General features: G+C 34.0%; 6 protein-coding genes across 7 annotated transcripts; 2 read left to right on the forward strand and 4 right to left on the reverse strand.

The window, feature by feature from the left end:
• Positions 1-2,430: 2,430 nt before the first annotated feature.
• LOC108222654 (uncharacterized) lies at positions 2,431-4,001 on the reverse strand. The gene is made up of 5 exons (XM_064093049.1): positions 3,726-4,001; positions 3,332-3,623; positions 3,162-3,258; positions 2,927-3,051; positions 2,431-2,842 (listed from the first exon to the last, which is right to left on the reverse strand). Exons 1-5 carry the CDS (start codon positions 3,885-3,887, stop codon positions 2,751-2,753), a joined length of 768 nt encoding a protein of 255 aa, XP_063949119.1. The 5' UTR covers positions 3,888-4,001; the 3' UTR covers positions 2,431-2,750.
• Positions 4,002-16,962: 12,961 nt separating this feature from the next.
• LOC108221600 (uncharacterized) lies at positions 16,963-26,236 on the reverse strand. The gene is made up of 16 exons (XM_064094002.1): positions 26,039-26,236; positions 24,204-24,348; positions 24,043-24,111; positions 23,881-23,955; positions 23,638-23,796; positions 23,465-23,551; positions 23,240-23,329; positions 23,051-23,155; positions 22,898-22,924; positions 22,647-22,808; positions 22,348-22,467; positions 21,289-22,263; positions 20,709-21,158; positions 20,347-20,599; positions 19,228-20,258; positions 16,963-18,611 (listed from the first exon to the last, which is right to left on the reverse strand). The coding sequence occupies exons 1-16, from the start codon at positions 26,234-26,236 to the stop codon at positions 16,963-16,965; spliced, it is 5,595 nt and encodes a 1,864-aa protein (XP_063950072.1).
• A 6,180-nt stretch (positions 26,237-32,416) lies between these two features.
• LOC108222090 (dihydrodipicolinate reductase-like protein CRR1, chloroplastic) lies at positions 32,417-35,021 on the forward strand. The gene is made up of 10 exons (XM_017395984.2): positions 32,417-32,678; positions 32,775-32,897; positions 32,978-33,052; positions 33,173-33,238; positions 33,376-33,471; positions 33,635-33,751; positions 34,207-34,299; positions 34,502-34,603; positions 34,699-34,785; positions 34,875-35,021. The coding sequence occupies exons 1-10, from the start codon at positions 32,562-32,564 to the stop codon at positions 34,905-34,907; spliced, it is 909 nt and encodes a 302-aa protein (XP_017251473.1). The 5' UTR covers positions 32,417-32,561; the 3' UTR covers positions 34,908-35,021.
• Positions 35,022-36,261: 1,240 nt separating this feature from the next.
• Positions 36,262-44,834, forward strand: LOC108223914 (probable transcriptional regulator SLK3). 2 transcript variants are annotated; one of them, XM_017398385.2, is made up of 10 exons: positions 36,262-36,436; positions 37,283-38,240; positions 38,469-38,600; positions 38,791-38,839; positions 39,924-40,138; positions 40,263-40,331; positions 41,035-41,135; positions 43,337-43,430; positions 43,539-43,608; positions 43,731-44,834. In XM_017398385.2, exons 2-10 carry the CDS (start codon positions 37,338-37,340, stop codon positions 44,588-44,590), a joined length of 2,493 nt encoding a protein of 830 aa, XP_017253874.1. In that variant the 5' UTR covers positions 36,262-36,436; positions 37,283-37,337; the 3' UTR covers positions 44,591-44,834. The 2 variants fall into 2 exon arrangements, with proteins under 2 accessions (XP_017253874.1, XP_017253875.1); XM_017398386.2 differs by having other exon boundaries at positions 36,299-36,436; positions 37,287-38,240.
• Positions 44,835-45,650: 816 nt separating this feature from the next.
• Positions 45,651-47,398, reverse strand: LOC108220991 (F-box protein PP2-A13). Its single transcript, XM_064093373.1, has 3 exons — positions 46,791-47,398; positions 46,579-46,697; positions 45,651-46,290 (listed from the first exon to the last, which is right to left on the reverse strand). Exons 1-3 carry the CDS (start codon positions 47,139-47,141, stop codon positions 45,870-45,872), a joined length of 891 nt encoding a protein of 296 aa, XP_063949443.1. The 5' UTR covers positions 47,142-47,398; the 3' UTR covers positions 45,651-45,869.
• Positions 47,399-64,102: 16,704 nt separating this feature from the next.
• On the reverse strand, positions 64,103-67,715 carry LOC108220421 (DNA-directed RNA polymerases II, IV and V subunit 6A). The gene is made up of 6 exons (XM_017394182.2): positions 67,591-67,715; positions 67,059-67,092; positions 66,788-66,969; positions 66,644-66,695; positions 64,546-64,613; positions 64,103-64,455 (listed from the first exon to the last, which is right to left on the reverse strand). Exons 1-6 carry the CDS (start codon positions 67,620-67,622, stop codon positions 64,386-64,388), a joined length of 438 nt encoding a protein of 145 aa, XP_017249671.1. The 5' UTR covers positions 67,623-67,715; the 3' UTR covers positions 64,103-64,385.
• Positions 67,716-72,089: the final 4,374 nt, after the last annotated feature.

Here is a 72,089-nt window from a genome sequence, read left to right on the forward strand (position 1 = left end):
TACATTTTCAGATCTTATCACCTATGTGGGATGCTTATTATAAATATTGGGAGGATGGGAGTTCAGTTGTGTTCAAGTTTGTTGAGAAATCATGGACAATAAAGATTAGAAAAAGCGGTGAAGTCTGCTATTTAGGAGAAGGACTGGTTGACTTTGCCAGTGGCGCCGGACTTAGAGATGGTGATTTTCTGGTGGCATTTAGAGAGAAAGAAGAAATCAATGATTGTCTGAGAGTCTGCATCTACGATCACAAAGACCATGGATTGGACATGGTGAAAGGTTCAAAACTCGGAAATTAGTTATATAGTCTCAACCTACCCTTGTTTTTTCTTTAACCCAACACTTGTATTTCGATGCACTTTTATGCAGTGTTATCTGATCCGGTGCCAAATAAATGGAGCAAGTCCTTCTTCAAAGTTGTGTATGAAAATGCGTCTGACCGTGGACAATTCGTAAGCATACTTATATCTCTTTATGGTATTCTAAGTATTTAGCTTAAAAATGTGTTAATGATCTAGCTCAACACTATAATGTTAAAATTTAAAATTTTTACCCCAGTTGCGAAAACAGTACACCTAACAAAAATATACTGTGGTTATACATATAGAAACTGTTTAAATTCTATATTTGATGAATATATTACAAATTCTTAGTCAAAGATTAATGCTTAAAAAAAAAGCCAGACAGTAGCAACTAATATTCCGAGGGCATTTAAATCTAATATACGCCCTATGGATTGTGAATGGACGGTCTGCGGACTGAGAAAAAAGTTAAAACATGATGAACACACTACATTATTGCAGTACATCGACACCAGTTGAAGAAAATTGTATAATTAGATTAAAATGTCGCCACACCATATTACAGTTGTAAAAAATTCAACTTAATCCTTCAGTATTTGGCCTCTGACTTTTATCGTATTATTATTCTAAGCTTCCTGATAGCGGATAGTTTCTTCTTGGTGATCTTAAACTTGTGGATTAAACTAAATAGCAATGAATTCATAATTTTGCAGATGGTGCCATTTTTGGTAAACCAATTTTACAGGTGGAAACTAACGCAGATAAAGATACTCTATGTTGGTGGCCTGGACTGGGGATTCAAGTATAAACCATTCCCTGGTTATATCTATAATTTGGAAGATATGATCAAGCATTTCAGATTGAAAATGAAGGAGACCATTGTCTTTACATTCAATGAGTCAGATGTAATGTATGCTAGAGTGTATCAGTCCAATGGTGTAGAGATCAACTACAGATCAAGAATAAAGCAGGGACAGGCTGATGATGCTGATGAATGGATCTGGAGCTTTGAAGAAATACCCGAATCAGGTTAAACTACTTATGTGGAACAGTACCTTATATAATAAAATTTATTAAAAACTTCCCGTTAATTGGTTTACTGCAATACTTTAACTTTAAGTGGCATTGTATCTTCTTGTGAACCGATAGGAGTAGGGGGGGACGAAGATATTGGAATTGATGATCCAATGGCTGTAGAAGATGATGCTGTGGTTAATCGTGAGTTTGAAACATGCTTGACAGCGGGAAACGTTGACAAAAAAACTCACGGGCTGGTAATACTCTGGCACATGCCTAATATATTAAAGCTTCATATGATGACATGTATTATCCAGCATTTTAATGTATATTCCGTGAATGTCTATCTCAGTTTATTCCTCACACAATCAAGCCTGCGAGTGGTATATGGAAGAAAACGCAGAAGATTAAATTCATCACAGAAAAGGGTGTCTGGGATATTGGTATAATAAACACAGCGGTAAGACCAAGATTTTCAGCAGGGTGGAATAAATTCATTCGTGGTAATGAATACACAGCTGGTCAGAAGCTTATGTTCAGAATGGTCGAGCATGATGACTACATTGATTTCCTAATAAGTAAAATTTAGAAGAATTTAAACTTAGTTCTGACTGAAACCGTGATTTTTTGGGATTACAATATGATGTGTAATGGTGTCCGTTTAAGAATATTAACAGCAGCTTTAGACATGTCTGTTACCCATATGCCAATCGCATTGACATTTTTTGTATCTATTAATCATCTTCATCAGCTATATTTTTTAATTGCAAAACATTGTAGACTGTTTGATGACCTATAAAACCAAAGTTTGTTTTTAAATTCATTTTCTTCCTGATCACTTTTCGGAATGATAACTTGACGGATACTATCAATGAGTCATGACATTTTACATTCCATAACAACCTGTACGTATTCTTAAAACATTGAACTTTGTGTTAGGACAATCCTAACAAATCTACAAAATGATATAAGGCATGCTTTTCCAACAATGAATTTGTTCAAAAGAATGACTAAACACAAATCATTCAATTAGGGCAGCTTGATTTTATTGTCTTTAATGCTTGGCCAATTCCGTATCCTTTAGAAAATGTATTACAAATTGTGAAAAACGTAATAAAAATAAATAATTCATAAAAATGCAAAAATAAGGTACATAGATTCTTGAAGGAAAGGGCATAACTTGAACCAAAGTCCAAAAATATGAAAAAGAGTTCATGTGAATAACGGAATGAAAATTACGATGAATAAGCTACTTGTGCTAATATACTAAGACGAAAACAGTTGTTTCCCACTTTATTTGTTGCTGCAAAGTTGTGGATTCCAAAAAACACCTAGCCAAACCTGTATGTAGCAAGACATTTTGAATGAGAATTAGAGCTAAAATAATAAGTCAATTTAAAAAAAAAAATGAAAAGGTTTACGATGTGAAACTCAATTATGCCTGTTTCGAAAGGAGAAAACATCCTGGTGATTAAGATTTACATAAATCCTAGAAGACTCCATGCTGGAGAGCCGAGCATTGCCTGTAGAAATTTATTAAAAATGTCAGAGATATAGATAGGGTACAGTTTTGTGTAAAATCGAAGCATGAGTGTGCTGTACAGTACCGTCAATATCTCTGGATACTTTGAAGCCTGCCAACACAACCACCACTGGTCTTTCAACTACACCGTTAATCACTTGATTCAATTCTTCAATCATAGGACCCCATTTATACACATTGCGCAAAATACTTTGCACGTTCAACAACCAAAAAATATTCTAAATTAGTATAATTCTTGTTTACATTAAACGTTTACTGTATCATATCTAAATCCAATGAAAAAAAGTCATGTCGAATACCTTCCATCAGAAATTCTAAACTTCACGACATCTATTAAACTCTCCTTGCCTTGTACACGTTCCAAAGGCTGAAGGTTCTCCAGAAGACCAATAACATCTGAAAAACATGCTTTTAGTGCTTCGGAATGAAATTAGAGTAATTAACATGGATTTAACAGACAATAACATACCAACGGATAAAGCATGGTAATTTTCCTGACCATCTCTTCCAACTAAGTAATCCAGCTCTTGCAATGTTTTGTAATTGAATTTGTGCCGAGCTATCATCCCGGTGTCGTGTACATGAGGAGTGATAGATGTGAAATTTGTAAGCAAGATCATCTTTGAATTTGGCACTGGTCTGAAATCGACAGTGGCATTCCTCACTAACACGTTGACAATTGTGTAGATACGTCCTTCCATTAAGACATTGCTGAATCTTTGCCATAAATCAGGATTGACAATAGCAAGTATTTGATTGTCCTGTTTAACAGAAAAATATAAAACTCGATGCATACAGTGATTACAGTGGAGTTTGTTATGATAGTTATAAATCGGTTTGTGTTGAAATTGGTCACATCTTACCAAACAATCCAAAAGAATGAGATTATGCCTGTCGACGAAACCATTCCCATAACGCGTCTGCCATATTCTGGTGACACGAACCTTCAAAGTCCAACTGGTTTTGGAGTCATCTAAAGCAGACAGGTGATCATGAGCTTCCATACCTATCACACCAAAACACATATAATCATACAGAATTTAATATACAAAATAGACAATGCTACCGATATGTAATGTTAGTATCAGAACCAATGATGTTTCTTGAAGATTGAGAGGACTGATATATTTAGATCGATATGGTAGATGGTGCAAATTTTGGAAATTTATAGAACATATAGCAAGGAGTATAAAAGGGAAGAAATCAATAAAGAAACGGATTGATATCAGCAGCTTAAAAAGAGGCTAAATTAGCCTACCTAATCACATAAATCAGTTGCATAAAATATGTATATGTTGACCAACAATATCCGCCATATTCTGACATAATTATTGTATATTTTGTAATTTGTTTTGTGTGTCATATTTCTTTGGTTAGAGGGAGGAGACTAAGCATAAAAAAGAGAATTTGATTTATAAAAAAAACAGTGAGTTTGTTGTTTAATTTAAATAAATTCTTTGTATGTTTATAGGCACTGCTGTCAAATATCAAAATGTATTGGTTAATTTTCTAAAAGTAAAATCGCTAGCATTAGTATATAATATTTGAATTTTATTATTTTCAATTATATAAAAATGTGAAAAAAAATAAAACAAATTAAAATATTTAACGGCAATAATTTTATAGCATAAATCTAATCATGATATTTCTTTTTGTGTCATATACTTTTGGGTAGAGCGAGGAGAATAAACATAAAAATGACCAGTTGAATTATAAAAATATCGCTGCGTTTATTGGTAGATATAAATATAAATATAGTCTCCGGATGTTTAGAGTCATTCCTATCCAATATCATGATTTAATTGTTAATTTTTTTTTTGCATTGTCTTCAGATTCTTGAGAAGACTGATATATTTATATCGATATGGTAGATGGTGCCAATTTTGGAAATTTATAGAACGAATAAACAGGAGTATAAAAAGGAAGAAAACAATAAAGAAACGGATTGATATCTACAGATTAAAAAGAGGCTAAATTAGACTAACTAATCACATAAATCAGTTGCTTAAAATATGTATATGTTGAGCAACAATATCCTCCGTATTCTGTCATAATGATTGTATATTTTTTTTTGTTTTTTTGTTTCATATTTCTTTGGCTAGAGGGGAAAGACTAAGCATAAAAAAGAGAATTTGATTTATAAAAAAAACACTGATTTTGTTGGTTAATATAAGTAAATTCTTTGTATGTTTATAGGCACTGCTATAAAAATATCAAAATGTAATGGTTAATTTTCTAAAAGTAAAACCGCTAGCATTAGTATGAAATATTTGGAGTATTAAAAAATTTGCTTAATACTATATCTGATCAAGTACAAAGAATCTTAAATGATCTTGATGTTTTAAAATTTTGAATATGGAAAATCAAATAATTGGGCAAAATTAAATACTTGTAGAAAAAGAGAACAGACAATACTTTTGGATTACGGAAGGCGTTTAATAATGTATATTAAGATTCAAAAAAAATATATTGGCCATGATATTAGTGACAGAGAAATTTATTATTTTCAATTATATAAAACTGAGAAATAAATAATAAAACAAATAAAAATCTTTAACGGCAATATTGTTATAGCATAAATCTAAACATGATATTTATTATTGTGTCATAGTCTTATTTATATAGCAAGGAGAATAAACATACAAATGACCTGTTTTTTTATAAAAAAATCACTGAGTTTATTGGTACATGTAAATATAGTCTCCGTATGTTTAGAGTCACTCCTATGAAATATCATGATTTAATGGTTAATTTTGTAAAAGTAAAATCGTGGGCATGAGTAAAAAAAAATCTAACGCTTAAGAAATGTGTTCAATACTGCGTCTAAATGAAGATGAAATTTTCAATCATTTAAATTATGATGAAAAAACGCTTTTGGTCCTCGGGTCAGTCCTTATAAAATACCCTGCAAAATATTTGGACAGAAGAGAACATTAAGGAAGGTGGAGGATAAATAAATGTGTAGACACAAAATTAAAAATTCATTTTGTCACCTAAAATACCATGATTGAAATACTTTAAATTAAGGGATATAAAATATTTATTTACGAAACAAAAATTATTTTAATTTCCATGATTTTTAAATTTAGGACACGATCAAAATTGATTTATAAACGCATGTATGTATACATGGTATATTGACGATTCAATTATTTTAAATAAATACAGACGTGATAGCCAATCTTTACCGATAATTCATGTAAAAAAAAGAGTACAACCCAAGCGGATGGTTAATTGTTTACACTATGAAAATTTTACAAAAATACTTGAGTCATTTTTTGAGATACTCACTTGTAAATTTGTAATTATTACCAAAATCCAAGAGTATCCCATACACGGTTCCCATGTATTGCTTTTGCAACTCAAATGACAGAAAAAGAAGATAAAAAGAAATGATGTTATAGTACACAATAGCTGTAGGGTAGGTATACGATAAGCAAATACAGCCACAATAGATGTATTTTGTTTAGGAGTTAATAGTGGTGTCATTTGCTGCGTCTTTTCATAATCCCATTCTACAAACCTTTGCACATTAACACACAACACTAACAGCTGCAGAAATCCAAACGCTGCTCACGAAAGAAGCAGAGCACTGCCAGACTGCCTAATGGAGCAAAAAAGGGTATCAAGAAAGCGAAAATATGAGGCGGTGAAGAACGACTTGTACGTCGAGTTAACAAATCTCACGAATGACTCAAACAAACTTCACACTGACATAAGAAACGCAAATGAAGATTTCTTCCTGATGTGCAAGAGTATGGCAGAACGACAGGCTGATTTTCTCACTCGAGCACTGTTTCTCGAGGAAAAATATGGGTGAGTTGTAGTCTTGGCTAAAATTACTGATGTGTAAACACTTATACTGAGTTTTTGAAAATTTAACCTTGAGTATGACATGTTTTTTTGATTTTGAGATTTAAACTGCAGAGAGGTGGTTGAAATGCTTGAAGGAAAACCGAAGCAGGGAGAGTGTGAATCCAGTGGGGAGAACGTAGTTCTACCAACTCCTTATGCTGACAGCTTTGCAAGGTTTGCTGAAGATTCAAATTATTCTCTCAAAAGTCACGGAATATTGATGGATGAAGAAGAGAAGAAGATGTCGCAGTTGTTCAAGGAATATGAGGAAGTGTTCAGTGAAAATATGAAGGTGTTTGGTGAGAGAGCCAAAGCAATTGCAGGAATGAGAAGAAATCTTGCCGCCAAACTCACCAAGTTCAATACCTCCTCGCATATACCTGTACGGTCAGATTAGGGTAGACTATGCATATCCTATTTCTGCTGTCTTCTTTTATGTGCTATGCTTTCAACATTTTGGCCTATGCATTATTAGTTCACTAAGCTGATACACTATGTAGTCTGTTTTTGCGCATGTTCCTCTTGTGCTAATGAACCAAATTAGGTGTTTCCATGGTGCTTTGAAATCCAATTGTTTGCTATTATGTTGCTTTACTGTTGTGGTTATCATTAAAAAACTGGAAAATCATTGATAGCCTTGCATTATAAGTTTACCCCCTCATAATACAGAGTTTCTTCCGTTATCCAAGCGTGTAAGAGTGCAACGACGCCAAACTGATAGAAGGTAACAACTCTGATTTCTTAAAATGAAATCAGTTTCACGGGTATGTTGAAAAAGGTAAACGACTAAATGTCTTCTTATTTCTTAAATCAAGTATCAAATAAACTACAGAGCCGTGCATTACGTCAAAAACACATAAATGTTGCAATGTGGAACTCCATTATTGAAAAAGATATAGCGATCTTCGAACTGTGCACCTCAAAATAAGCTTTTAATCTAGAACTGATCAAGTAGCCTGAAACGTAAACCAATAGCAAGATAATGTAAGCAGCATCATCGTAGAAACATAAACCAAAGCACAGTAAGAATCCATGTAACAAATATGATTATTCCAGTAATTAAATGATACTACTAAGAGTGTTCTGCACAGAGCAGCAAATTACCTTCGACGGATTTGCCAGACTGCATGATAATAAATGTTTACATACACTTTGGTTGCTTCTGTGCTACTAACTTGTAGGACACCTAGTGGACACATAAAAGGAAAGACTAATGAGTATGATTATAGTAATCAGTATCGTTTAAATTTTTTTTTTTTAGATTAAGCATGGTCCACTAAAGCTATTGGAAATTACCATTGCGAAAGTGAGGTCTCATTGAAGTTAAAATAACGATAGGCTCCAATTGATAATCACCATCTAATATATGACCAAGCAATGAAACTTTCTCATCCAACAAAACTACTCTTATCGTATTGCTGACATTCACCATAGATGTAGTTAAATTGTGTATTTGTCAAACAAAAGCAGAGCATGAGAAATAGTTTGAACTAATATTTAAATTTTGGATAAATCATTATTACCGTCCATCATACAGATTAAAACGAACCGATTGCCTCATTCCAGATGTGGTGGCTTCAATGGCGGTATCACCCACGTCAATAATAATACCGACAATATCTACGTATGATAATGGTCATTAAGAATGGACAATAATTGAGTAATTGCACAATAGTTAACGAAAGTCAGAACTGTTACCCAGAGCGTATAAAGGTTCTTCATCTGGTGCAAGGTTCCTAGCAATGGAGTATATGTCTCCAAGCTGGGTAATTTCGAACTTATATCTGGGAAACCTTCCAATCTCCAGCGGGATATTAGTAACAATGGAAGTTTCATTTAATATAATGCACATGTCAGAAGTAACAGGTCTAAGAGTCCCCATAGCTCTTCTTGTAACAAAATTCTCAACGATATACATGCTACCTTCATAAATAGGGATATTAAGATCGTCTAATGCTTCTGGAATAACAAAACCATGGACATGGAAATCCTGAAATAAAAATAAATTTCATAGTTAGTTCATGAAAACAAACAAAAAGAATGAGTGTTGAATGAGATACTGATATGTATGTAAAACCTCCGAATCGACGATGACAATGTTCATCCCAATAAATTCATTACTGCTGCTGAACGAATCCCATGCTCGAGTAACACGTATTTTGATTTTCCAATCCGTCCTGGATAGTTGAAGGGAGTTCAGTCTGTCAAACATGGTTCTGAAATGGGAAAACAAAAAAAGCAAGTGTAATGGTTATCAGATTGTGATTAGAAAACATAAAACCACAAAAGATGAAGTACTGCATTCCGACTACTTGGAACAATGAAAAGGAGCTGCACATACGTTCTGAGTTTAGTATATTTTCACGGGATAATAATGATCTGATTACTATAATATAGAATACCGTATAGTGTAGTCTGCATCACACATGGAAAACCCCAAAAATTATGGGTTTTGCCTTAATCAGTCCTTGATTGAGTTATCATAACATATGGGACTGTATAATATATCAGTTCAAAAAATTATAATTATAATGCTCAATGTTATGGGACTGTATAATATATCAGTTCAAAAAATTATAATTATAATGCTCAATGTTAAGGATAAGTACGCTATAATTGCAGATATGAATCAAAATAACCACTATCCTAATCCATATTTTTTTTATAATTGTAACATCCGAAAAAACAATATAGTCTAAATATTTAAAATTTTCTAATTATAACATAAAAATACTACATATATCTAATCAGCTGAAGATGTTTTTATTAGGAAACTTTCAACTTATATGCCTAATAAATTTTTAACTTATTATAACATCTAAATACAACATATATCTAATCAGCTGAAGATGTTATAATTAGGAAACTTTTAAATTATATGCCTAATAAATCTTTAACTTATATGCCTAATAAATTTCAAAATGGACAAAACAAAATACGCTTCACTAACTTTGTCAAGATTAAATTTTACCAAACGCGAATACATTTATTTTGGTAAATGATAACGTAAATAATCATCTTTCCTATTTCTTTGAATGGAATCTTCTTTAGATTAGGCAATATATTGAAATTTATGTGCATGTGAATTTTTTTGTAAAAATTCCTCCGCAAAGAAATATAAACTTCTTTTAAGAGAAAGAATAAGTTCTTACACCCTTTAATGTTAATAAGTATCGATAAATTTTTATTTATATCTAATCATCTAAAGATGTTATAATTAGGAAACTTTTAACTTATATGCCAAACTAATTTTTAACTTATAATGACGTCTAAATACAACATATAACTAATCAGCTGGAGATGTTATAATTAGGAAACTTTTAACTTATATGCCTAATAAATTTTTAACTTATATGCCTAATAAATTTCAAATGGACAAAACAAAATATGCTTCACTAACTTTGTCATGATTAAATTTTACCAAACGCGAATACATTTATGTTGGTAAATGATAATTTAAATAATCATCTTTCCTATTTCTTTGGATGGAATCTCCTTTAGATTAGGCAATATATTGAAATTTATTTACATGTGAATTTTTTTTTAAAATTTCCTCCGCAAAGAAATATAAACTTCTTTTAAGATAAAGAATAAGTTCTTCCACCCTTTAATGTTAATATTTGATATAAACTCATAAGAATAAGTATCGATGAATTTTTATTTTTTTTTAAATGAGGCCACAGGCAATTTTTCATTTTCTATAGCCAAATATTCAATTTTATGTGATATAGCATATCAGTAAGAAATGCACATTGAAATTGGAATGTTGAACAAAGGAAATACTTATAAAATATCATAAACCATGATAAACCAAGTTTGATGGAACACATGACACGAAAACAAAATCCTACCAAGCACAATACGCATTGGTTAAATTTATTCTAGATGAAAACATTGCAAAAGCTTAGATAACTAATGAAAACAGCAGCATATACTCCAGCTTGGTCACAAAGATATCATCAATTTGCAGACTTCACTGGACCTGCCGTGCGTTCACGAAATCATGGCGGAGAATCCTCCTGCATAAATGTATATATGTCTCAGTAAATACAACTTTATGTACAAATCCAAATTTATGAACAAAATCAGGAGTCAAAACTGGAGTGTACCATTTTGATTTTCTTTGCAACAGACTCGGAAGAGCCTGGGGTTTGAAAGAGCTCAATGCCAACAATTGGCTGTGAAGGCAATAATTTAGAGAACTGTTAGTGTAGTCCAAAGAAGTATGCACAAAATCTATCTTCTAGAATACTATAACAAAAAATTTGTTGAACGTACAGAATCAACGTCCACGGAAAATGAGTTGGTGGCCTGAGCAGGAGTGGACTGTATAATAGCAGTCTCAAACATTGAAGAGTCACATAGATCAACCACATTGTAGAGATTGCTGTCTCCGTTGACATTAGCATCGGATAACTGTAACAGAGCAGTCACTTCTTTCCCAACAATGGACTTGAACACAGCAGACTCAGCAGTGACAGAAGAATCCTGAAATATGAAATTTGGAATCTGAAATTAGAAGGAGAAATCTGATTTATGTTGCTGTGTATTTGAAACGGAAAACTTGTTACCTTTTTCATCAGATTTAGAATGTTAGCAACAGTAGTAGCTCCCATACGCTTCACAACTCGATCAAGAAGTATGACGTTGGTCACTAATGTGGTGTCATCTGCAAGTACTACGATGCGAAACCTAAAATGGGAACAAACTGCATTGTTAGGTTGTGTACTAAATTTGTTGTGATGCATTATAAGCCCGTACTGGATGTACCTTTTCTCACAGTATCCAAAATTTCGTTTACATTCTGCACATTTGAATTTTTTATCAACCTTTTCAACCTCAGAATGGCATGACACACAGCTATTGAACCACCAACTGTCCTCCTCCTCGATTTTGTTTATGACAAATTTGACGACTACAGTCCTCTGGAAGGATTTGTAATAGTTAGAAAAATTTGAAAGATAATCAAACACCAAAGTCAGTCATTACTAATAACATCCAGTGCTAGGAAACAATAACGATTAGAATGATTGAATGGATCTTCCATGTACCTTAAGCACAAAGGACAAAGAATTCTCAATGAGTTCCTTGAATGATGTCCTCTCGATTACAGCTCTAGGAGCAGGTTCAGAACTGGACTCATCAGTGTCCGGGGGTGACTTGTAGCCTTCCTCGATCAACCTTGAAAAAATGCATAAACCAAAGTTATCACTGTACGGGGATGCAACAATTGTAAGTCTAACATGACGCGCTATTACAGCTTACAGTGAGATTCTAAGTTAAGTTGGATGTACATTACCTCTCACGGAATTCCGTGACCGGGTCAATATCCAGATTAAAGTAAATCTTTGTAGAAGGCAACGCACCAATCTGATTCTCCTCTGATATAGCACAGGGAAAAAGATATGTTGAAAAAAACTTCTATGAAACACAGAAATATATAAATTTAATAACATACGCCTGAAAGTTGAGAGTTTGGCGCTGGTAAGGATCCCAATAACAGGTTTCTGCAATTCGGCGGTGTATGTCTGATTAACAGAGCTAGCAAAGTCACCCCAGAGTGTAACACTGAATTTCAGTCTGACAACACAAATTAATCTCTCAACATCATCGTTTTAAAGTAATCAATCGTCGTACAGGTGAATAAATAAAATTTAATATTATCAAATTATAATACGCGATATGATAATCTAAATGCAAACCTGCCATCAGAAAACATAAAACGTGTCTGATCTCTCTCTCCATATCTTGTTTGCTTTCTTGTAACATGCTTGAAATGTTCAACGACGCCAATCACGTCTAACATAACAATGCAAAGTAGACGGTAATTTAATTTAAAAATCATGCATACCATTACTTTAGTTTATAGGAGACACTGGTGTACATCTGTTATATTATGTATTTTACGTACCGTAAGCAAATTCTGGATTCTGATTCTCTGTCAGACGATTACATTCTTCAAGCAAATCTCCCATGTCCATAAACTCAAACTTATGATTTGGAATAAGTGCATCATCTTCAACACACTCAATAATAGTACTGCTGAGCAGTCTAATGCAAAGTTTTGTTGAAACAGGTCTCAGTTTCCCAATAGTATCTCTAACCTGGAAGTTCTCGACAGTGTAAATCTTCCCTTCAGCAACTTCCTTACCAATAGCGCGCCAATTATCCGGATAAGCGTAAGCATGTACGTGGGTATTCTGCGGATATAAACAAATATCACAATAAACAAAAATGGAAGCACCAGGAAACTTTAAAGTACAACATAACTTAATAATATGTACTCACATCATCGTCGAGGAGGATCAAGTTGTACCCTTTAATGGTTGACGTTTCAGGAGAGAACGTTGGCCAGAAACGGGTAAGTCGTGCCTTGATTCTCCAATTAGTTCTCGACTTTTCTAGGCTCTGAATATGATCGAACATTCTCCCTTGCATATTGACTTACAACTTCTGTACTATTTTCCAAATGCTGAACTTGTTATGCAGTATCAAAGTAAAGATCAGCTTAAATAGAGAACTGCTACGTGATGTAAATAAGTACATGTATCTTTGTGTAACTGCAACTGCGTCAATTTAGGAGGGACAGATGTGATACCTGATATGGTCTGTTAAAATGTGTTATCAATTACACATTAGCTATGATTAAGGAATTGATTTGATAAATCAATTGCTATCAGTGATATCTAGAATATCTTATAGGTGCAGTCCAGCCCATAAATTCTTCCGATTTTAGCTACGTTAGGAAATGCAGTTGAAATAAATCAAATATTATATTTTCCCTCTTAAACGAAATCATTCAAAAAATTGCCATTCTTTGATATACACTAACGGTATATATTATATATTATTAAATATTCAGTTCATGATTTTTTCCAATCTATGAATTCTTGACCTATTGCTCACTTTGTTAATTTGTATTCAGATTTTAGACACGATAAGGATTGATTATAGTATAAGGAATGATTAAAAGTCTTTATTCTTTACATTTGGATACGTGGAATATTCCTAACAATTAGTGGGATTGCGTAGCTTATAACTTATAACTTATTAATTAATTTGTAAGCAGGTGGAACCAATAAGAGATGTTTTATTTTTGGTGTGTTTTATAGTGAATAATTTGTTTTTTTTGGTTTACCATAAAGTCAAATGTATCTTAAAATGATGCTGACATTGTGAAAAATTCCAATTCAATTGGAATCCTTTGCAATATGCTAGTATTCATTAATATAAGAATTTTAAAATGCAAGTAATTTAAAAAAAAAAGAGGGATTTATAAGGCAGTGGATAAATATACATATGTTATCATTAAATAATTTTTCATTTTAATGTATTATTTTAAAACTATTCACAAAATACGTTGGTTTTAATTTGTTGCGGATAAATGATTGGCCTGGTAAAATCTTTTTTAAACTGTTAATATGCCTAACAATATACTCACATATTAAATTAAAAGCAGAAAGAGTGAAAAATTATTTATGTGGTCATAATATTGCAAGGAGATATGTGTTGTAAGGCATTGGATAACTATACATATGTTACCATTAAATAATTTTCCCTTTTAATGTATTATTTAAAAACTATTCACAAAATACGAGTTGCAAAGGATTCATTAATATAAGAATTTTAAAATGCAAGTAATTTAAGAAAAAGAGAGGAAATTATGATCCATGTAAAAATATAGATTATTATTTCAAGCACCAAAAGATTTATAATATTGCAAGGAGATATGATTTATAAGGCATTGGATAAATATACATATGTTACCATTAAATCAATTTTCCTTTTAATGTATTATTTTAAAACTATTCACAAAATACTTTGGTTTTAAATTGTTGTGGATAAATGATTGGCCGCATAAATCTTTTTTAAATTGTTAATATGCCTAACAATATACTCACATATTAAATTAAAAGCATCAGTGGTCATAATATTGCAAGGAGATATGTTTTATAAGGCACTGGATAAATATACATATGTTACCATTAAATCATTTTTCCTTTTAATGTATTATTTTAAAACTATTCATAATATATGTAAGTTTTAAATTGTTGTGGATAAATGATTGGCCTAATATAAAAATTTTAAATTGGTAATATGCCTAACAATATAATCACATATTAAATTAAAAGCAGAAAGAACGAATAATTTTTATGGGGAAATTAACAATATTTTTTTTTTGTTATTGTGAAAAGAAAACTTATTAATTTTTTGACATGTGATTAAAAATAATTCTGGGCGAAGTATAAGGAAAAATTCCAATTCAATTGGAATCCTTTGCAATACGCTCATATTCATTAATATAAGAATTTAAAAATGCAAGTAACTTAAAAGAAAGTGAGGAAATTATGATCCATGAAAAAATGTAAATTATTATTTCATACACCAAAAGATTTATAATATTGCAAGGAGAATAGTTTTATAAGGCATTTGATAAATATACAGATGTTACCATTAAATCATTTTTCCTTTTATTGTATTATTTCAAAACTATTCACAAATTACGTTGGTTTTAATTTGTTGTGGATAAATGATTTGCCGCATAAGTCTTATCTAAATAAATTTAACACAAACGACATGTAAATTTAAAAAAAAATTCTAGAACGATTATATAAATTAGTTAAAATTAAAAAATTAATTTAGTTTACACCTCCATGTTAGTTATCCAATCAAAAAACAATTCAGTTATGCTACATGGAACATGTTCAAAAAGGTAATGCACTTTACAAATTTGATGTGAGTTATTGGTGTGCTCTAATATTACTCACATGACCTAATTATTATGATTAATATATCCATAAATAACGTACATAACCACATTACAAATACTAATACCATTGTACATGTAATTAAGTAGATTTATCACGTACATGTTAACTTCCACAATGAAGTGACTGGCCCATTATTGGTAGGTTGTGGCAGATCGTGTGCATCCCACAACGTAAATAAGTCTCTATATATTCAGACACAGACACGGAAAATATTATAGGCATTCACTTTTCAATCACATAAACATTGGAATATACTGCTACAATGGATCCCAGAGGAATAAAGAGGAAGCATTCTGAAATTGAGCAGGAAGCTCTAGGTGTAGAGCTAAGAAAACTAAACAATGATTCTGCCGAACTAAATAGCGACATGAAATCAGCAAAGGAAGACTTTGCAATGATGTGCAAAAGCATGACGGATAGACAGGCAGAGATCCTGACACGCGGTTTGTTCGTGGAAGAACAGCATAGGTATATTATCTTGCCTAATACTCATAATAACTACTTCTATACTTATAATTCATACAGGTCAAAAATGTTTTTTTTTTTTTGTATACAGGAGAGTAATTGATTTGCTCAATGAAAGGCAAGACATTGTGGACGTTACCTATACTGGGGATGGCGAAACAGCACGGTCGTCAGGCAACGCAGACATAAGAAAGCTAGCCAGGGAATCCGATGAATCCTTACGGGATCATAGAATATATAGGGAGATTGAATTACAGGATCTTGAGAAAGTATTCAAGCAGTACAAAGGGATGTTAGAACAAAACATGACTGAGATGAGAGAAAGGGCAGAAGATATTGAAAAACAAAGGCAACAACTTTCTCCAAAACTAACACAACTTGCACGGTCTGCGGCAAAGCAATCTACCCCAGAGTGATCAGATGAAGCCAGATTGCTGCTGAAGCGGATTAGTCATGCGTGGCTTCTCTATTGTGTCCTAGTCTTATATTTTATCTGTCATTTATATAGTGTGCTATTATTTTATCTATTTCGAAGATCAAGACTTGATCTGTTTTCTCTACATAATACATTATCAGTAATATGCAGTATGAATTAAAAGTTGTGATGTTTAATTTTTTGAAGTTGTGTTTTGTAGAATATAATAAGTCAGAAAAGCACTTCCTTCTTGATGCTAAAACACAAATAACATTCAACATTTCTTAAATCTACAAACTATTACACAAAATCTAAAAAGCTTAAAAAGACTGTTTATACAATATTAATTTGTTAAGTTTTATTGTATCTAGGATTATATCGCCTATGACATTTCTTTTACCTCGAAAAATATTAACAATAAAAATATCGAATTAAAATAGAGCACTGTACTATGTGTATTAGTAAGCAACTTAACCGCAAAAACTGGTTTTATTTATAACAAATTGGACTGGCTGATAACTTGCGTTGCAAATAGTACTTACTTATATGAATAAACTGTATAAAACAATCAAATCTAAACATAAACAGATAAGCTTAGTACTCTGAACTGACAGACGGTATGTTGTAGAAAACTTCAGGGAAAACAACATTAGAGGTGACATCCGATGTCTTGCCCTCGTCGTTTATGACCAATATATGAAGACCTGCTGCGGAAGTGACCCGGGAAATTGCAACGTAAAGCTGGCCATGGCAGAAGACAGGTCTAGGCAAGAATAAACCAACGACATCCATTGATTGACCCTGACTCTTATTTATGGTCATCGCAAAACAAATCTGAATGGGAAACTGAGTTCGCTTAAAATCAAAAGGCCAAGGTGTCTCTGTGGGAATCATTTCTATGCGGGGTATCAGATGCTTTTTACCAGCATGGGAACCGGACATTATTTCACACTCAATAGTGTTCTTCTTGCATCCAGTGACTATCATCCGAGTTCCGTTGCAAAGACCGTTTATCTGGTTTAAGTTCCTCATCAACATAACCGGAGTACCAATTTTTACCTTCAATTCATGCTTAGGAATGCAAGGCAGGTTCAGTGAATTAAGATATTCAATGGGGAATGACTCGTCAAAATCATTCTCTTCCACACCCTGATCTTCTAATGAGTCCTGACTAAGGTACGTATATGTCTCTCCAGGAAGCTTGTCAAGAATGGCGTAATTTATGTCATCAACAACTACATTTGTTGGCGTGAGAATGGCGCGAGAGCTAAAATACTCAGAAGAGGAACAGTTGTTTGCGAAATCTGGATAGACAACATCGATAAGCTTTTGTATTGGTTTGTCCTCAGAGTGAAGAACATGTTGAGCAGGTAATCTAAATAGTACCTCTGAAACATTTTCCTTGAAGCTAATTGGATCGACCTTCCCATCTCCAACTTTTAACTGCCAGTCACTAAACTCCCTAATCACCCGGTTTTGCTCATCGGTGTTGCCAGCATGCAAACGCATGTTACGAAATAGGAGGAAGACCTTGCAATGTTCCCATAATCGTGAATTATTCAGAGAAGCACCAACAATATCTGGTCTACCTGCCTTGGGGATAACCGGTAAGATCTGACGAAAATCGCCTCCAAAAACAACAGTTATGCCTCCAAAAGGTTTTTTAGCTCTTTCCGGATTAACAGCAGCCATTATATCCCGTATGCTGCGGTCCACACACTCAAACGCATACCGATGCTGCATAGGAGCCTCGTCCCAAATGATTAAATCAGTACTTTGAAGAAGTTCCGCAATTTCGGTTCCATGCTTTATTCCAGCTGAAGAGTACTGATCAAGCTTGAGAGGTATATGGAAGCGAGAATGAGCGGTCCTACCACCTGGGAGAAGAGTTGCAGCAATTCCCGAAGATGCCACAGGTAGAACAATCTGACGTTTAGAACGAAGGGCGGAAATTATGGTCTGCCATAGGAAAGTCTTACCACACCCGCCAGATCCGTGCACAAAAAAAAGACCACCTTCCTTCATATCAACAGACTTTAGGACTGCATCGTGAACAATTTTCTGCTCTGTATTTAGTTTTTCACAATTAATGTCGTGCTTTTCCTTCATTTCCCTAACATTATAGGAAGTTTCTTCTGCGATGAGACGGTTGGTATCAGATGAAATATATACTTCTGCAGGGAATGGCATATCAGGGAAGTCCCTCAGACTTTTTCCAATATCACTAAAGAGCTTCTCAATTTCTGTACAAAGAGGAATATTGGTTTTTTAACATTTTCACATTATAAGGAGTAACCACAAAACAATAAATCCAATGAAACACAGTTACATAACCACATATATATGTACTTAACCATAAAGTTACACAGTTACATAACCAAACCTATACAATTTAAGTTTATTTACTTAAACTTGTGTGCAGGACGTCTTATAATATATGTAAATGTAAATTATTCTAAAGTTCTCAAAGTGATGTTGTATATTATTCACTCTGCTATTATTACATTCATAAAATGTAAACAAACTGACTTTAAGTTATCACAAATTTGCACATAAAAAGGTATGATAATATGAAGATCTAACTGAACACTCGAAAAGTGTTCTATACATGCTTTTGCTGCCAAAGCATTATATTTACTCGAATATAGTAGGATATAATTGTAGATATGAACCAACGGATAAATTACATACAATGTCAAAGACAATAAGAGCATGGTAAAAGGCCTAATAAAAACAGACACAATTTAACAGAAGCTGAAAAAAGATAGGATAAAGCTTATAGATCTTCATAAAGTATATGATTTCCATGAAAGTAAGAGCGTTTCATTTCATGTACACAGGTATGAAATTGAATATCACCTGCAAGAGCATAATTCTGGATGTCGGCCTCTGTAAGTTCTAGTTCAAAATTACCGGTGGCATTTCGGCGCTTCACTAAAATGTCTTCTGACATGCACTTCCAGTGACTCTTCCATAGCAAATGTGGATCGGCAACTGAACTGTAAGATAGGATGTTCACAAACATCTCTCTGATCTGATGAGGAAACGATGAGTGTGCATTCTCAGACAAAGCATCATGCCATTGTTTATCATTCTGAAGCAATCCCAAAGCACCACATGCCTCTTTATATGTCTCATACAACAGTCCATCGATAGTGCGAAGATCCTCAAATTTAGTGCAGCCTTTTTTTCTTAACAACAACATTCTAAGATAGAGGAGGTCACCAGCAGTTGGATGAACTTCCGATAGCCGGCCAACAACCTCGCCTCTCTGCCTATATTTCCACTTGCACTCTCTGGGGAGCCATGTAAAATAGGAAGGAAACTCAGCATATGTGTAATTCCTAGCCTCTGGAAGCTTTTGATTTGCTACAAACCAAGCCTCGAGTTTGCTCAATTTTGCATCTGCACGATTGCATACGGTTTGCAGGGAATCTCCCGTCTTGAAACTCACGTATTTGCTCTCTGGTAGATGTATTGGTAGACGATCAACAGATGGCCATCTAGAATGAATATCAAAACCAAATATCCTCCATGCAGCTTCAGATGCACATACGTACCGACCATCCAAGTAATGTTTAACTTCATCAAATACCTTGGATTTTGAGGCTGGTGATGCTGTTTTTGTTGAATTATCATTCTTCCGTTTTATCAGCATTGTGGCAGTGTCATGCCCTTTGAGGCAATACTTAAATAAGTACTTCAAAGATCGTGAATTATTACATATTTCTAAGTTGATGTGACACTGAAAACGAAGCAACAATTCTCTGTTATACGGAACAACAAATTTATTATCAAGGACATGACCTTTTCTCAAAACAGTCCTTCCAGTGTTGCGACGCCTGTATATGGGAAATCCTGATTCATCAAAACATGTAACTCCACTATACCTGGATCATAAGACAACAAACAATTCACGTATCAAATTAGATTAGTGGAATCTCACTTTATCTACACATAAAGGTATCAAAAATATACCTCTTGGGAAAATGTCGTCCACATCTGCCATTGACCATGCAAGCAGAATAAGTTGCATCTTTCCCACATGGACCATGGATCATATAATTCTTAACCGCATTATATCCAATACTATCCTCATGCTCATCTGGTATTTCTGCACTTACCAGCTTATCAATTTGCTCCGCGGTCTTAGGCTTATCTCTGTCGTCCAGCCAAATTAACATATGAGCATGTGGCAGTCCACGTTTTTGAAATTCAATGACATGCATCACTGAAACAATGCAGAAAATTAAGATCAGTAAGTTGTTTCATGAGCACAATATAAATATGTGATATTCATGTATAGGGAAAAAATGTATAAATCACTTAACACCCAATACACCGCCCAAAGAAGTGTTTTTTCTTAATGAGCTCCATTAGCTGGTCAAGCTTCAGTTTAAAGACACGTGCAACGACATCTGGAGCATCAGCCACATTCACACCAGGGAGATTTTTCATCATCTCTTGTATCTCTGGCCATTTTGTATTTGTAGTCATTGTCAAAAATAATGATGGATGACCAATACTACGACAAAGGGCCAGCAAATCCTTGAAGTACTGTGACATGTATCGTTTGGAGCCTGTGAAGGAAGCAGGAAGTATCACACATTTACCAACGTGTGATGGATCATTATCTCCGCGACGTACGGCATCGCGTACAGATGTATAAAGATCAGAACGGATGGTAGTCTGATTTCTCGAAATCCAATCAAGCCTGTACTGTTCCATTGCGGTAAAAGCGTCAATAACATATTGCTGCCATAACCTCCCTCCGAGGTGCGGAGTTAATCCTGAAATGGACAATGAACATGTCAATTTGGTTTATTAATTTAAAATAATCACTCTGAGACGTGTGTAGCTCAATCACATAAAATATGAACATTCTATATGTTTACATGTTTCTCTGATATGTATAATAACCTTCATTAAGACGTATCATGAGTTTGGATGAATAATACTCTTTCATGGATACATGATCCCTGATTTTTCTCTCCCCTTCATGATCAACAGCATCCTCTATTTGTAAACTTCTCTTCTTAGTTTTTCTCAAAGGAATTCGAGTGTGATATCCATCCTCCCCAAGTGGAAATAACAGTGGGAACTGTAACTGCATAAAGAAAGGATCCGTCTCAAAAACTCTTTTGAGATGACCTTGTTTAGTTTGACAAACAGTGTCTCTGCACCCGGCTGTGTCTGCACTTGCATTTACTATCAGTCCAGCAACCTCGTTAGACGGTCCAATGATATTTGGTCTGCCATTCTGGGCCTGGGAGGAGATAAGGATCAACTTGAACTCCGTTTGATCACCACTCTTGTGTCTCTGACGTGCAGATCGGAAGTAACGTACCAACTTGTTGTTCTCATCAAGCATCCTGGTTAAACCTTCAACTATCTCCATGTCCACATCATCTGTATTTGAACCGACTGCTCCAATTCGATTACTGTTTTCATTATCGGTGTCATATATATAAAGCTGACAGAATTTTGGTTTAGAACCTTCTTCGGGGATAAGGCTACCAATAAAATGCATATTTTGACCCCTAATTTTGAAGCAAAATGGTGCACCGCCCCTGTTTATCTTATGATCCACCTTGCCGCCACTCGAACACATTGCAAACATGCAGTTATATACCCTTATATTCTGACGGAAATGAGGCGATTTCGGACCACCATTTAGCAGAGATGCCAAAGGTTCTGGAGGGTGATCTTCTAAAGGTAGTATAACCTGGCCACTCTTGCAGCATAGTGAGAAGGAAGGAGCAGCATTCCGATTAGATTTGTTGTTGCGTTCCATATCCCACATTACAGCACGACATGTGGCACATGTAGCATTAGGAGGTCCAAGGGTGCAGTACCCACTCCACATGTCAGGATCATTGGTAATGTCATCTTGGTCTGTATTGAAAGAAACAGATATACAATCAAGGTTAAACAGTGATGGATGCATTTAAATGCTTATACATGTTTGAACAACAGTACCGTGCTGGAACACTTCCTCAACAAAATCAGATTGGTCCAGTGCATTGTCAAATTCACGCCGTAGATCTTTCACACCAGAAGTAGATGCACCGGACATAGGACAAAAATTTCTACGGCAGTCTGCAATAATAGTATGTATTGTTTCAAACAGCATTTACGTGATTATAAAATAAAAAGCAGACAATTGTAAAAGGTGTTTCCAACTGATTAATAAGCATATTAATCACGGTTTGAGATACGTGATGGACCATGTTCTGACGTAGATGAAGACCACGAATTTTTTGCAACTAAAAACATACCATCTCTGCCAAACTCTCCGAGGAAAGATGAAGGTATGGAGGTTTTTTGAGTGTGTCCATTCCTATTCGGGCCTGTGTGTGAACTATGTTGCTCAGGTGTAGAATTTTTACCATTCGACGAAAATTGTTGGAATGTGAGCGCACTTTTAGGAGTTTCCGACCCTGTATATTTGTTTGTCAAAAAATGATGATTATTTAGAAAAATGACAGAATATGTAATGGATTCAACGGGGCAACAGCATCACACAAACCTAGCATATCAGGAGATGATTGATGATCTGCAAAAAAAATATATTCGTAAAAAGCGGTTAGACAAATAAAATTCCCAAATCAGTAAGAGTGCAACATGTAAATGTGGACAATTACTAAGAATTTTTAAATATTAGGTTCTATAATTTAGTTACAATGATTCTGTGAAGCAGACTGCACAATGGCATCCTGAGCATCTTGTGCAAGCTTCTGCCTTGCAAGTGTTTTGGCTCCGAGTCCCCTGACTCTTTTTTTTGTTTCTGCAAAGATGGATATGAACAAAAATTTTGTGAAAATCCAGATATGTGTTCATAACCACATGTTCTGGCACAATGGACACATACCCTGATGACTACCTCCGGAAGAACCACTCTTGTCTTGCAGACTGTTAAATAGTTTGTTTACACCAGGTCCGCGACCTCGTTTCTTGGTTTCTACATGGCATAAGAAAAACAAAATGCTTGAATTAGACTACATACCAACGAAGGTTGATTAAGAAATAAATGCACGGTAGACAGCTTACAAAATTAGGGATAAACTACAAATGCACGATTTTTAACGCACAACACCTGGAGTTTTGGTTGACGTTGAAAGAGCATCACTTTTGCGATCAAGTATTGTTTGGACGCTTGGCCCTCTAGGTTTACGAATGGGACCTACCAACACAAATATACCCTAATCACAACAGATTGACAAAGATAACGTTATACATACTATGGGTGTTAGTGGCCTCTACCTTTACCTGAACTTCCTTGTTGAGGTGTAGAAAATGGAATGTTCTCTTTGTCATTTTGATTTTGGAAAGCAATTGAGTTATGCGTACTATCGGAGGCGAATTCGACAGCACTCTTTTTTGGTACGGCATTATGATCAAGTGGTCCAGTGAAATTTTTGTTTGGATCTACAGAAATATATGACTGTAACAATATCTGAAAAAAAAAAGAAACACACAACTACATTTGACTTGACCGAGAATGAGACATACCGTGTTGATGACTTGGTTCAGTGACTAAACTGTTTGGGTCTACGCTGCATAGTGGTGTCCTTGTATTTCGCAAGACTAACATCAAAACACACGATTGTTAGTCATAAAATCAAAAACAACTCAAACAAAAATGGAAATCACTTGAGCGAGATTGAGGCATACCATTCTGATCACTTGGTATGTCGATGAAACTGCTTTTATCAACGGTAAACAGTGGAGTCCTTGTCGTGTCTTGCAGATATAACATCAAACAAATGAATGCACACCAAAATACAACAACAATATAAGCATCTAAATTACACTTGAGCGTGAATGAATCGTACCATGTCCTGCTTTCGGATTCAGACCTGAATTAGTATCGCCTCGCTGCTGTATTTTTGACAACCTCTCACGCAAAAAATCATCAAGTGCTGAACCACTCCCTCGCCGTTTTCTACCTGCAGCTTCAGAAGCATGAATAAGATTTTGCTATACCAGATAATACGCATATGATTTCTACGCAACGAATGATCCGAACCTGCAGCATGTGAAGGTTGAGGGATACTACTCCCGGATCCACTACTGTCCATCACCGAGCATGAAACCGAGAGAAGACTCCCAAGGCAACCAAGAACAAACTGGAATCAGTTTGTAACTTTTCTGCGTTTCAAAGTTTTGAAATTAAGGGTGGAGGATAAGGCAAGAGAATATGTCAAATAAATGTCTGAGTAATTATCTCTAACAATAATTAGAAAGCAAAATTTTTGAAAACTGGGTAAACGGGTTAACGGGTTAACGGGTATGGGGCTGGCCAAAAGAATGGGTATTTTGAGGACTTTTTTTGAGTGTTCACTAGCATGTATTAAGTATATATGGATACAAATCGAAAATCTTTATCGAAATGGAAGGATAATTGTGTTTGAACGTCAAGGCAGGCGACTTTTAAAGGCAGGTAAAAATTCTCCGGCAGCCGGTCACTCGTCAACTACAATTAGCGTCTTCTATTAGTACCCACCAGCCAAAAATACCCAAGCCTAATCTTTGATTTGACCATTTATCTAACTTTGATGTTATTTTGCTGTTTTACTGTTAAATCAATGAGGGTGTTTGAAATATTATAAAATTGTTTTATAGATAGGATTTTAATGTTCATTTCTGTTCTCAAATATATTCAACAACATGATTACAATTTATTTATTCAAATAAAAAATTACCTAATTAATTATAATTTACATCTTTCTTTCCAAGAAACAGCCGATAATAGGCTCTATACCTATCAAGTAGTTACATTATTAAATATTATTACAAAATAACTTAGTAATTACATTTTTTTTATTTCATACTGTCTGATAAATCTGTTCCGACCCAATTCAATTCAAGAGAGCCGTGATGATGATTATTATCTATGAATTTAGATTGATTCGACCCGTTAACGATTGAGTTTGGATGTTCTACTCGACTTATTTGACAAAAAAAAAAAAATTTGTTTTGAGTAAAATTTTTATATAATATATAATTTTTCAAAAGTATATTTGTTATAGTCAAATTTGGCGAGGTCTTTGTTGGGCCGGGTATATACTTAATTTAACTAAGTAAGACATGAATTGGGCTAAGAGTTCTATATGAGGTATCAGGACGCGCCCTCCTGCTTACAAAGGAAGGACGCGACCAACCCTTTAAGGCTCCAATCTGAACGGGAGGGCGCGACCCTCCATGGCGTGACTGATCCGCCGATGTTGCATGTCCTATGAAGAGGACGCGTCCTCTGAGTCACAAGGAGGGACGCCTTACTTGAGAATGTTGATGGAAGGACACGACCGACCCTCCGTACACCCATGTCGTGTAATCTGTGGAGGAGGGCGCACCCTCTTCGGAGGTGATCGAGTGGCGCAGCCCTTGTAATAAGTTGACCATGAGATGAAGATCAAGGGCGTGCCTCTAACGGGGTGTCCCCAGGGGCGCGACCTCATGTCAAAGAAGGACCTGTCTGATGTGTTGCTGGAGTGGTCGATGGGACAAGACGGCGAAGGCAAGGGCGCGCCCTCAGGGGTCGCGCCCACATGTAAATATATTGAGTGAGAGGATGAGTGAGTCTCAGTGACGACCCTTCCGAGGGATACGAAGACTTACCCTTCCGAGGGAGACGAAGACCACCCCTCCGGGGGATATGAAGACCTACCCCTCTGGGGAATATGACGACCCTTCCGAGAGACATGAAGACTAGTGCCAGGCTCATCTGGTAGTTATCAGGCTCATCTGGTAGTTCCCGGGCTACATCCGGGCATGATCTATAATCCTCAATCCTGCTATCTGGCGAGTTACCCTCGTGTCGGGGCTTGAGGTGATCATTATTGTTGAAGGCCCTCAGGGGTAACATGAAGGCCGATCATATGTCTGAATCCTGTATTCTGGTGAGTTAGCCCTCAATGGGGGATTGAGACAATCGTGTAACTTGGCTCCTTACTTGTCTTACCTCTTAGTGAGAACCTTCACTGAGGGGGAAGGGCGCGTCCCTACACCTCAAGGAATTGGTCACGGCTCTACCAGACGTCTCCTCCATGCTACGAAAAGTAGCGGTTAGTGTTATCTCTCGTAGTAGAGATAATACCGTATCCGTGATGTACTTGGACTAGAAGTCTGAGGTAGTTAGCCTCAAGGCTTAATTCTAACTGGAGTAAGATTCTAAAGACGTTAGAAGTCTAAGAGATAAGTCATCACCTCAGGGTTGGTCTTATCCCCAAGAGTCCTAGTCCTGATCAAACTAGAAGTCTTGGTTCAATAGAACTACGTACGGCTTGATCCCCTATAAATATAGGTGTACGTAGGCACATTGGGGGACCATGAGTTGCGAGCAGTGAGACCAACTCAAAACCCTAATCTCAGCCACCCCTAAAACACACAACCACCGCACTCCAGCGACCAAAACCACCGTCGTAGATCTTGATTCCGGCCATGAACCTCATCTTTGTTGATTACCAAATTCCTCCATCAACAATATTTATGACATGTTTAGCGTTCTTCACCGAGCAAAAATTAAGTATATATTTTCAGATTATATTGAATACATGATTCTTTTGGGAAATAGATAACATGTGCTTTTAAGATAAGGTAAGATGCTTCTCATTTTGTTCTTTCATCCTTCCGTTGTCTTGATATTTCTCTTTCTTATATAATTTGAAGTGAATCTAATTATGTCAAGTTTAATTTCAGCGTGGATCAATTAGTCATTTGTATGGTTTTCATTATAAATAAGAGAATTATTAACATTGTTATTGTAAAATTATTTAACAATGTGATGTATTTATATCTCAAGTTATTTGATGTGCTTCGAAAATAATTTATTTATGAAGAAATAAAGTATTTAAATAGATTTAAATCACCGATTCGTTAAGTATGCTTTTTACGGATCATGATATGGTCAGACGAAAAAAAACCAGCTATGATCTAATTCGATTCAGTAAAATTAAATGAAATCAGATATTGATATTAGTTGATATTCCAGTTTCGCATACACGTCTAAGTAGATTGAAACATGGGCGTAGCCGATATATTTGGTACAACTTTTTCAAAACTTTTAATAAAATCCAAAACTATGTATATTTATGAAAATGTCACAAATTTTTCTTGAAATAATTATCTCCGATGAAATCACAGTTTTGGAGTGTTTTGAATTATTATGTATTTATAACTAATACGAAAATATTGTTTTTTTTTTTTGAATAAATACGAAAATATTGTTGATAACACTTCCGTGTATATAACTTGGCAGCAATTATATTATTCTGATATTTTGAAATTTTTGATATTTACTTTATCACTCAAGTGTTTTGAATTTTAAAGATATTCATTTCATAAGTGTTCTTTTGTCTTGTCAGAGAAAGTGTAACTGTACATAGAGAAGAAGCTGTCGTACCGGTACCCTGATAGGAAAAAAAGATTCCGAAATGCCACCGACAGTCTGGCCAAGTAGGGATCAAATGAAGTAAGCCTGCCACGTGGCAAGATATGAGTGGTGAAATAGATGGTGCACGACCTGGATATCTTGGCTTTTGGTAAGGATTATTGAGATTCTGCGAACACGAAAGCCGATAAAGACTCCGCACCCTCTATTTTCGTTTTTTCTTTCGCTCTGATTTTATTTGGCGCCACCGGTGACTCGGACATTTTTAATAGACGGTTTTTTGTGATGGCTACCTCGTCCTCGCCTACCTGCACATACTCCCTCTGTTTTGATTTTTAACACGTGATTTGAAGTGTAAAAAATATATATTTCTACATATTATTTTTTAAATTTTTTTCTGAATAAAAATATAAATGTTAAATTTTTATTTGAAAAGAGAAAATTTAAAAAAAAATTAGCATAAGCATGTTTTTTATACACCTCAAATTACATGTAAAAAGTCAAAACGACTCTTATTCTCAAAAAGAGGGAGTACTAAACAATTAAATTTATAAATTTGAGTGTTCAATGTGTTCTCATGGGCACACATTACAAAGATATTTTGTTCTATATGTCTCAAAATAAGTGTCGCTTTGACTTTTTTCACGTAATTTAAGGTGCACAAAAAACATACTAGGAAATATAATTTTTCAAATTTTCCTTTTTTGAATAAAAGTTTAACATTTATATTTTTATTCAGATAAAGAAAATTTGAAAAATAATGTATACAAGTATGTTTTTTTACATCTTAAATTACGTGCAGAAAATCAAACCGACACTTATTTTGGGACGAAGGAAGTAAATTACTTCATTTGGCTCTTCGATTTTTTAAATTTTTTTTCCATTACTCGTCAATCGTCATGCATTTGGAGACGCATATAGAACATAATTCCATAACTTTTTTTTTTTGAAAGTTTCCTCTTTTTATAAAAATTTAGATAATAATTTTTTATTCAAAAAAAGTTGAATAATTTATCAATCTATATTATATTTTATATTAGAATGTGTGCCGAGATCCCGTCCTCCAATTTAAATAATTGAGGGGGACGGAGGAAGTAGTTATTAGTTATTTAATGTCATACAATTTCAACAAGATACTATCGCCGACAATGTTTTAGCGTGTTTTCAAAATATAATCAGAGTTCTGAATATCCTCAATTTAATCGATTAATTTAAGATTAATCCCCTACAAGGTAAAAATCAGAGTGAAAATATTGGAGTTTTTCACGGTCTGATAAAAACCTTTCAGAGGAGTGACTCGAAGTAGAGAGAATTTTAAGATTTGATTGTCTAATTCTTTTTACGGTTTTTCTATGGTGTGCCCATGGGCACACACTAAGCACCAAAATTTATGAGTTTGGAGGGTTTCTATTGGCTCATCCTCTTTGATAATGGTGGACCCCCTGCAATTACACCAACCACACCAATCAAAATCCTCCAATTTTATAAATGTTAGTGCTTAGCATGTGCCCATGGACACACACCAGACAAACCCTTCTTTTTATTACAAAACAGTAGATGTTTTTTTTTTTTACAAACAAAATAGTAGATGTTAAGTACTAATAAATCAGACGGAAAGAGAAGTTTTATATAGCAAAGTCACCGTAGCTAATAAGTATAACTAATAATACTTTAATCACCCACATTAAACAGAAAATATGATAGTAGTGCTATTTTGTTTAAAATTAAATATTATTTTGACTTGAGCACGGTTGGATAGCTCAGTGGTAAAGAGCTTATCCTCTGTCGTCCCAGGTCCTGGGTTCGACCCTGGCTCACTCCGAGAGTTTCATAGAACAGATACTCATTTGTAAGGCTATAAGCCATATTTGTCAAAAAAAAATATTATTTTGACTTTATGCCCATGCTTTAATGTATAAAAATGACTCGCGTTTGCATGCTATATTTTTTTAATTTTAACTCGAGAAAATGCAAATTTAATATGTGAAGTTCAATTTTCTACACGGGTACTTATTTCGGAACACTTATGAAATTTAAGTAATTATATTCGTACCGGTTTTTTATTAGAGTAATGTTATATATCCAAATTCTAGCTCAAATAACAAAAAAAATTGAAATTAACATAAATATAGATGACTAGTTTTAGTTAAATATTTTATATACATACCAGAGGTCTTTAATGTGAGGTAAACAAATCCGACATTACTATCTAAAATTTGAAACAATTTTTGCATAGCTATCATTTTCCATTTTTCCTTGTTACTGGCCTTTAACCTGTGCGAAGCAAGGGCGGGTATATAGTTCGTAATTTATTATTTATAATTAAATTTTAACATTATTTTATTAGTATTTTAGTATTAATGGATTGAATTTTAATTAAATTATATTATTCAACTGACTATATTTTCTCCCGATTACTTGAAAATGGACAAACCCTGATAAATACTCCCTCCGTCTCCTTTTACATGTCCATTTTGCTTTTCGAGAAGTCAAATTGACCAATTTTTGACTAAACATTACAAATTATCTACTCATCATTTCTAAAATCTGAAAGCTGCATATTAAAATAGATTAAATATACTTTCTAGTAATATAATTTTTATTATTTTTCTCAATTATCTGATATGTGTAAAGTTCAGTCAAAATATAGTCAATTTGACTGGTCTAAAGTCAAAATGGACATGTAAAAGAGGACGGAGAGAGTATATATACATGTCAGGATTTTAGTACATTTAATCCGAATTTAGTACACGTAGATTTAAAAATAAAAAAATCAGAAAATTCAAATCTTTTCCAAATATAGCCGATCGTGTAATACCTTTGAAAGATTAGTAATCTAATAAATCGAATTTCAACGTAATTTTGTAATCTTGATTTTTTTGACAACAATAACTTTTAAGATTAGAGTTAGAAAGGGTTATGTAATGGTTCGTGTTTATATCGAAATAGAACACGTTAACATTAAAAAGAGTTATATGATGGCTCTTGTTAAAAAAAGATATTCAAAATTGTATATTTATAATTTTATTTATAACATAATTATAAGTTTTTTAATGAAATATTACATGATAATGAATTGTTATGAGTGTTTTCAGTATTTGAAACTGTTTAACAATATAATACTAATAGACTCCACATTTGTAGACTTGTAGTACCAAAAGGAGAGTACCAAACCAAAAAATATAAATAAAACCTTGGATTACAAATTATACCCATGTTGGCTTATTATAGTATAGTATAGATAGTATAGATTAAACACCTTTTTAAACCAGCAGTTATATCAATAATGTAGTCCCCGAAGAGATAAGTTTCTTGACTTTTACCAACATCTTAATGTTTTCTTGTCTATCATATTTCTTTTCATTTTTTTGATTTTTGTACACAGCCGATTTTAGTTTTTCTATTTTGGGGAATAATTTTATTACTCATAGGTTTTGTGATTGTTAGTCCATCCAGGTATATCTTGTGAATTGAAACTTGTCAAATATTTTCGAGTCCAAATGTAGCCATTACATATCCCGTGCGTTAGTTTTTCAATATTTCAGGATCCATTCCCTTGTTTTTATCGTCTCTACTAGTTTTCAGCTAAAGAATAGGATGCTAACTGTTATCCATGGTGGTGGTGGAGAGATCCAGGAAGACGGAGAAAAAGGGTGTTAATTGGCTACAATTGTGCCTTAATTAAGAATCATGTTTATTATTAATTAAGTGCTTTTTGTATCATTTATGGCGGCCATGATTGGGGCTTATTTTGGCCTGTAGAGGCATTTAAATGCCATATTATTGGCTCATTTATGTTTCTTTTTTAGTTTTTTCATATTCACTCATATTCTTTTTTCGATTTTGTCTTGTTTTCAGGAGGTTTGATTGAGATTTCATGAATTTTACTTATTTATGGCTACTATCGAGAATCACGGTCCTTGGGTGTACAAGACAACTGAACTATGAATATCGATGAAGGGAATAAAGAAGACATCAGTTTTTAGTCTATTTGTAAACGATGTAATTTTGTAGAGCACTCTTTTTTCTCCTTGAGTTTTTTCCCCACAGGATTTTATTTTTGAGGGGTTTTAACGAGGCTCTTTTTTGTGGGTTATCTTTTCTTACTTGAAAGTCAATATTATCTAAACGTACGAAGTATTTACATACTTTCGGTTAGATGATATACTTTCTTGAATGAAAGAAACTCTGTCCATCCGGATATCATAATTTCTAATCTTGGTATAATACAACCGTTTTATGCAAAAAAAAAAAAAAAACCTTTTTAAACAAGTACCTCTTGCCAACTAGCTAGTAGATCCCATACTATGCTACCAGTCTACCACCCTTCTCTTTTCCTCTTGTTGTTCCCCTTGGAAATTTTCAACACAAAACCCCCACCCCCTGTCTAGTTGATTACTGTGGTCCAGTTTGTGACCCTCAAAGTGAGAGCGGAACCTTGGGATTATATATCGTATAATAATGATTGCATAGCCCAACCATATTCCTTTGTCTAGGTCACTTCTATTAATATTTGTCCATAAGAAATCTCACTAATCACTACACTAAATAAATTGTTTTTAGATAATATAGTCCACAGTGAAGATGTTTGTATTGGGCTCTAAATGTATCCTGCAGCCCAGATTAAATTTCATGACTATAGGTGCAGTCCAGAGCTAAAGTCCACAACTCAGAGGCCACAGAGTGAATTTATTTTGTTCAGTAGACATGTGGTCTAAAATATAAAGCTATCTTCATTGTGCAAAGAGCTAAATTCTGCAGGGTGTGCAGGCAGGGTAACAAAATAAGTGATAAGCTCTTAATGACCATGGTGGCCTTAAGTTGCCAAAGCCATTTCATAATCTACAAGAATTTTCGACATGTGAAGTCCAGACCTTGTATCTCATGTGCAATGCAGCCTTCTCAGAGCAATATCAAGGTAAAACTTCAATGTAATTTTTGCCATTTCCTGAACAAGCACACACACACATATCAAGAACTAAGAATTTGGTTTACTGTATGTTGTGGAGTAGAGGTAGTTATAAATGGAGCCGCCAAGGAGATCGGAAGGGCAGCTGTAGTTGCAGTGACAAATGCCAGAGGAATGGAAGTAGCTGGAGCTGTGGATTCTCACCTTGTTGGCCAAGACATTGGGGAGGTTTCTCCTCATCTCAATTGCCAGCTTTATCATTAGTAATACTACTTCATGTTCATAATGTTTATGATTTTTAATACAAGGTATGCGACATGGAAGAGCCTCTGGAAATACCAATAATCAACGATCTTACCATGATATTAGGCTCTATATCTCAGGTTCATAATTTTCTTTCATACAATTGAATGAGTATACTGACATGGAAAGCGAGTTACAAGCTGAGTTGTAATGCTTTTCGGAAAATTTAATGTATGAGCTAATAATTAAATATTTGGCAGTTGAAAGCAACTGCAGTTGTCGTTGATTTTACTGACCCTTCCAAAGTTTATGACAATGTGAAGCAGGTTAGTATCCTCGAATCATATATCTGCTAACATATAAACTTACGGAGAAAATTTAATGAGGGAACTGAGAATTTAACTCTGTAATGCTCAAGTCTTAACATTGAACTGGTTACCTAATATTTTTTCTATACCGATAGGCAACAGCATTTGGCATGAACAGTGTGGTCTATGTTCCTCGCATTAAACAAGATACAGTAATGGCATTGTCTGCATTTTGTGAGAAGGCCAGCATGGTGAGCAGAGGGTGAGATGTTTAAATTGTCCCCCTTCGAATTTTCATGATAATTCTGATACTTCTATACCTGCTACCAAATTTATTTTGAGTTCTGAGACTGCATTCCTTTTGAGAGCAAGTCCCTGCTGTAAAAAATTGTGACCTTTCAAAAATATTCTCAGGGTTGTCTGGTTGCACCAACTCTTTCTATAGGATCTATCTTACTCCAGCAAGCTGCAATTCAGGCATCCTTTCACTTCAAAAATGTGGAGATTGTTGAATCAAGGTCAAATCCGGGGGTAAGAAAATAAATGTAATTTTCTAGTGAGGATCTACACATCACTCTGTCCTTCGTACAGAAACTTGTCTAGTATTATTTAGTAATCTGAAGGTTCAAAATAAAAACTGGCCACATTATTCTTAAGAAAATCATATACATTGCTGCTATCATATATACAAAGACTTGGTAGGACAAACAAGGTGGAGGAATGAGTTCTTCCTTCTGCGTGCACTCTAGAATTCCATTTAATGTTATTGAATCATACCGTTGGATGTAATGTTTTTGGAGATGTTCAAGCTTTTGAGGTTATAAAATTTCAGCATGTATCCGACTATCTTTACTTTAACATAACGAACTTTGATTTGCGACAAGAAAGCTAGCAATTATGTGCAGGAACATAAAACATGAAAGCAAGATGTCAGCCAAGGCAATACCTTACAAGTATCAATAGACTGATGTTGTGTTTTGTGGCAGGATTTTCCATCTCAAGCAGCAGTACAGATTGCTAACAACCTCTCCGGCCTTGGTCAGATCTATAATAAAGACGACCTTTCAACAGACAGCACAGTAAGTCCAATACACAAATTTTTAGATTGGTCCAAAGACAATCAAAATACATGATTGATGATAAAAAAATTGTATGACCAGTTAATAACATTACTACTCCACAAAGGAAGATCTCTTCTCACTATAAAAAGACCCTCCATTAATAGAATCTAGTGTTTAGAACATTACAAACTAATACTGACAAAGTTGTTTCACATATAAGGCAAGGGGTCAAGTCGTAGGAGAAGATGGTGTTCGAGTCCACAGCTTGGTTCTGCCGGGGCTCCCCTCTAGCACCACACTATACTTCTCCAGACCAGGAGAGGTGCACATTGTCAAGTCCATATACTCTTTACATTACTTGAACATTATTACATACATCCCAGAACTAAAATCATGGATGCAATATGTTGGTTCTAGGTCTACACTCTTAAACACGACGTGACAGATGTGCAGAGTCTTATGCCAGGGCTAATTCTCGCCATTAGAAAAGTTGTGCGGCTTAAGGTACTTGAGATCAAATATCTATGTGTTGGCTGCTTCAAGATTTCAAGCCAGATCCATGTCACTTGCTAAATGTTTTGTTTGTGTTGCAGAATTTGGTGTATGGCCTGGAGAAATTTATGTAAAAGCTCAATCAATCACCAATGTGTTAATTTCTTGTTGCTGCATTATTCATGAGAAAACTAAATGTTGTTAGATGAAGGCATGATAATTGATAAAATGTAGTATTCTTTACCTTATTTTTTGGAACGCATTTTAAAATTTCTATAAAATACAGTTTCATAATATTTTTTTAATTTTTTTTCCTCAATAAAAGTTTAATGTTTACACTTTTATTTAAAAAAAATATAAAAAGATACAAAGACGTTATGGATTATACCTTATACCTTATACGAGCCTCAAAATGTATGCAAGTAGTGAATGTTAACAACAGGGCATATTCATTTATGTAATTAATGTAAGTTTGATCCAATGGTAATACTCTTCTTACGCATATATTCATTGAGATTTTAATGGATTATTTCTAATTTATGGATCTTAATGTATTGTATATTATTTTAATTTTGTGCGGATTCTTGATAAAATGTCGTAGGGTTGATATAGATTTATTAGGATTTAAGCACAATACTTCAAAATCTTATCGATTTCGATGGAATTTCAAAAAATTTAAAAACACAATGAGCAACCTACAAAATCCATCATTTTATCAAATTCAAAAAATTCATCAGCATTTAAATACCATCAGATTTTGATTGAATTTAAACAATCCCAATTGAATACTATCGTATTTTTAAGCATAACTTAAAATCGTAATTGAATACTAACAGATTTTATAACATAATTTAAATTCCAATTGAATATTCCGAGATTTCATTGAATTTTAAACAATTTCAATCGAATATTCTTAGATTTCATGAATAAAAAAACTCTTTAAAATCCCAAACGAATACACTCCTGAAATTAATATTAATTGTATGTAATTTATATTTAAGAGCACGTGTTATGAACAAGATAATTTACAAGTATATTGACAATAATATTTTTATTGGGAGAAAGTTTGGACCGACTTATAACTTCCGAAATTTTGAGATTTAGACAAATATTTTTGGACTACAACAATGATGGAATAAATTTTTTTTCTATTTAAATGCATTTTCCTCTTAAAAAAAAAGAAAATATGAACAAGTTAGTTTAAATTGATTTTTGTAAAAAAACTTTATTTTAAATTGAAAAGCTTTGCAACATAGTACTCCCTCCGTCCCTTGAGTAGTATACATTAGGGGACGGGGACGCGGCACGGACTTTAATGCTATAGTAAAGTGTAGTTTTATAATTTATTTTTAAAATTTTCTTTTTTTGAATTAAAATTTGGATGTTATATTTTTATTCAGAAAAAGAAAATTTCGTAGTTACGGAATTATATTTTACAAGAACGTTGAAAAGCAATTGAAAAGAAACGTACACGGGTATCACATATGCATACAATACCAGTACACAAGTACTATTCGTGTTCAGTGTTCAACCTAGCGTCGCATGTTTGTATACAACACTAATAAAAAAATCGGATCCCTCCACCCTCCCCCTTGTATGTTTCAAATACCACAACCTCGTCCACAGTACACATCTACTGCGCAGTACCACCTCTTCTCTCTAGGTCTCTCTCTCACCCCCCCTCTCTCTCTCTCTCTGTCGCGTACAAATGAAATTACATTTAGGCTTTTCATTGCTTAATCATGTTACTAATTTTCCAACGAATTAATCTACGTTCTGTTCTGTGTAGTAATTACACTTGTGTTGTTTATTAAAGCAAATTTGTGATTGTGGAATCAATATATGTGTATCTTGATTGTTCAGTGTATTCTTGTATATACATGTTTGTTGTTTTGTTTGAGTGAACTTGCAACTGCACATTTAGGTTTATCTATGAAAGAAAAGCCGCAATTGTTTTAATTATTTCACTTTCGAAAATTGTTTCATTCTGGTATATGAATAATCTCCGCGGTTATTTAGGCTTGTTGTGGAATATTCTTTGGACTTCTATTGTTTTGGAGTATATAAGCCTCACTTTTTGGAGATAATTGAATGTTTTCCTTGTTTATTATGATTTTCTGCGGCTTTAGGATCGAATTTAATAGTGATTCGGAATATAGCTTAGGTTTTGTTTGGGGATTCCTTTGAGCGTATGTAATTTTAGACCTGTTCTTGTCATTTCATTCATGATCGATTAAGGAATTTAATTGTTTTGTTTTGTGTTTTCTATAGATTAATTATTGGCCACTTTGGATTGTTTCCCTAGGCGCTACCTGTTTTTTTATTGTATTAAATTCGTTATCCGGGTTTTTATCATGTTTCCTTGTGCAACTATGCTGGCTAGCAATTTTGCCGAGGCAAGCGCTAATTTGAGCGTTGGAGGAATGATAAAATACTATGCTACATCATGGTGCATATTCTCTTTACAAGGTTGATAAATTTATTTAAGTTAAGCTATACATTGTTCTAGACAGGAAATCTCAGGTGCCTACTTGGACTCCGGCCACAAAAAATCAGGGAGGCAAATGGCGCCTTCTCGGATGGCTGGAGGGGGATCACATTCTTCTTCAAGTTCTGGCATTCTCTTCCAAGAGTACAATACATTGGAAAACACAAACATGAATACAGCTTTCGGGAACTCGTTGAATTCTCTTGCTGGCAGCATGCATCCTAACTTGGGACAATTTTCTGGGGATGCAAGTAATACAATGCTGAACAGAGTGAGAAGCTCTGGGCCCAGTGTTGGGGAAAGTTCGTTAGTTGCTGATGCAAACTCGGGACTTTCTGGAGGTCCTAATCTGCAGAGAAGTGCAAGCATCAGTACAGATTCTTACATGCGTTTACCAGCTTCACCCATGTCATTCTCATCCAACAATACAAGCATGTCAGGAACATCATCCATTGATGGGTTGTCCGCAGTGCATCAATACTCCAGTCAAGACTCAAAATTTCAACTGATGCAACAAAAGCAGCTGCAGCAAGGGGCTTCAAATTTCACGTCCTTGCCTACTGAAGATACAGGGCAAGCGCCACTTCAAAATGCTCCCAGATTCGTTCATGATCAATTTAATGCTTCTCATGTGCAGAAGAAACCTCGATTGGACAGTAAGCAGGAAGATATTCTGCAACAGCAGTTTATACAACAACTATTGCAAAAACAAGATTCCATGCAGTTCCAAGCATCCAATTCTCAGCATCAAGCTTTAGTTCAGCAGCAGAGACTAAGGCAACAGCAGCAACAATTGTCACAGCCTATGCCTTCAGTGAAGCAGACACAGTTATTGGACCAGCAGCAGCAGATGCAGATGAGACAGCAGCTTCAACAACAGGGTCTGCAGTCCTCATCATGCTTGAAGCGGCCGAATGACAGTGGTGTGTGTTCTCGCCGTGTGATGCAATACCTGTATCATCAGCGTCATCGACCACCTGTGAGTATATCTTTGAGGCTAGTTCTTTTGTACAAGTGGATACAGTTGTCTCCTCTAATCCCAATTGTTTTCTCTTGCAAAAATTCGAAGAAAAATGTTTTACTTTTGTTCCAAAACATACTATATTGAAACGCGAATTCTTTCTGATCACAATACATTAGTTTCCCTTTTTTTAGTTTCAGCTTTAAATTCAACTTCAATTTTGATGACATCAATTAAATTTTATAGGATAATAATATTGCCTACTGGAAGAAGTTCGTGGCTGAGTACTATTCTCCACGTGCAAAGAAGAGGTTGTGCTTGTCGTTATATAATAATGATGGGCAGACATCCAGTGGTGTACTCCCCCAAGCAGCCATGGTTTGATTTTGTTGCTAACTAAAACTCTTATCAAATCTTTCAAATGCGTTAATGTCTCTATGTCTTTATTGTTGTTATCTTCTGTTTCATTTAACTAATGGTGTTTTTTAAAGCATTACTTCACTATACATTGAATCATTTCGTGCCTCTTGCTTACTAATTTTGTTTATTTACTTCTTTTTTTGAAAAGGATTCATGGCAATGTGACATGTGTGGTTCAAAATCAGGACGAGGATTTGGTGAGTAAATCTATGTTTGTGTCGTTGCATCTTTTGGATCTTTTGTCGTTTATCTACTTACAGGAAGCACTGTATGGCGCATTGAAACCCTGTATCCTATACATGCATAGAGTAGTCATTGTTAGTAAAACTAAGACGTGATGTTTGTGTGGCTTCTGTCAGACAGTGATTCAGTGAATGTAGTTTATACCTTTAATTTGCATGTATGGTTGAACTACTTTTTCTCCTTTTCTTTTTGATTTTGCTTGTAACCTGCGTGCCATCCATATTTCAGTGTTACAACAGATAGCGCAATAATTTGTTGTATGTAATTGCCCACTAGAACCTGTTTTTCCACTTGCATAAATTAGTCAAATGCATCTTGGCATCATGTTCTCTGTGCTTTCTTGGCACCCTAGAAAGCAGGAGTATAATTGTTAGCCTATTACCGATCTAATAATATATTTCCTCTAGTGGAACTTCTTCTTGCATATTAATGTCTATATCAGCATACCTGAAATCGGACGGATGCTTATCATCTTCTATGTCCGGATAAAGCGTAGTCTTATTACTTGTACTGTCACTACTCGACTCAATGAAGGCTTAAAAAATTCAGCATGTTATGATGATTGACCATATGAGATCCATTGAGTGCATATGACCTTTTATTGAAGTACTAAGGTTGTGTTCTCTTGAAAGTGGAATGAGGAAGAAATAAAATGTAAAATAGTAACAAATTTTATGGAGAAAGAAGATTGTATGAGTGAAATAGTGAATGAACAAGGAAGAGTCTAAATTTTCTATGATGAGGATTGTAGGTAAAATGATGAAGAGATGGAATGGAGTATTCCTTTCAAAACATGCGGGATAGAATTTTAGTTTAATTAGCTTGGAATGGAATGAAAGAAAGAATGAAAATTATAAACATTTTCCTCAATATTCCCTCAATAAAAGTATAGATTTCATTCCATTCTCACCTCATCCCATTCCATCCAAGTGAACACAGCCTAACTGTATTAGTTGCCTAAGGACAATTATATAGAATATGTATCAATGATGATATAATGAGTTTAACAGTTTCTGTTTTTTTTTTTTTTTGAAACAGAGTCAACTTTTGAAGTGCTTCCTCGACTCAATGAAATCCAATTTGGCAGTGGTGTGATTGATGACCTATTGTTTTTGGATTTGCCTCGTGAATGTAGGTTCCCTTCTGGAATAATGATGTTGGAATATGGTAAAGCAGTTCAAGAAACTGTATATGAACAGCTCCGAGTTGTTCGTGAGGGTCAACTGCGCATAATATTCACTTCCGATTTGAAAGTGAGCATTTTACGCTGCATATTGATATCTAAGAATTAACATGTCTTTGAAATTGTTTATCTCACTAACTCTGCTGTGCATTCCGAAACATCTGAATGCTAATGTACATTAACATATCTTACAGATATTATGTTGGGAATTTTGTGTAAGGCGCCATGAAGATCTTATTCCTCGCAGATTCGTTGCACCACAGGTTTGCAACTTGTTGACCTTTTTTAAATAAAATTAAATTTCTCTACCGATTAATCGGATTGTGGTGTATAATGTTTGAAAGACACACACACACACACACATGTACATACATACATGCATGCATACATGTGTGTGTGTGTGTGTGTGTGTATGATATATATAGGGTTGCACTCGACAAAGAACACTATCATAATACTTCATTTTTCATAAAACAATGATTTGTTAAGATTATTATCACATGGTTAAACACCAATTAAACTTAATATATAAAATCTAATATTCAAGCTCATCCAAATTATTAATACGAAATATTATAGAATCTAGAATGGAATCTAGAACAGAATCCAGAATAGAATCGTATGTATATTTTTTTGCACGATTAGTTTTGCATAGAATCATGTTTTTTTTAATCCATATTTATTATTAAACATGTTAGATACTATTATTATTATTATTCATAATAAAAGGTTAATTAGCTTAAAATTAGAATTTGATTCAAGTTTTAGATGAGATTTTGTATTCGAGTCTGAAGTGTTTTTCTTTGGTCTTCTTTTAAGGTTGTTCTTCTTTGAGCAATAGCATGTATATATAATGTATTTAAACATTTGACAGGAAAGTATGTGAGCATTTGAATTTTTTGAATTAGATGAATACATAGTAATCTGAAATAATTTACTAAAGTTAAAATAAAATATTATGTGTAGGTCAATCAGTTGCTACTGGTTGCACAGAAATGTCAAAGCACAATTGCTGAAGGTGGAACTGGTCGGGCTTCACAGCAGAATCTGCAAAACAACTGCAGCATGTGAGTTTTTTACCTTTATTATTGTAGTAGTAATTATGAAAGTCAATTTGTTCGCGTAAGATCTACATTAATGACCCTACAGAATCTTTCTGATTTTAGATTCAAATTATTCAACTGTGAGTGTGAATATGTTCCATCTCCTTTCCTTATACCTGTCTAAATTAAATTCAAATTTTGATAAATAAAACCCTAGAGTCCATAATGCTTGTGTATACTAATTACTACATTAAAATGACTGATATTATCATTACTGATCAAAATAATCAAATATGTGTGTGCAAGGGTTGATGCTTAATCTTTTAATTATAGAAAACCTGTTAAGTTTAATCATTTTGAAAGAGGAATACGGAAAGCGGGAAAGGAGACGATAGGGGGTCATTTGAATTTCAAGGAGTGAGTTTTAATAATAGGATATTGAGAGTTGCTGTGATTAGTTTGTTATATTAATTATGCATTGTGAATGTTTTTTCATTTGGATATATAAAGAATATATGATAGCAAATTAATTCTGACACACCAGTAAAAGCTTTAACATGTCTTTTATAATGAAGATCTAATGTTATGCTGTGCAAATGGTAGATTTTAATACTAGATATTGGTTGGATATGTGATAACATTTGAACTATATTGAATTCCTAAAATTGTAGATTTTTGAGCTATGGTATTTACTGAGATTTGGTCCTAGTGATTATGATATGATACAGGTCTTTGATATCAATATGGTGTTTGCATATATTTGTGTTCTTATGTGAATTTGAAGAAATAATATTTGCGAGCACTTTCTAGCTCTACGTTTAATAGATTCTTTTTAAATTATATTAGGATGTGCTAATATATAAATTTACTTATTAGTATTACACTGGTAATTCTAGACCCCTAAGTAAATCTGTATCCTGTGTCCTTTTACCGGAAAAAGGTAGTGTTTCTGTAAGTTGGCATGAAACCTTATTTACCTTCCTTTTGATATTCAAATTATTAAACCCAATGGATTCGCTAGGATGCTGCTTGGCATCAATGGAGCCGGAATGATTGGTGTTCTTTAATACCTTTTTGGTGGAGCAGGCAACCATTGCGGCTAGTTTCGTGAAAAGACATTATAAATATGTATGAAATTGGTGCTAAAAAGGAACACCAGTGCATGTATAAACTAATATGAAGCAACTGGAGAGGCTTGTGGTCTATGATACATGATTCTAAAAATGCTAGTAAGTGTTCATTTGTTTTTTTGCTTATTGAAGATGAATGGCAGTAGAATCTGACCGCCTCATCAGTTAAGTTCATTTGGATTGATACTAGCTCCAACTGAACGATTCAAATACAGCTGATTGAATCCTACCCAAAAACTTGGCTGAAGCGCTAAGAAGTGTATTCATGTGCTCACTGCTGAAATATGATTTCATGGCTCTATATATTATGGTCCACTGCTTATAATAACTAGTACTGTTTTAAAATTTAAATGACATGTGATAAATTTATATTATATTTGTTTATTACATAATCGTGTAATTGATATATTTAATCTATATTATATTAATATTTATTTAGTACATAACAATTAATTTTAGTTTTATTTATAAAAATAAAATTAAAATAATTGCATAGTATTTTGATAGTGACCAAGATTGATAAATTACAATCAATAATAATGATATATAATAGTAATATATTAGATTTTAGTAAAGACGAAATATAAAATAGTATTATTCAGACGTTTAATAATTTCTTTAACAAATAATATTAATCATTCAGCATTCAGATTTATTATTCATTCAGATTATTCAGATATATTAATCATTCAGATATTTTTTGTTCAGATTTGCCAAATGACCCCTAAGTGAATTAGCACCGAGAAAGCCCCAAGGAAATACTGTTTTCTAATTAGTATGCTTGCACCACTTGACAACCTATTTCCGGGATTTTTACCCATTGAAGTAGCTCAAAAAGGGCCATGGAGCTTTTTTTTCCATATCATTCGCGCAGTACACCGTCTCAAATTTACATTTATAGATTTGAGTTTTTCTTACGATCTTGAATCTGTCGTTTAGTTGCATTTTGACAATGATATTATGTCCCTGGGTTCCAGTTTCACATACCATTTATGTTATATGGGTTTCAAGTTTATTGTCAACCCTCTACTTTAGATTGATTTTTGCTGCTCTGTTGCCACATTTGCTGTCACTGACGTGTTTATTTGCCCACAGGTTTGTCTCAGCTGGGCGGCAACTTGCAAAGCGTTTGGAATTACCGTCTTTGAATGATTTAGGATTTCCAAAAAGCTACGTGAGGGGCTTGCAGGTAGGTTCAGACGTTCAGTAATATCAGGGCTACTTATCTTTTATGTGACATGCTGTCTATTTTTCTCTATTTTCATTTATCATTTTTTGCTAAAAATATTTCTAACAGATCTCTGAGATCGTCAATAGCATGAAAGGTTTTATGGCTTTCTGCAGAGACCAAAAGTTAGGGCCTATAGGTAACTACTCATTTTCGCGAGATTTTTTTTTTTTTTATTTGTTCTGCTTTGATTATTTCTGAACAATAAAATCAAGACCTTATGAATGACATATGACGTGTTGTGGTGATTGTCATTTTCAGAGGCTATGAAAATTATTTCTGGAGGTGCAAATCCTGCTAAGCTTCATCTGCAAAAGATGCAGGAGTTGGAACAGTTAGCAGGTAGCCAGGGTTTGTCAAGTGATTGTAACACACTCAACAAGCCAGTAGCACAACAGCTTGGACTCGGCAATCAAGAGAGCAATAACTATACAATGGTTAATAGAGGAGCATTGAGTGGCTCAACTGAAGCTGCTTTAAATTGTTCAAACTACCAGAATCAGCTGACTAGACAAAATTCTATTAATTCAAACTCTAATTTACATCAGCAGGAGGCAATTTCTTCCCTTAGCAACCTGAACCAAATTTCTTCCTCAGCAGGTTCTCGCTTGCAGAATCTACCAGTCAGTGGCTTCTCAAAACCTCATCTCCTGCAGCCTCAGCGGTGTTCAAGTGGTAAAACTTCTCTTCATCAGAACCATTCCCAAACTTCTCACACGAATCAGGTTGTGCAGCAGAACATGATTCAGCAACTACTGCAGAATATAAACAAGGGCAATACTGGGAGTCTGCCACAACAATGCCATTCTGGCCAAAGTGCTAGTGGGAGTGGTGGCAGAGATAGACCTGGGTTTGGGATTAGCGGTTCAGCAGCAGGAACTGTCGATGCCTATGGCTCTGGAGGTGCTAATGGATCTGTGACGACTACAAGCGACAGTCGCAGAGGAACTTCCAATAGCGAGTCTTCTGCAGCTGGCAACTGCCAGAAAGCACCAGATGTGGCACAAAATGTGCAGCTATCAGAAGAATATGTTCAGGAACTGGTGAATGAGTTCAGAGACAGTGGTTATTTTAGCGGTGATCTTGAGGATGGTTTGCCCTTTAGTTGTACGGAAGAATAAGAAGCTGATGCTTGTTATTGGCGAATCAAACAAGTTGCTTGTACATGATTATCTGTTTTGGCTTCCAAATTTGGATTTATTCTTTCTTTTCATTTTTGTCGGTAGTGGGAACAGAACAAATAGACCTGTCAGAATATGGTTTTGGACCAATTTTGGTTGATTAATATGGATTTGGCTGGTTTATGAACCAAAATCATATATTACTATATTATTTCATATATGGTTATAATTTGGTTTGGTTTTATATGGTTATGGATTAAAATATGGATATTTATATTTGTATCAAAATTTACCGGTTCCTTCAAGCAGTGGGTCATCAGAATCAGCTCAATGAGATATAATCAGATCCTGGTCACTTGTGATGTATATGTTGTTGGTGTTGCAATCAGGATGCCACAAAAGGTGATCCTCAAATGAAGTCACAAGCTCCCCTCGGAAGTTCCAGACAGCAACTGTTCGGTTCCTGAACGTCAGGAACAATTGGTTTTCATACAGAAAAATGAATGCTGATGGGAGCCATAAATTCAGTTTTGCTGACTTCCGTTTGCTCAGAATTCCCTACCTGCTTAACATAATTGTCATCATTTATTTTTCTTTGAAATATGGATATCATATATTTGATCCTAATTTTGGATTAAAAAAAAAGTGATTTCAAAACCAACCAAATCCAAATAAAATATGACTTTTTGTTAGACCAAATTTTAAAAATTGATTTGGTTTGGACTGGATATATGGTTTGGACCTATATTGTCAGGTCTAAGAACAAATATCGAGTTTGTGATGTCAAAAAGCTAAAGGAATCAACTTGATTTCGCTCAGCTAATTTTGCATTTGTTTGCTAGTATTCTTGTAGCAATTCTTCGTCCTAGGTGGGGGGATTGAAATGCTTAAACTAAATAGCTCAGTTGAGTCCTTTGGTATGCATTATCATTGCTCCCCAGTTGATTCAGTTACCGGCTCAGGCTAAAGAGGAGTCTTTATGTTGCCAGAGAATTAAATAGATGCGTAAATAACTCGATAACCAAAACAAAAGATTAAATCAATTTGAAGGTCATCAAAACGCTAAAAATTCTGTATACTTGAAATTAAAATAAAAAAAATGACCACAAGCACTTTGTTTTGCACATGAAATATCGCACAAGAAATTGACAGAGACTTGTAGGGAAGATAATTTACAATACACCTCACTAATACCAAACTCGCAATTTCATCTAACAAAAAAAAAAAGGCAATCAAGCAAAAAAAAAAAGTTCTAACTTGCTTGCTTTTCTCTATGTATCTAGTATTTCTTAATTCTCTGACCAAGCTCATATGGGCAAATGAAGACAGAGTCCAAGCATAAGCCACCTTTAGTGTGTGTGCAATCTATCTGTGACATTGAAAACTTAATCTTTGTTAGTGCATTTGAGTTCTGTACCATAAAATCTCCCACATGATGGTGAACCCATGTGTTTGGTTTGCTCAAATAACAACTGGTTGCAGCGTGTTGATCATCTGAAGTGGACAACTTGAAGTGGACGGGTCTAATGTCCCAGCCATGAACTGTTTTGGAGGCACTGCCACGCCGTTCGTGCCCTTTCGGGGCGCCACTCAGCTGGAGTCGGAAGAATAGACTGTAAACTCCTGCAGGAAATTCGAATTCAAGATCTCCAGCAACTTCTAACCACCATGTTTGTTGGAGATATGCAATTGTTTTGAATCTAAACATTTTCACAGTAATTAACTCGAATTAGAATAAAAAATATTCAGCTCATAACAAGTAGACAACATGACCCTTCTCATATTAGAACACTTTAAGCACTTTTTTCAGTAGATAACTCGTGTTAGAATAAAATTAAATTTCTCATGTTAGAACACTTTAAACGCCTTTTTCAATAGACAACTCGTGTCAGAAAAAAAAAAATTGGTACGCAAGAGGTAACAACATGATTTTACTCATTTAGAACACTTTGATACATAGTACTACAGCTAACAAGTATGGTAATTACCTGGATTCATCAGAAGAGAGATGATTCCAGTATCTCCGATCATCTATACCCGTTATCTTTAATCCTCTCCATGATATCGAAATGCACACCCCTCCTTTCCTCTTCTCCAGCCAAACCTCCTGCAAATTTTGTCATGTCCAAAACAAAATTATACTCCAAAATTTCAAAAGCTCCAAATGGAAACCAAAATCAAACAAAAAAAATGAAAATACCTTTGTGAAACCGGGACCAAAGCGATTAGGAGCGGACAAGAATGCATAAATATCCTTCTTGATCAAATTGTTAAAACCAGTACTAGCACTAGTCCTGGTCCTAAGTTTGTCAACAAGAATCTGATAGTTCTCAGGCAACTTGGATTCCCATACAAAGTCCGCGGAAGAGGCCCTGTGAAACGTTTTGTTCAACAGGGCTGATTTACATATCTCCGGGGGCTCCAAGTAGCCGAGAATCACGGCCAGGCACATCTCTGGCACGCCTTCGAGTCCGGTCTTCGATGAGCCACCATGATCAGAGCCAGAGCCAGAGCCATTCTCACCGTCCAAACCAGAAATTCCACTTCCCATGTACACTATGTGTATCAAAAATGCAAGACCAGACAGATTTTTGTGAAGTTTAGTTTTGGAGCAAATGCATAAAAGAAGTATTAAAGAGGCTGATCAAATTGGAATCTGATACATTCTCAATTGGTGGATAAAATTAGTGTGTGCTGAGATTCTTTCCATTTGGCTAATAAAGGATCGGAAAGCTAGCTAGAGGCGAATAAATAAATATCTGATGCCTTTCATATTCGATCTTCTATTAAAGATAATTTATTTTATGTGATTTGAGTTTGAAGAGAAACGCAACCATTTAAGATACAAATTTGACGGTGATATGCTGCTATAAGTCTACAAGCCTACAAGACTATAATAACTGCGTTTTGCATGCATGTCACGCGTTTCTGACTTTCTGTGAATCCTCAAATAGTATTCCTAAAGTTAACGTTGTTTGCTCGCGTTGCCACATGTTTACTACAGTAAAATTTAATTACTCCCCTGTCCCATTTTAATTGATGTTTGACTTTTTGACACGTATGTTGAGGTGTAAAAAAATAGCATCTACGCTCAATAAAAAGATTTAATTCTTATATCAAATAAAAGTTTAGATTCTAAACTTTTATTTGATATAAATTTTATAAACAATAATTATGTTTAGATGTGATTTTTTTAACACCTTAAAATACGTGTAAAAAAGTCAAAAGCAGTTAAAATGGGACGGAGGGAGTATAATTTAAATCATTGTATAAATTTATTTCAGAATGATTTATTTATAAAAATTAACATACAATTTATTAGAAATCTAATTTTTATATGTTTATTTCATTAGATACTCCATTATTATTTAAAAAATCAAAATTTATCTTAGTATTTGAAGATGAAAGAACAATTAAACCAGATTTAATCAGTATTATGAAAATATTACTGTAAAGAATATTGACAGATTAAACTGATTTTCAAGTTTGACGCCGTGATAAGAAAACAAATACGGTCTACGACAATCCAAAACACTGGCCATACTGTCATAAATTGTGCAAGACAGTGTGGATATCTAGCGTAGCAAAAAACAGTGTGGAAATCAATGTTATGAACATAAAATAATAAGCCACGTTAGTAATTTTATAAATGAGTACCGTCAACTTAGTAGAAGAGACCACGAGCGGTGTATTGGATTGGGATTTTAAAGCATTTTTTTGCATTCATGAAATCCGAGGGTATTCGATTGGGATTGTTTGAAATCCATTAAAATCTTGAGGTATTCAATTGAGATTTTAAACTATGCTACAAAATCTAGTGGTATTCAATTGGGATTTTAAATTATGCTTTAAAATCCGATGGTATTCAATTGGGATTGTTTAAAATCTATTAAAATCTGATGGTATTCAAATGCTGATGGATTTTTTTTTTCATTTCATAAAATGATGGATTTTGTGGCATTCTTCAATGTATTTTAAGTTTTTTGAAATCCCACCAAATTCAATGGGATTTTGAAGCATTGTATCTAAATCCTATCAACTCTGCGACATTTCATCAAGAATCCGCAAAAAATCAAAATCCCATACAATCCATTAAAATCCATAGACTAAAAACAATGCATTAAAATCCCAATCGAATACACCCCCGCACGTGTTGTAATTGCTGTCTGCAGATTGACATTATTACGGGACCGTTTGGATGAGTTTAAAATAAGTGCTTTTTGCTTAAAATAAAATAAATGAAATAGAAGTTAGAAGTTAATTGAGATTTACAAGTGATTAAACTGTTTGGCAAAAAAGTAGAAATCATAAAACAAAAATTAGGAATACTAACTTTTTATAAGTGCTTCTCGATTTTTTACACAAACGGTACGAATAAGTGTTTCTAACTTAAAAATTCAGAAGGGTGGCTTTTAAGCCTGCCCCAAACACCCACTACATACTCTCTATCTATAAGAATCAAAAGTTATAATAAAATACTACCAAGAAGGCAAGAACCACCAATCCACCATGGATGACCTTATGGCAAAACCTTGCTTATTTCCCCTTGAACCAATGAGATGTATAACGTGCTTGACGTATCATTCATTGACATGCTTTGTACACCAAACTGACCGATCAACTAATTTCTTTGTTTTCTAATGAATAATGACATGTGTATATATTAGCAACCAATTCTTAGAAGTGTGGTTTAAGTCTCTCCGTGTATGGGTTCGAATATCTTAGAATTTATCTTTATATAATCTAATTTTTCGAATCGGTAATATATGAGATCTGTCCGAACTAATCAACTCAACTCTATATATGAATATCAGTTATTTGATTAATATGTCGGATTTCTTAAAATCTAACTCAAATGTATGTATAATTATCAATTATTTTAATAAAATACGTTTCAAATAATTGATGAATATTAATTTAGACAATTTTTTATATTTATATTTCAAAACTTTCCAAAATAGTAAAATTTTATGATATAAAAACTAATTACGTTCACTATTTTATTGTATTATACTTATTTTATATATATGCTGTCAGTGGGTTTCACTACTTTACGCTCTTTTCTGTTTATATATTTATATGTTTTTTCATTGTATTTTAAGACTCCGGTTAATTATAATTCTATAACTCACTACACCATATATTGGATTCAACAACACTTTTTTCAGTGGATCTATGGCTACACTGTTTTTTATCGTTATCATTAATATAAATAAATATCACTGTACACAAGATTTCATATTTAAGGCTATGCTAAATTCCGTGTAGCCGTTGCTCCATATGAAAAATGTAACCAAACTTAATACAAATAGACGGGACATAAATTACTAAAGGCGGATTACGACAAAATACAAATATTTTCATTGGAGCAGGTTAAATAAAAGTATTCATAGCTCTCAATCTCTCACAACTCACTCTACCCTTTTTCGAATCCCTCTCTCTCACCACCCTCTTTCGCACATCTCTCGCAATCGCTCCCGCACATCTTTCTCAACTTTCTCACCCTCAGGAGACTTAGGGATCATTTGTTAAATCTGAATCAAATTTCTGGATGAGTAAAAAATCTGAAGGAGTAAAATTTCTGGACGAATATATTTTTCTGTCATTTGTTAAATCAGAATAAAATTTCTGAATGAATAAAAAATCTAAATAAAATTTATAATGAATAATATAACCAAAATATTTTACAATATGTAAATAAAGACTATAAACTATATTTATAGCAAAATATCATAGATTATAAAGCTTAAAATACATAAAATGAACATGAGCATTTAGCAAAAACGTACAAAATTTATTTATTATTAATATAAAAAATACATGTTAACGATCCAAATATTGTATAATAGAATTTTATAAAAAATTATAATTCAAGTTAAGGCTTGTCTTATGTTACTAACTTTCTACATGATCATAAAAATAAAATTAAATAAGAGATAAATAAATTAAAGAGGGTTAAGAATAGTATAACTATACTTATATTAGAAATTATGCGCAGACACTAGAGTGAAGGCACCGGCAATTTCTGGACCACAGAGCCTCAATTTTGTAGGATGAGTCGTCCAGCTAGTTTTGGTGTCGTTCAGCTTCAAGAATAATTGTAAACAAACAGTCTTAATGAAAATACATATATCGTCCAGCATTTTAGTTTCATTTAGGTTAACAAATGACTCCTTACTATCACTCACTTCTCACTTCCGAAGCAATTTAGGTTTCAATTAAGGATCTCCAGAACTGGATTGTAAAGCGGGGCCGGAGTTAATATACGTACCTAATTCCCGTCCCTCAATATAAATTGTTGATAAAGGAATTTGGTAATCAACAAAGATGAGGTTCACGGCCGGAATCAAGATCCGTGACGGTGGTTTTGGTCGCCGGAGAGTGGTGGTTGTTTGTTTTAGGGGGTGGCTGAGATTAGGGTTTTGAGTTGGTCTCACGTGCTCTCAACTCATGATCCCCCAATGTGCCTACGTACCCCTATATTTATAGGGGATCAAGCCATACGTAGTTCTATGGAACCAGGAGTCCTAGTTTGATCAGGACTAGGCCTCTTGGCAATAAGGTCGGAGATAGGCCGAAGGCCCATCTTGGAGAATCCTACTCCTGTTAGAATTAGTCTTGAGTATGACTACCTCAGACTCCTAATCCAAATAGATCACGGATTCAACGATATCTCCACTACGAGAGATAGCATCTACCACGAGTCCACGACTCTTATGGAGAAGTTATCTGGGGGAGCCATGACTAACCCCTCGAGGTGCAGGGACACGTCCTCACCTCTCGGTGAGGTCTTCATCTTCAAACAAGGTAGACAAGGAGCCAAATTACACGATCGTCTCAATCCCCCGATGAGGGCTAACTCACCAGAATACAGGATCCAGACATATGATCGGCCTTCGTGTTACCCCGGAGGGCCTTCAAGAGCCATGATCACCTCAAGCCCCCACACGAGGGTTAACTCGGCAGATAGCAGGATTGAGGATTGTAGATCATGCCCGCATGAGCCCGGGAACTATCAGATGAGCCTGATAACTACCAAATGAGCTTGGTAACTAGTCTTCATATCCCTCGGAAGGGTCGTCACGGAGACTCACTCATACTCTTTCTTTCATCATGTATTTCATAACTATGCCTCTTCTGAGTCAAAGGACGCGCCCTGATAGGGAGGACGTGTCCTTCCCAATTCCCGTCTTCATCCCTGTTTACTGGACAAGAGACCGCACCTCCCGGGCCATGTCTGGGGAGGGCGCGTCCTTCCCTTATCTTGTCTTCAATCCTCCTTACTGGACAAGAGACAGCACCTCCCGGGCCATGTCTGGGGAGGGCGCGTCCTCCCCTCCACATGATATACAAAAACGGCTACAACACCTCGGAAGAGTCGTCGTATCCCCCGGAGGGGTCGTCATATCCCCCCGGAGGGGTAGGTCTTCCTATCCCCGGAGGGACGGTCTTCGTCTCCCTCGGAAGGGTTGTCTCAGCGAATGTACACTCTCCCATAAGAAGAGCCTTCTTACAACACATCAGACAGGTCCTTCTTTAACATGAGGTCGCGCCCCCGGGGAGGCGAGGACACCCCGTTAAAGGCACGCCCTTGGTCTTCATCTCATTGTCAACTTCTTACAAGGGACGCGCCCCTCGGTCACCTCCGAAGAGGGCGTGCCCTCCTCCACATATTACAGGACGTGGGTGGACGGAGGTCGGTCGCGTCTCTCCATCAACACTCTCAAGTAAGGCGTCCCTCCTTGTGACTCGGAGGACGCGTCCTTTTCAAGCAACACCAAGGGTCGGTCGCATCCTCCCTTTATAAGCAGGAGGACGCCTCCTCTTCACGCAACACCAAGGGTCGATCGCATCCTCCCCTTATAAGCAGGAGGACGCGTCCTCTTCATGGGACACGTGTGACCTGGAGGACACATCCCTCCTTCCGACGCGGAGGACGCGTCCTCTTCATTAAGATACGCAACATCGGCGGATCAGTCGCGTCACGGAGGGCTGCGCCCTTCCGTTCAGACTAGTCTCTTCAAGGGTCGGTCGCGTCCTCCCTTTATAAGCAGGAGGACGCGTCCTTCCTTTATATAGGACTCTTAGCCCAATTCATGTCTTACTTAGTTAAACTCAGTACATACTTGGCCCAACAAGGACCTAGCCAAATTTGGCTATAACATAAATAATACGACGGATGGAGTAATAAATATATTGTGTACCGCATGAGTAATTTTCAATATTTGTTTTTTAAGTTTAGTATCTCTTTCTTAATAATGCATACACATTTGATATTTATTAAAGAACCATCTTACTATAAGTTATAGGTATAATTTGAAAATATATTTTCAAATAACAATTATTCTTAAACTATTATCTTTTCAAACTCTTTTCTTTCTTTTTCATATTTATATTTTTATAATAAATATAATGTTTAGTACTAATGATAAACATAGAAAAACATAAATAAAGATAAAGATTGTTACGGAGATAATCATTTAATATATTGTATTCGGACTCGTGAAGTTTAAGAAAACTGATAAAAGTTATTAAAAAAAAAATAGAGGGAGCATAAAAATATTGAATACCCGGGTCTCATCAACAATATTATATAGTTTACAGTTGTTGCGGCTGATTTCCTACTGGGATTCTATCCCCACCCGAAAATAATTCATGCCTTCCTCATATCTATACCAGCATCCATCCATATCACATAATAATCATTATTATTAATCTCTTCTATATATAATAACAGAACAGGGGGATAAAATTGATGATACTCTTAAATCCTTAAGACATACAGTATAATTGATGAGACATTTTAATAGATGTGAAAGACAATTTTGTCCCTAAGTCGATGCTTCCCAAACAATTCCTTCCCAGAAAATACTCTCGCTCATGAACAATCAATTGTATTTTTATTTTTTTTGGAATAGTTCTTTTGTCTTCCTTCCTTGGAAGAATTTCTTTTATCAATCAATTGTATTTGAGTTTATCTTGAATTCAAAATCAAAAGTTGACCCATTTTTCAAAAAAACTCAAAAATTCAACTATATGACCCAGCTGAAAATACATCATCAATGTCCAGATTTAGCATATTCCTGATACGAGCTCGACGAGAAAGATTAATGTGTTTGAGATCTTTATAAAATCAAGGTAATGGGTAATATATTATTTTGGCAGTTGACCCTATTTTTAGTATATGTGAAATTTGATAGTAGTATAAGTTATCACAAGATCCGTTAAAACTATGACGAGGATATGCTAAATCGATTTAGCTTTCAAATTTACTTTAAATAAAAAATATTATTTATTATACTTTATGATGATGGTTAATTTGTAAGAAAGTGATCCCTATTTTTCTTTTATGCTATTTAAAGTAAAAGTTTATATTGATCAATAATTTGAAATGATTAACAAGTTCAACTATTATTTATTAAATTCTGTTGAATTAATAATTATTTAATTTGGGGAAAATAATATACAATGTTACCAAATTATTATAAAAAAAATTAAAATAATGGATGAAAAAAAGATTGAAAACGATTTGAATGATAATATTGGTACATATGTTTCTTGAAATTTTTAAAAAAAATTGTGAATGTCAATTATTAGTCTTTATAATATATAAATTATTTTTATGTCGCATTCATGATTGATGCTCGATTGTGTAAAAATAGATATTAACTGTCGATCAGTACTACAACTACAATATATAAATAATTGTTATTTATATTTAAACAAATATAATATTTGAATAATATAAATGCATGTTATTTGATTAATCAATTGGCTCGGTAAATGTTAATGAAATTCAACAATACTCTCCTCTCAAAAATCCTAAATTTCTCTCACCTTGAAGTAGCCGTCGTCTCTTTTATCTGAGGGGTTTTCATCGGCTTTCACCGGTGGAAAGCCTCAATCTTGTCTTATTTTCTTACTATTAATTAATTTCTTGTTTTCTTCGATAAGTTCCCAATTTATTTAGGTTTTGTTTGGTCTCTCCTTCTGTGAGAGTTTGGTTTTTGTTTGGGTTTTGTGTGTTCATCATGTCCGGGATTACAGATCTGCGGGATTTTCATGATACTTATTCAGTAACAAAGGTTTGTATGGTGACGCATTTATGGTCGATTGCTCAAAACAATATTGGGAGTATTACAGCATGTACATATCTCTTCAAAAAATCGCTTGGTTGCCTACCGAAGAAGGAAGGATTCAACAGCGATATGATTCTGCGTTTGTTCAATTTCGACTCTATCTGTAGATGCCGTATGATTTTTCATTATTGAATTATTTTCCTTTTTCAAAAAAAAAAACATATATACATAAATAAGATATTTAGCATATAAAAATATAACAAACAATAATTTACATACACACACGGACATATGACTCCATATTCACTAATTATAAAAGATTCAATGCTGATGTTGTATTCATATTCATTGATATACTAAAAAAAAATAAAAGTTTTTTGTGAAAGTGAGAATAATGAATTCAATCTAGGTTTTTAATGTTTTAATGACTAAGACGGATTTGGCCAATTTTAATTTGTGAATTATAACATTGACAATTAGCTAACATCTTACAAAATCGAGAATTTGTTTAATAGATAAAAACCTATGAACATCGGGTCAGCTTTAGTTACTAATAGATTATGACATTGACATTGATTTAATGTCAACCTAGACTTTTAATCTCAAAAACTAATTTTCATTTAAATCAACTTACATTAACGGTAGTGTATATATTGTGCTTGCAAGTATTTACGACTTTAGCTATGTATTATTTATTGTTTTAAATTGAGTAGGGTAATTGTAAATTACTATTGACTTGAGTAATAAAATAACATATTACTTATAACTTATTTAACCAAAACTCAAAATTATTTCAGTTATGCATTCAACATGTGTTAATTTTTAGTTTACAATTTGTTAACATACGAGCCGGATCAATCTGAGTTTTTTTCTTTTAAATGTATAGCGACTGTCATACTTATACTCACTCAGCAAATACAAATTACATGACACAAGCATGAAATTATATAATTTGTTTGATGAGCTATATTAAAAATATCGTGTAAGTGGGTAATGTCTTATATGAAAATCATGTATATTAATAAATAATTATTTAAATATACCTGAAACACTACATAATATTTATCAATAAGAAAATGATCAAGAATATTATATATTATAATTATATAATGCATAAAAGAATTCTAGCAAATGGCCCGTGCCTTGCACGGGTTATTATAAACTTTTACTTTAAATAGCATAAAAGAAAAATATTATTAAAAAATTAAAATAATAGATGAAAAAAAGATTGAAAACGATTTGAATGATAATATTGGTACAGATGTTTCTTGAAATTCTTAAAAAAAATTGTGAATGTCAATTATTAGTCTTTATAATATATAAATTATTTTTATGTCACAGTCATGATTGATGCTCGATTGTGTAAAAATAGATATTAACTGTCGACCAGTACTACAACTACAATATATAAATAATTGTTATTTATATTTAAACAAATATAATATTTGAATAATATAAATGTATGTTATTTGAGTAATCAATTAGCTCGGTAAATGTTAATGAAATTCAACAATACTCTCCTCTCAAAAATCCTAAATTTCTCTCACCTTGAAGTAGCCGTCGTCTCTTTTATCTGAGGGGTTTTCATCGGCTTTCACCGGTGGAAAGCCTCAATCTTGTCTTCTTTTCTTACTATTAATTAATTTCTTGTTTTCTTCGGAAGTTCCCAATTTATTTAGGTTTTGTTTGGTCTCTCCTTCTGTGAGAGTTTGGTTTTTGTTTGGGTTTTGTGTGTTCATCATGTCCGGGATTACAGATCTGCGGGATTTTCATGATACTGATTCAGTAATAAAGGTTTGTATGGTGACGCATTTATGGTCGATTGCTCAAAACAACATTGGGAGTATTACAGCATGTACATATCTCTTCAAAAAATCGCTTGGTTGCCTACCGAAGAAGGAAGGATTCAACAGCGATATGATTCTGCGTTTGTTCAATTTCGACTCTATCTGTAGATGCCGTATGACTTTTCATTATTGAATTATTTTTCTTTTTCAAAATAAAAAACATATATACATAAATAAAATATTTAGAATATAAAAATATAACAAACAATAATTTACATACACACACGGACATATGACTCCATATTCACTAATTATAAAAGATTCAATGCTGATGTTGTATTCATATTCATTGATATACTAAAAAAAATAAAAGTCTTTTGTGAAAGTGAGAATAATGAATTCAATCTAGGTTTTTAATGTGTTAATGACTAAGGCGGATTTGGCCAATTTTAATTTGTGAATTATAACATTGACAATTAGCTAACATCTTACAAAATCGAGAATTTGTTTAATAGATAAAAACCTATGAACATCGGGTCAGCTTTAGTTACTAATAGATTATGATATTGACATTGATTTAATGTCAACCTAGACTTTTAATCTCAAAAACTAATTTTCATTTAAATCAACTTACATTAACGGTAGTGTATATATTGTGCTTGCAAGTATTTACGACTTTAGCTATGTATTATTTATTGTTTTAAATTGAGTAGGGTAATTGTAAAATACTATTGACTTGAGTAATAAAATAACATCTATACTATACTATTAAAGCTGAAACATTAAAAGTTTGGTCGGTCGGTACGCGGGCTTTTACACGAATTTTTATAATTAGTGGGCTTTAAAATATAGACAAGTCCAAATATACAAAGAAGTCCAAACATAAAACAAATACATGACCTTGCAAATAGCTTCGCTTTGCTCTCTGTAAATTACACTTTTTAGGCTGTGTTTGGTTTTTACTACGCAACTACTTCCTCCGGTTTCTTTCGGATTGAGGCAACCTTTTCCTGTTTATTTTTTTGTTTTTAAATGATTATAATTATAATATATAACAAATTATTCTTTTTAACTAATATAAATTATCTTTTTTATATTTTCTAGCTAAAATAACTTAATCTTCTAAAATAACATAGAGAAACATAGTAATTACCTTTCTAACTAAAACACATTATCTTTTTTAGATTTTCTAACATAAAAAGACAGATCTTCTACAATTAACACGGGCGACACATACATAAAATTATAATATTATTATATATGATTGTTAATAAATAACCGGTGATATTTTTCAATTAAAATACATTAACATTACTCACTTTAAAAGTAATATTATAAATCTATATTATACCTATATTATTATATCACTAAAGTCGAAATAGGAAAAGTTCAGTTGGTCGGTCGGTCGAGTTTGGCGAGTCGGTTGATATTCGACCCCCGAACCTCTCTAATTCATAACATATTATAAAAGTTTGGTAGGTCAGTACTTGGGCCAAAATACGAGCCTATCTATATAACCAATTATTCTGAGCCTATCTATATAATCAATTATTTTTTTTAATTTGGGCCAAAGTACGGACTTATCTATATAACCAATTAATCCTTTTAATTGAAATATATTACTTTTTTTATATTTCTGACTAAAAAACTCAATCTTCTAAAATAACACGAGAAACATGGTAATTACTTTTTTTAACTAAAATATATTATCTTTTATAAATCTTCCAACTAAAAATTAATCTTTTACAATTAATACAGACATGGGCGACATATTTATACGTAAAGATGTGTGCCAAAAGTCTAAACGTCAAATAATAAAAAATAGAAGGAGTATTATTATATTGGTCGGGCGGTTGGTACTTGGGCCGAATTACGGGTCTATCTATAATTCTATATATATAACCAATTATTCTTTTTAACTAAAATAAATTATTTTTTATATATTTTTTAGCTAAAAAAACTCGATCTTCTAAAATAATATCGGGCAACATAGTAATTGCCTTTTTAACCAAAACGCATTATCTTTTTTAGATTTTCTAACTAAAAAAACCGAGTTTTTACAATTAACATGGGCGCCATATATATAAAAATATAATATCATTAAATATAATTATTAATAAATAACATGTGATATTATTCAACCGAACTACATTAATAACATTATTTTTAAATACTCTAATGATTTTACATTAAAAGAAATATTACAAATCTATCATATACTATATATTATTACACTATTAAAGTCAAGAATAAAAAGTTCACTTGGTAGGTCACTTAGTTGAGTTTGGTGAATCGGTTGGTATTCGACTCACGGAGCTCTTGAATTTATAACATGTTATAGTATATTTTTATCATCTATTAAACCGAAACATTAAATTTAGATTAGTACGATGGGTCGGTATTTGGTTTCATGCGCCTCTTTAAATTATAATAAACATTAAAAGTTTGGTCGGTCAGTACTTGGGCCGAATTATGGGCCTATCTATACAATCAATTATCCTTTTTAACCCAAACATATTATCTTTTCAATATGTTCTAACCAAAACAACTCAATCTTCTAAATTAACACCGAGCAACATATCAATTACATTTTTTAACTAAAACACATCATCTTTTTAGGTTTTCAAACTAAAACGCTGATCTTCTAAAATAATACGGGCAACATAATATAAAAAGATAACATTATTATATATAATTATAAATAAATTATGGATAATATTTTTCAACTAAGATTAAAATATTTTTAAATACTCTATTGACCTCACAATAATACCGAAACATTAAAAGTTTGGTCAGTCGGTCGATATGTGGGCCGAGATACGGGTCTATTTATATAACCAATTGTTCCTTTTAACTAAAATATTATCTTTTTATATTTTCTAACTAAAAAAACTCAATATTCTCAATAACATCGAGTAATATAGTATTTAATTTTTTAACTAAAACATATTATAAAATTAATTAAATTTATAATATATACGATAAAATAACAAATATATTAACCGCCCGTGCATTGCACGGGTTATAAGCTAGTATTACTTATAACTTATTCAACCAAAACTCAAAATTATTTTCAGTTATGCATTCAACATGTGTTATACAATTTGTTAACATACGAGCCGGATCAATCTGAGTTTTTTTCTTTTAAATGTATAGCGACTGTCATACTTATACTCACTCAGCAAATACAAATTACATGACACAAGCATGAAATTATATAATTTGTTTGATGAGCTATATTAAAATATCGTGTAAGTGGGTAATGTCTTATATGAAAATCATGTATATTAATAAATAATTATTTAAATATACATGAAACACTGCATAATATTTATCAATAAGAAAATGATCAAGAATATTATATATTATAATTATATAATGCATAAAAGAATTCTAGCAAATGGCCCGTGCCTTGCACGGGTTATTATGCTGGTTGATATACTCCCTCCGTCCAGTCAATTGTATACGTTTCTTTTTCACTGCTCGACACGCTTTTTAAGGCTCTTATAAAACATAGTTCTACAACTTATTTTTAAGATTTTCTTTTTTTGTATAAAATTATAAATGTTATATTTTTATACAAAAAAAGAAAATCTTAAAAATAATTTACAGAACTATACTATATTGAAGCATTAAAGTCCGTGCCGCGCCCCCGTCCCCCAATGTATACTATTGACCGGGACGGAGGGAGTATAATGAATGAACTGTAGAATGCACTGTCATGCCTACGGTTAAGAGATGTAGACCACGCCCAAATAATTGGAACAAGTTGATAAATCATTGAGAATGGTACTCAATACTCACATGAAGCACGTCTTTTATAACAGATTAACCCCACTTCTTGAATTTTAAGCTAGAGAGTCAAATGAGTTTGTCAAATGCAACTTCCAGATTAATGTTAACGCATACAACACAAATCACGTCTTCACACTATCTGTCAAGGTTGTAAAAATCGGAACTCGGTCCAATTCAGTTTGTTTCCGGAAAAATGAGTACTCGAAACTCAGGAGAGTATTCGGAATGTGTTATCGGATAACTAATCGGGTATTTTTTTAATTAATTTTTTCTCTCATATATTGTTATATACTGATTAATAATAAAATTATCTAATAATATTAATATTTTAATAACACACCTGGAATAATGAAGTTCAAATAAAAGTTACTTGTTTGATAGTTTTTGACATAATAATAATTTGCAAGTTTTAATGATAAAACACATATACTGTCTAATTAATGTCAATACTTTGCAAAAAAAGAACAAAACATATATAAATTTACGTTTAGTCTCTTTTGAAATAATTTTCAAATAAAACAATAAAAAAATTGATAAGTCAAACTCGGATTTGACCTCGAGTACTCGGAGTCAAACTGAGTTTTGACCGATTTTTTAATAAATCGGTTTTGAACCCGATTACTCGGAACTCAGATCGGATGAGGGGTAAAAAATGAGTACTCGGGATGAGTACTCGGCCGACTCGGCGATTTTTAGAACACTGCTACTGTAGACGAGTTTCTATGGTTCAGAGAAACTCCAACACTACTCATGGTAGTTTTTTCAAAGTGACATTATTATATAAAATTCTATTAATATAAGAACATTAGAGCATCTCCAATGGTGCTCCTAAATCATTCCTTAAAAAATAATATAAAATGTGGCTCCTAGGAAGTTAATACATCGGAAAACGTGAGAACTCCAATGCTACTCTTTATAGTTAGCTCCTAATTCACATTTTATATTTATTTTATATAAATGGGAGGAAAAAGTTAACTAAAAGAGAGAGAAGATTGGAAAGAAAATAATATTATATTGAGTTAAGAGCTACTAGATTCTCTTTAAAAGAAAGGAGAGAGAGTAACCTCCTAAATTTTTAAAGAGTATCTAGGAGCCCATTGGAGCACTAGATTTTGATTTGCTCCTAAAATTTGGACTTAGGAGCTTGTTTAGAGAGCCCATTGGAGTTGCTCTTATGATATTAGAGTGAGAGAACTATTAGAGAACCCTTACCTTATTTCTAGTATTAGTTAGGGTTCTGCAGCAGAACTGCACATAAAAAAAAGGTCTTATTTATGTATTATATTTTGAAATTACTTCCGAACACACACTACGATGCAAAAAAATATGTATTTAAATTTAGATCCTAAATATCTACTTAAAATTTAGGGTTCTGCAGCAGAACCCTAGTGGTTCTATGATTCATATTTTATTACAAAGTATTATTTGAGCAAAAAGTTGGAGAGAGAATGAAAGAAAAGTGAATAAAATTAGGAGAGAATGAAATTATAAATGATAATACGTCAAGAACATTTAAATTCTCTTTAAAAGAGAGGATAGAGAGAAAACTCTTTGAATTTTTAAAGAGTCACTAAGCTCACTAGAGCATTATTTTTTCAAGCCTTTAAATTTAGAATCAAGAATTTGTTTGAAAAGATCATTGGAGATGTTCTGAGGTATTATATTATAGGACCACTCTAGCAATCATTCCTATTTTTCTCGTATAGTTACTCCCTTTGTCCTAAAATAAGTGTCGCTTTGAATTTTCTCACATAATTTGAGGTATAAAAAAATCATACTTCCACATATTATTTTTCAAGTTTTAACATCTATATTTTTATTCAAAAGAAGAAAATTTGAAAACTAATGTGTAGAAGTATGTTTTTCTTACACCTTAAATTACGTGTAGAAAGTCAAAACGACACTTATTTTGGGACAGAAGGAGTATTATGTTAATAAATTCAAATTCTTCCTAAACTCAAAGAGAGAAAAATAATGTGAAACGGAAGAGACGTGAATTTTTAGGAGGTGTTTAAATGATTAGTGGGAACAGTCGGGAATGAGAATGAGAGGTACGGGAAAGGATAACCTTTAGTGTAGAAGGAATGATTTACCCCCTAAGAGGAAATGAGGTTTTTATTCCACACAAAAATTTTGCTAATTCATACTCCCTCCGTCCCGGCCATTTGTATACAAATGGTTGGGACACGGAGACCAAGGAATTGGGTAAAATATGAGTAAAGTTGGATGAAAAGTGGGTATAATGGTGGGACCCGTTTATATTTAATAATAGATTTGAGTTAGTAGAGGGAAGTAGTGGGTGCAATAGTGTTTATATTATTATAAACGGTTTTTCTGTGGTGTGCCCAAGGGCACACACTAAGCACCAAAATTTATGAGTTTGTTGGGTTTCTATTGGCTTACCTTCTTTAATAATGGTGAACCCCCTGCAATTACAACAACCACACCAATCAAAACCCTCCAATCTTATAAATGTTTGTGCTTAGCATGTGCCCATGGACACACACTAGACAAACCCTATTATAAAATAGAGATAGTGGAAGAAAGTAGTGGGTGTAATGATGTTTTATATTATAAAAAGTTGCTATTTTGGAATGTATACAATTGGTGGGACGTCTCATTGGGACAGAGGGAGTATACAATGTATGGGTGTAACGTTTGGATTCCCGTTAACCGGACTCATTAAACATGAACCAAGCATCCCCTTAATATATTTATGGAAAAATATGACATGAAAAATGGATCTAAATTTTTTTAGTACTAGCATGTTTCTGGAGCAATTTTTTTAAACAAATTATCTTGGATTTTAACTTAGGATCCTAGCTACCCTGTTGAAGTTGCTCCTGCCTAAAAATATGCTACACAAATCTTAAATTTTTTGAAGCACTTAAACGTTAAATTGAAATTTGCCATTTAGTCCTATTTTTCTTAGTCCTTTTAGGTAGCTTTCAACACAGTAACATGGTCCAAAGGACATCTCACTGTTTCTTGAAACTTCACCATTTTAGGTTTAGTTTCAAGCACATACGCAACAGACAGGTAAAATTCCATTTCACCCTGTAGCTTGCATTGCTTGCTTTCGTTTAACTGGAGGACACAATTATCGCTAATGGAGAGACTAAATTTATCTCAAATCTGGACACTACATATAATACAAAGCGGACCTCGGCCTCGGGCCCTCAAGTGAGTACAATTTTTTCCTTTAAAAATCTGAACCTAGCAAAGAGGAAAAACCTACAGAATTCAGGAGCGTTAATTGTTTTCTACTGTATATAATAAAAGCAGGCAGACAAACTATGGACCATGTACATAGCCCATATTGATGTGGGGTCATGCCAGAAGGTACAAACCTACAAATGATAATACTGCCCCACTGGCCAGAAGGCCCACAACAGACGGCAATGGAAGCATTTCATGTCTGTACTACATCAATGAAACGAAAGTTCCCTCAACTACAATAGGATTTTATGCCTTGCAGTCTTGCACTGCATCTTGTATGGTTCACTACTATGGGGTGTTTGTTTCCAGCTTAAAAGCCGAACTTCTGTTTATAAGTTAGAAGCACTTATTTCATAGTGTTTGTATAAAAAGTCAAGAAATACTTATAAAAAGCTAGGAATGCTAGCTTTTGTTTCAGGGCTTCTACTTATTTCCCAAACACTTTAATCACTTATAAATCTTAACTTGCTTCTAACTTCTACTCCACTTTTTTATTTTAAACAAGAAGCACCTATTTTAAGCTCACCCAAACGGCCCCTATATATTCCAACCCCCAAAGGAAGATGCATCAAGAAATGTCAGAAACCACATATTACTGAACTCAAATATACAATGCTTGTGAAACAAAAAAATTACATGCTCAAACAAATCATATTACGCTTAGCAAGCACCACAAGTTTCTCCTGGAAAGTTAAACATACTAGAGAACATAACTTACTTCTCAGTTTCAGGGAGGACTACATAATAGTACCGAAGAAAAGTCTCCATGCATATCTAGAGACTTCTGTTGCACATTTAATTACAACACTGAATACTTCAACATAGATCAAACTTTAAAGGTTTACATCATAGCAATAAGGTCCCTAATAATTAGAAAGTTAATGCCAACAAATTCGGATCATAAACACTTCCACACTAATCACCCCCAACTTGTCTCTTCCACGAATCTTCCACAATCAATTCATCGACGCCCCAGTCTTCATAACTGGACAGATGGTGGGGAAAAATAGGTTTTAGGTGGGAGGCAATAAAATGGACAAGCACAATATACTAACAATTTATTCAATATCCATACCTCCCATCAGGCAGGTAACGACGGATGGTGAAAGGTATCTTCCTCTGACGCAGTTCCTTCATTGCAATCTAAAACAAAACATAGCACATAATAAGGCTAATATAAGCAAGAGAATGCCAGCAACTTTCTGTAATAGACAGATTGTTTTAACCTATATGAACTACATTTTTCATACATTTTGTAATCTGGAACAAGAATCTAGAGTAATAAATTTATACTTATTCCATATTATTCAAAAATTATATACAAATACTTAGTAATAAATAATCTTATATATTTATATTTGATGATGATTATAATAATTATTCAAAATCTAGCTAATGAATCATACTCATTTTATTAGGATTCCAAATGGTCTCCGTACATAAGCATCTTGATATAAATAATTGTAATCTCAATCGTTATTCAAATTTTGACCTATATGATCATTGAAATATATGACCTCTTTCTGTGAGAGACATTTCATTTTAATAAAATTTATCAGGTAAGCATTCTACAAATCCCTAAACGGCCAGACCTTGAGCGGATGTGTGCAAGAGCCAAAAATCCGGTTGGATTTTGATTTAACCTATTTTATTTTTACCTGATTTAAAATCTCTCCAACAAGAGTGGGTTTTACCTGGTCTAGACACTAGCCATCTTTTTTGGGTCGGAGGTGGGGCAGCGCTCATTTAAATCACTGTTCATTCAGTACTTCTAATCACGCAAAACACACACACAGACACATAGGAAACTGGTCCTTGACAAGTGATTATATATGAAGCTGGACGACAAAAACCCTATAATGGGTGACCGAAGTGTTGATAGAGTAAAGTAGCCCCAATATTCACATGAAATTGTTTTAGTGTTAATGCCTTTCAGCATTAACAATTGGAATTTCAGATATGCTGTAAAAGTCCTGCATTCTGCAAAGATGACTTGCTCCCAACATTGATAGTACGGCACAGGACTCTCCCTCTCATTAAAAAGAAATTTTTATTAAAGATGAAGATGTAGGGGCTGTCAACAAAATTTCAATCATATTAGACAGGGTCATGCCTTTTTAGAGGGTATGTTAATGCAGAACAAGAGATTATAGAATTATATGATAGTTTTTTATATTATTACTCATCAAAACTGTACTTGTACGTTGTAGCTAATTATCTATATTCTTGTAGGGAACATCCTGAGTAGTTTTCATTTACTTACAAAACAACTTTTACATTTCATTCGAATCTTTGACACTTTCACTACAATTAGATTCCTAATGACTATAGTCAGCCTCTAAGTTTAGCATGTTTGTAAATTGTAATTTTTGTTATTGACCATATTTAAATTATTGTTTATTAAAATTGTATGTATTCCCATAAAAATACGTATCATTTAGTCATCTAAAAAATATAAGCTGGAAGTGTTCTTAAAAACTTTACCCCAACAGACCACTTTGAACAGAAGTACATAGAGCATCTCATAATCAGTATAACGTGCTTTACATCTATACGGTCTGGAAGATAACACTACACAGGAGAGATTACAAAGTACAGTAGAACAATGCGCTTTCATATATAATTTATAACTAGTCAAATCTGCTAACACATAGTTTTACCACTATGAAGAATAAATAGTTCAATTATGAACGCCAGCTGCATAGTATAATGAATGCATCATGCACAGTAAATATTAACAAACTTATCACTAAAGACTAAAGAGTTCAGCATTGAGCTACATGATCTCTAGGAGTAGATTGATATTTAGGGTAATGAAAGTTCAAAATAAACTGATATTGTGTACAAAAGGCCTGACAGTTGGCATCAATCATAAAGTTCCAACATGCAATACAAATACTTTGGCAAATTACAACAGTATGATCTAGGATTCGAGCCTCAACAGTAATCTCAAAAAGATGAATTGATTTTAATGTTTCATAATAGCAGTTACTTCAAGAGAACACCTAGCCTCTTGTCGGATAAAGGATAAGATCACAAACAACTAATCTCAGAACATAAAGAAACACTATTACACCTAAAAAAAGGTGACTATGTGGGTTGTTTGAGCCTAGTTCAGGGTAGAGTTCTCTTAACAGAGAAAAGACAAAAACGATTTGAAGGGATTATATTACCTCAAGTGGATCAGTTTCACCCTCCAACTCAACCATCACAGGAGCATTCATGCTGATTTGGTAAGACAAAGTGTTAATTTCATTCAGAAATACCAAGTTGAACCAAACATAATACTTGAACAATAAATTTGATAAGATAAGAACCTTATCTGCAGGGCCCGTGTCCCTAGGATTCTTGCACGTTCATACTTTGTCATATATTTTGATGTTTTCCGAGGCCGTTCCGCTGGTTCCTCTTCCTGTTTCTCTTCACCGTCAGCCAACAGAGGATCAGCCACATCATCTTCCTTATTTGCATCTGCGTCAACATCCTCCTCTGCTCCTTCCTATATATTAATCACTCACAATTTCAATAAACACACAAATATCATAAACACCATCAATAAATTCAGACAGTTGAAAAGAAATTCCTCACATCAAGCTCTGGCTCCAGTGGCTCATCCTCATATCTACACAAAATACAACTACATTAGCATCAGTCCAGATAATACAAATGCTCTACTTAATTTAAAATATTTATAATTTGTACAAATTCCTAAAAAATACTATACATTCAATCATTCATAAATTTCATTCCGGTCACACAAACTTAAAATTGAGCGCGACTACATACGAGTTAACATTCCTCCCTCAACCTCTTCACAACAATCCCAATCATTTCATTTTTCACTATCACCTCCTCCCCTTCAATTTCACTCACAATTTTCAATTCCATTCCATATCAACTAAATCGAACGTAAAGCTTGACTTTTTCAATCTAAATGTCAACACTGAGCTAACACGCAAATATCTAAAGATTTACATATGAAAAGCAAAATGTATAGAAAACCCAACATAAACCCTAATTTCAATCTTTCGAGTAAATAATAAGCTAACACGATCAATTAATTGATTGATAAGATTATTAAATTATTGAAAGTGTAACTGGCAAGGCGTGAAATACGAACCCTCCGTCCATTTCAAAATCTTCGTCAGCCATTTTTTCGCTTCTTCAAGACGACGAACAAACACTTTTTATTTGTTTGGGTTATGAGAGTAAAATGTCAGGGGGACCGTGCATTTATAGAGGATTTGAAGGTTTTATTGGGCCGGGCTTTGAGAAAATATGAATAATAAGTAGTTTATCGAGTGAAACTTTAATGGTCGTAAGATTGGGCTTGTTCTCATGGGCTATACTTATACTCCAGGTGCTCTTTTCAAGAAAATGCAAATCCTTTTATTATTTATATTAGAGTGAATTGCAGCTTGTGTACCCGAACTATCGGGATCTTGCACTTTGTGTACCTGGACTATGGTATCTAGCACTTGGTGTACCTGGACTATGGAGATTCTTGCAAAATGCATGCTACCGTTAAAATTGTGTTAACACCGTTAGGTAAACTTGTAATAAGACTGCATAGTGAAGGGTATTTCAGTACTTTCCAGCATTGTACTCCAAAGCTTCTTGGCGGCAATTTAACAGAGGGAGCCATGTCCTAAAACCATCATTTCTTTCTTTCAAGAACTTGTTACAATGCCTTGGTCTGTGCGTCCAGTGTCTTGGAACGATGTTTATCTACCTAAAGAATGCCCTAATTACGATCGTAAGTACCAAAATCAATGATCAGTCATTTAAAAATGTTAGGGTTTCAATGATGCTAGAGCTTTTAATGTGTTTGTGTTTATGTTTAGAGCTTTAATGTGTTTGTGTTTGTAGCTTTAATGTGTTTGTTTCTTTTCAAACATTGTATTGCAGATGGGAGTGATCTTTTTACCGTGAAGCTACACGGAGGGGGTGAGTTTAGTCCTGGTTCTGGAGCTTATATTGGAGGCAGCTACAGGTATGTCGATAATTGTGATGTTGATGAGATGTCTATGTTAGAACTGGGCAGCATGTTAGAAGAGTGTTTTGGTGTTCAAGGATTTTGTGATTTATTTTACCAAATCCCCCATGTGACTGATTGTTGCTTGATAAGTAAGGATGAAGATGTACTATTTATGTGTGCAAAATTGGATTCATCTAGAATGGCCTATGTTTATGCTGTGAGAGCCAAATTAGGAGAGACCCAAGAGTACAATCCTTCTCAACATCTTAATCTAGAATTTTTGGAGATTCCTAACATAGATGGATTAGATGATGAAGAGATAGAGGAGTTGTTGCTTGAGAATTTGGCACAACCATATGATAGAGAGCCTGAGATAGTGGTAGAACCAGAAGTGGTTAGTGAAGCTGAAATTGGGAGTTTTCATGATGATTCATCCAATATAGATAGTGCAGATGATGAGGTTTGTGCTGCTAGGGAGAAGAGGAAAGTATGTACTGAAAACAAAGCAAATGACATTAGTAATTCCACTGTAGTAGATGATCATGTTCAGGATCCTCAATCTGACATTAGTGATAATGACTACAATAGTGAGGAGGAAAGGATGGCTGCAAATAGTACTGATGAGGAGAGTAAAACATATCCTGTTTTCAATGAAAAAACAGACATGGATGATCCAAAATTCCAGTTAGGAATGTTATTGTCTAGTGGCAATGCACTTAGATCAGCAGTGAAGAAGCATGCTATAGTGCATAGGAAGGCAATTAAACAGTGTTGAAATTTTGGAAAAAGGATACAATTCATTTGTAAAGGTGTTGGATGTAAGTGGAGGATATATGCAAGTCCAATGCAAGACACTAAGACTTACCAAGTGAAGACAGTTGTTAAGACTCATAGATGTCCACCAACCTTTAAACAGAATTTCATGAACTCTAAATGGATTGCAGAGTACTATGAGAATGAAATTAGGATGAATCCTACTTGGCCACTTAGTGCCTTCCATAAAAAGGTTGTAAATGATTGGGGCTGTCAGGTTAGCTTATATGCATGTGGTAGGGCAAAAACCAAGGCTCTGAAGGTGATAAGGGGCAATCATGAAGCACAGTATGGAAGATTGTGGGATTATATGGCTGCATTGAAGAAGGCAATGCCAGACAGCACAGTGGAGTTAATGCTGGATAATGAAGAAGCTGGAGTACAAGGCAGGAGATTCAAGAGAATATATGTTTGTTTAGGCCCTTTAAAAAAAGGCTTTACAACAGCATGTAGACCTATTATAGGACTCGATGGTTGCCACTTGAAAGGCCCCTTTGGTGGCCAATTATTAACTGCTGTTGGATGTGATGCTAATGATGAGATGTACCCCATCTCTTGGGCTGTTGTTGAAGCTGAAAACAGTGAAACATGGAACTGGTTTTTGACATTAGTGGCTATGGATGTGAACATTAATAACTCTGGTAGTTGGACATTTATATCAGATAGACAAAAGGTAAGATTGTCCTTATACAAATCATTTTCAGCTTGTAAAATTCTCATTTTCATTGCATATATTAATGCCTTTATATGTAACATTGCAGGGATTAATCAATGCCCTTACCACTGTTGTACCAAATGCAGAGCATAGGTTCTGTGTCATGCATTTGTACAGGAATATGTATAAGGACTTTAAAGGAGTTGGTTGCAGATCATTATTGTGGCTTGCATCCAGAGCTACTACAGATTATATGTTCCAAAAACATATGACTGAGCTTAAAAAGGTATAAAAGTTAGTTGAGCTTTGATTTTCAGGTAAATACATATGACTGATATTTTGAGTATTTTTTCTTAGTTGTCCAAAAAATGCCATGACTGGTTGTTGGAGAAGCCTACATCACAGTGGTCTAGATCAGCTTTTAGGACAACATGTCTCTCTGACATGTTTGTTAATAACCATTGTGAGGTATATAACAATAGCATAAGAGCATATAGGGATCTCCCTATAATTGGACTTCTACAGGGGTTGCATAAGAGTGCAATGAAAAGGATACAAAGTAGAAGAGACAAGATGGCTAGGAATTATGCAGCAAATCATTTATGTCCTAATCCAATGAAGAAAGTAAACAAGTAAGGGTCATAATGATTTCTTTACAATGTACTAATGTCATGTAATAGATCAATGTCCTAATGATTGTTTAAATTGTTTTTAAGGGCCATGAGTCAGAGCAGTGGCTGTGTTGTGCAATGGTCAGGTAAAAGTAAATATCTAGTGACCATGACAAGTGGAGGACATGAGATAGTTGTTGATCTTGAAGCTAAAACTTGTGCCTGTAGAAAATATGATCTAACTGGATTGCCCTGTTATCATGCTTGTGCTTGTATACATTGGAAGAATTTGAATTTAAATGATTACATTCATAAAGCATATACAAAGGATATGTACTTGGCTTGTTATCAGCACACACTGGAACCAATCACCAGTGAGCAATACTGGGAGAAGACTGGAATTCCTGGGCCACTTGCACCACTGATTAAGGTACAACCTGGAAGGCCTAAGAAAAAAAGGAGCCAAAAAAATGACATTCCAGATGATGCAACCAAATTGAGAAGGAAAGGGATCATTATTGTTTGCAATTACTGTAAGGAAAGGGGTCACAATGCTAGAACTTGCTTGGCAAAAGTAAGTTATTAAATTATGATTTAATTCTTTACTTTAGGAATTAACCTTTATTTGCATTCTTTAATTTATGAATTGTTTTTGAAATTCAGAAAAATGATAAATCCTCCAAAGAAAGGGCAAAAACTGATAAGAAGAAAGGACAGAAGAAGGCTACTGCAGAGCCAACAATGTCTCCCAGAGACAATAGCAATGCTACTGCATCAGCTACTCCAGTTATTGCACATGTGCAGGGATACAATCAAGGGGGGGTATTCACATCTTTTACTCAGCCATCAAAAGTTGATAACACACCATTGGGCATACAGCCACATGGCCCTTTGGTTAGAGGACAATATGTTACTACTTTGAAACAAATTGAAGCAGAAGCAACAGCAAGAAAGGCAGAGATTGTCAAAAAACCTCATTGGAGGTTGTGAATCAGTCATGGGAATGATGCAGTAGAAACTGAGATATTTTAGATCTTTTTTGGGTGCAAACAGATGTAATGGATGCAAGGGTGCATTCCATTATTTTTTGGGTGTGACTTACTACAATGTCACTATTTTTGCATGTACAAAACTTTATTTATGTACACAATCTATTTTGTAAACAGTTTCTACTGCATAATTTATAGTCAAATGAATGACACTGTTTTTCAACTAGTGCTATTGTCATTGGCTGCACTTTTCTTGTTTTTTGCTGTTTGAATTTGCTAGTGCTTCTACCAGTGTTGAGAATTACAAATGTTGCAGTCTTGGTAAACATCTTTTGACTGTGCTTGGCCAATGCCTATCAGGTGGTTGAGACTGAATTTAATGGTCAAACTGCTATATAAACAAGCATAGTCTTGCCTAATTCTTCACACACTCTTTTATTTACTAGCAAAAATCTTATATACACTCTTTTATTTACTGATTTACTAAGCATGGCTGGGTGGAGCAAGCCAACTTCTGCTAATGTTTGCAAGGTGAACTGCAAGGGGATCTTTGACAGGGGTATGATGAAGGCT

The sequence above is a fragment of the Daucus carota genome, chromosome 5, assembly GCF_001625215.2.
Source record: "Daucus carota subsp. sativus chromosome 5, DH1 v3.0, whole genome shotgun sequence".
Lineage (NCBI taxonomy): Eukaryota > Viridiplantae > Streptophyta > Magnoliopsida > Apiales > Apiaceae > Daucus > Daucus carota.

Bases quoted from the DNA above. Each gene is read 5' to 3' on its own strand.
- LOC108220991 (XM_064093373.1), bottom strand. From the start codon at position 47,141: ATGGGAAGTGGAATTTCTGGTTTGGACGGTGAGAATGGCTCTGGCTCT. The intron at 46,698-46,790 runs GTATTTTCATTT...CAAAATTTGCAG, and splicing joins TTGGTCCCGGTTTCACAAAG to GAGGTTTGGCTGGAGAAGAG. The intron at 46,291-46,578 runs GTAATTACCATA...GAAAATGTTTAG, and splicing joins CTCTCTTCTGATGAATCCAG to ATTCAAAACAATTGCATATC.
- LOC108222090 (XM_017395984.2), top strand. From the start codon at position 32,562: ATGACCATGGTGGCCTTAAGTTGCCAAAGCCATTTCATAATCTACAAG. The intron at 33,472-33,634 runs GTGAGCAGAGGG...AAATATTCTCAG, and splicing joins TTTGTGAGAAGGCCAGCATG to GGTTGTCTGGTTGCACCAAC. The intron at 34,786-34,874 runs GTACTTGAGATC...TTTGTGTTGCAG, and splicing joins GAAAAGTTGTGCGGCTTAAG to AATTTGGTGTATGGCCTGGA.
- LOC108223914 (XM_017398385.2), top strand. From the start codon at position 37,338: ATGGCGCCTTCTCGGATGGCTGGAGGGGGATCACATTCTTCTTCAAGT. The intron at 40,139-40,262 runs GTGAGCATTTTA...CATATCTTACAG, and splicing joins TATTCACTTCCGATTTGAAA to ATATTATGTTGGGAATTTTG. The intron at 43,609-43,730 runs GTAACTACTCAT...TGTCATTTTCAG, and splicing joins CCAAAAGTTAGGGCCTATAG to AGGCTATGAAAATTATTTCT.
- LOC108221600 (XM_064094002.1), bottom strand. From the start codon at position 26,236: ATGTTACCCCTGAGGGCCTTCAACAATAATGATCACCTCAAGCCCCGA. The intron at 22,809-22,897 runs GTTTGTGTGATG...ACAAATATACAG, and splicing joins ATCATCTCCTGATATGCTAG to GGTCGGAAACTCCTAAAAGT. The intron at 21,159-21,288 runs GTTATTATACAT...TGTCCATTTCAG, and splicing joins CATGATACGTCTTAATGAAG to GATTAACTCCGCACCTCGGA.
- LOC108222654 (XM_064093049.1), bottom strand. From the start codon at position 3,887: ATGTGTTTTGGTGTGATAGGTATGGAAGCTCATGATCACCTGTCTGCT. The intron at 3,624-3,725 runs GTAAGATGTGAC...TCTGTTAAACAG, and splicing joins TCATTCTTTTGGATTGTTTG to GACAATCAAATACTTGCTAT. The intron at 3,259-3,331 runs GTATGTTATTGT...CATGTTTTTCAG, and splicing joins TTACCATGCTTTATCCGTTG to ATGTTATTGGTCTTCTGGAG.
- LOC108220421 (XM_017394182.2), bottom strand. From the start codon at position 67,622: ATGGCTGACGAAGATTTTGAAATGGACGGAGG. The intron at 64,614-66,643 runs GTAATATAATCC...GTTTTGTTTTAG, and splicing joins GTGAAACTGATCCACTTGAG to ATTGCAATGAAGGAACTGCG. The intron at 64,456-64,545 runs GTATGGATATTG...CCATCTGTCCAG, and splicing joins CGTTACCTGCCTGATGGGAG to TTATGAAGACTGGGGCGTCG.